The sequence below is a fragment of the Pangasianodon hypophthalmus genome, chromosome 24 (genome assembly GCF_027358585.1).
Source record: "Pangasianodon hypophthalmus isolate fPanHyp1 chromosome 24, fPanHyp1.pri, whole genome shotgun sequence".
Taxonomy (NCBI): Eukaryota; Metazoa; Chordata; class Actinopteri; order Siluriformes; family Pangasiidae; genus Pangasianodon; species Pangasianodon hypophthalmus.
Genome location: NC_069733.1, coordinates 17,795,744 through 17,867,832, shown reverse-complemented (window position 1 = coordinate 17,867,832; position 72,089 = coordinate 17,795,744). Strand labels below are relative to the sequence as shown.

Here is a 72,089-nt window from a genome sequence, read left to right as displayed (position 1 = left end):
TGTATTCACCTGTACGCACCTGAGCATCCCTGCACGCACCTGTAAACCACTGGACATCCCTGCATATCCTTGTATATCCCTGTATACACCTGGACACTCCTGCACATCTCTGCACTTCCGCATGCATCCCTGTAGCTGACTGAGAGAGCGCACGACGCGATGGTCTTTTTACCATTTAAGCACGATCGCTGTGACGAAATTAGAAAATTCTTTTATCGATGCGCTCCTTGACATTTAATTATAAAATTCAGAAATATGAGCATTTACTTAAACAAAAAACTGAGCTGAAATTACAGATGTTTGTCAAGTATCAGTATCGGAAAAAAAAAAATAAATAAAGCATGTTTAAAGTAAACACCTTGTAGCAGGACAGTAAAAGTTTTAAACAATCCTGATGGACCAGATAAAGAACTGAATGGGCCTCAGGATCTCCTGAAATCTGAAGAGTTCAGAACAGGACTGTACAGGACTTCATCATACCTATTTACATCCATAACACACATCATTTATTAATACGGCTGATGCTCGTCTTTTATTGCTTCTCTAACTGGTAATAAAGCTTCTATTCTGATCTAACGGTGATGCGGAGCTATTTATCTGTCTGATGTTGTCTTTAGAAAAAAAACAAAACGACACAGCGAGACCATACAGCAAACTTTTCAGTCGATTCAGTCAGAAACTGGGCTTTTTTTAAACGCAAGGAATAAACATCGATGTGGTGAAGTTACAGTAAACTCTGCTTCCTATTTTCCTATTCCACCTTTCTATTTTTTTTTTTCTTCTCAAAGTTACAGAGAAACTCCTCCGTCCTGAAGATGTCGGAAAACATAAACCTGCCGCTTTACCACTGACACTGGAGACTCCTTCAATAAACGTCTTCTTACAGAAAACATCGCCGTATCAACGATTACACGCGTTTTTAATCCGTTTACGTGCCGCGTCCGCCGTACGAGTCCTTGTGAACGAGTCATGAGACGTTATGGTCTCGAAAACTAATTAGAAAATACCTCACGCTTTTTTCTTTTTTTTTTTTTTACTCTATAATTGAATACAAGGCTGTGTTTGAAAGATGGAGCTTCTCCACCATGTTCATGATCTGGTGTGAGATTAATAAGTGCTTGTTATGGCTTCAGGCTGAATAGATGAATGTGTTAAAGCGAATTTAAAACCTCAGAGCTTCACAGCGGTCCAAAAAAAAGCTGAATATTAGATTTAAGCTCCAAAGTTTGTGTCAGTTTTTGGCTTTACATCACAGAGCTGCATCCTGAAGCATGGAATCTGCAACCAAAACAACAACAACAACCAGCAGGAAACAACCTAAACACAGTGTTCACACTAAATGCAACTAAATATAACCCTGATATTTATAATCACAGTATTCAATAATGTCTTGATTTACCAACAAATTGGGTTTTGTTAGATTTTGGGTTTGTTTTTAGCTTGTTTAGATGTAACTACAGCACTGTTATAGACATAATAAAACGTAAAGTTATATTCTAAAATATATATTTTGAAATATAAATCACAAAAAAAGTCTTAATTTCATCAAAGGAAGGAACTAAAACGTAAACAAGGAGTCGTAAACAAAATATTTAGCCATGAGGCTACGATAGCAGTGAAGAAATAATATTAAAATGATCACATACGCTTGAATAAATACCTTATATTTTATATATATATATGTGTCTAAGAGTGATGTTTAAAGCATTTCACATACCTTAAAACTCAGGAATTACGGGTTATAATATTAGTTTACGTCCAACTTTTTTTTCGCGCTAGCTAAGCTAGCTGCCTGTTTTGCTAGCAAACTGTTTACATTCGCATGGCTTTCAGAAACGATCCAAAAAACAACAATAAACGTACGTAAAATACAATAGCAATTCTGTTCGAATTTGCTACAACGATAGATCATATCAGTAAAATCAATAACACGAGCTGGTGTTGTTTTTTTTCTTCTATTCCTAGCCGTTGTAGCGAGGCTAAGCTAACCCACTTCGCTAAGATCTCCCACTGAGAAATCCGCGGCCTGGGAAAGCTAGACAATACAAACGCAAAGCACAAAGCGAGAAAATATCGTTTTTTAAAATTGTCGTATGACTTACATTTCAACCAGTACACGTTGCTTATGGATTAAACAAACAAATAAGCACGCAAATCGTGGCGTCGTGTTATGTAGAGGAGTCTTTCCTCGTAGCATTGTGCGCCTTGACGCAAAGCGCGGCCGCATCCTCCCATTTTCCTACTTCCTTCCCCCGCTCTCCCCCTCCCTCCCTCCCGCAGAGCGCCCGCCGATGGCGCGGTGGTGGTGGCGGGGAAACGGACAAGGCCTCCTCCTCCTTCTCCTTCTCCTCCCCAAAACAAATTTTATTTTTATTTTCCTACATTCATTGTTTACATGTGTGTGTTTGTGTGAGTGTTTTTTTTTTTTTTTTTTTTTAAACCAGCAGTGATAATAATGTACTTTATTGTATTGCTCGGTAACACATTTTTGTCCTTGTTGTCTTGTCCGTGGTTGTTTTTTTGGTTTGTTTTTGTTTTTTTTTAGCAGCATGTCATTGTCTCAGGGTGGAGGCGAAGCTGCATACGAGATGTTCTAACGACTAAAACAAACACTTTCGAGAAATAAGACAATTAAAAGTTATAGAGTAATCGTCAGCGTATTCCTATTCCAGCAACGGGCCTGTGACTCGTCCTGCCTCTTTTCCTCTCCTCTGCCTTCACCAGCCCCTATTTATACCCCCTCTCCCCCCCCCCCCTTCCCACTACCGCGCGCGCGAGCTCTCCATCCATCCCCTCTTCTCTTCTCTTCTCTTTCTCGCTCGCGCGCTTCCCCTGAAAGACAGCTAGCGCGCGCGCGCGGGATCCAGTTACGGCTTTTAAAAAGCGGACTGGAATGGAGCCCCCTCCTCTCCCGCGCACTCGCGCGCGCGCGCGCCCACATATACACACACACACATATCCACATACATACACACTCCTTCCGCCATTAAAAAAAAAAAAAAAAAAAAAACAGCGTTTTATAAAAACAAACCAGAACCCGATTAACCGCCGCGACTCACCGGAATCTGGGATCGAGCCGCCGGGAAGGACGTGGCGAAAAGCACAGGAGACGCGCGCGACGACAACGACGAGCCCGAAAGCGCAGGCGGAGAGAGCGGTGGCTCGAGAGCTGCCGCCATCTTTGAGTGAAACAGGAGCGCTGCGCTCGCTCGCGAGGGGGAGGGGCGGAGCCTCGGGGACCGTCTGCATGTTTACACACTCTCACTGCAGCGACCAAAACACCCCGACTGCAGACACGAGCAAGGGATCAGTGCGAAGATCCTTCATCTCAAACACCAATATTCTGTGTGAAATTCAAGAATAAAAATTACTGATATTTACAGCACAATTTAATGTGTGTGTGTGTTGTTTTTTTTTTTTTTTTTTAATCAAATCCTACTGTGTAATAGCGATGAAGCTGTACTTAGGGACCGTCGCGATTTTCCGAGTTGCTGCTGGCAACGTAAAAACAAAATCAATGCAAATTAAAGGGTGTTTAAGAGTCTCTTAGAAATGTAAACTATATAGCCAAAAAGTAATACTCATATGCCCTTGTTGAACATCCCATTCCAGATTTATTCCTCCTTTGCTGTTATAATGAGCTCCACTCTTCTGGGAAGCTTTCCACTAGATGTTGGAGTGTGGCTGTGGGGATTTGTGTTCATTCAGCTACAGGAGCATTAGTGAGGTCAGGCGCTGATGTTGGGATGTCGAGGAGGTCTGGGGTTCAGTCGGTGTTCCAGTTCATCCCAAAGGTGTTCAGTGGGGTTGAGGTCAGGGCTCTGTGCAGGACACTCGAGTTCTTCCACTCCAACCTTCACACACCATGTCTTCATGGAGCTCGCTTTGTGCACAGGGGCATTGTCATGCTGGAACAGGTTTCAGCCTCTTAGTTCCAGTGAAGGGAAACTGTAATGCTACAGCAGTAGGGAAAGAAACACATATGGGTGTGATGGTCAGGTGTCCACATACTTTTGATCGTATAGTGTGAAACAGATAAATAAGACAGTGTACAGTGGGGTCCAGAAGTGTGAGACCGAACTGAAAATGTGGGATTTTTAAACTAAATTTCTTTTTAAAACTGGAACTAAACAGAAAGTTTTAGAATTTGGAAAAAAAATTTAAACCAAGAAAGGAAATGTTCAATATCTTAAATATTCACTATTCATAGGTCACTAAGCAAAATTGTGATATTGACCACATTAACACCTTTGTACAAAAGGACAGATTTTTTCTTGAGTTTTTCTTTATGCTGCATTCGACTTACCTCAGAAGCGGGAAGTCAGAGCTCAGAATTATGTCATTTTTGACCTCCGTGCTTTTGAGTTACAAAGTGGAGGAAAAAAAACAACAGCAGGAAGTGCTGTTAAAATGATATGATACACAGTGTTTCAAATCTACATCTGATGAGTGGAAAGGTCAGGAATAAAAAGCTCTCATAGCTCGAATAAATGAAATTCGATGGTACATATTCGCTCTGTTATTCTTAAAATTAAAGCTGATCTGTGAACAAAATGGAGAAAAATTCTTTTCCTCTGAACAGTGTCCCTGGCTGCAAACAGTTTGAGAACTGCTGCTCTAGAACACTGGATAAGTCTTAATGGGCAAATTAGCAGTGCCAAAACTTATGCCACTGAAAACAAGCTCTATTTAAACCTCTCTTATTTAGCCGCTTTGCTAAGCCATTGCTGATTTTGTTTAGATTCGATGTGAAGTGTGGAGAATCCAACGCTATTGGCTGTTGTGGAAATCACCCAAGCCCTTCCACACACTCTCTCCCTGACTTCCTTTTTCAAAAGGAAATACATCAACACACAGAATCATATCGCGGCCCTCGAGACGTTTCACAGGCACTTTAAGAGTTAGAGGATATTTACATATCAAAGAGAAGAGATGTTGTGCATTGAGTGTGTTTTTTCCACAGGATGAACCAATTGAATATGGTGGTTTTCTAAAAAAGAGGAAAAAAAGAAAAGAAAGAAAGAAACAAAGAAAGAAAAAAAGAAATTGCGCACACATACACACACACACACACACACACACATCACACTCAGCTGCCAGGGTCAAAGATTTTATTAGCCAACAATAAACCACTCCATAAACAACAATGACATCTTCACTACTACGTACCAGAGAGGGAAATAGATCTACTCAAGCATCTGAATTCATGAATCATTTCAGCAGTGCAGGATAATTGATTAACTAATCACTTTAATCTATTTATTACCCAATAAACCACAGTAACACTGAACTATAATGTACATGACTGACGCCACTACACAGCTCTCTCAGGCTATGATTATTATTTCAGTGTTAATAATTACCTTGTTGGTTGGAGTGGGTCAATTTTACACGCACTTCAGCAACAGTACTAATTTATATTCTTGGGGAAAAAAAAACAATAAGTAATATTAATTTGGCAAAGTTAATTAGCTTCGTAATTGATCCCACATTAATTAGAGTATGATTTATGTTTGCATTAGAGCTGAAGGCTTGTTTAAACATGGTGAGTAATAAAATGAGCTACTGATCATGTTTTATTCCTACTTACTTTGTTAGTCCTGTAATTAAATTCAGTTAAATCGCTTCCATGCACACGCAGACTGTTTCTCATTCCTAATGCTCATTCATACGAGGGTTATAACGCCATCGTCACCTTCTGACTGGGAAACTGCTTCAAACTGTAATTCATTCGGGATCTTTCTATCAGATTCGATTAAGAAGTGAGGCACAAATGAACATGAACCTGTCCAAGGCAATAAAGTTGGAAAATAATTAAGGAATAATACACTTCATGTCATGCTGTTAAAGGAAAATAATCAAAAACAGGGTGGTGTGATGAAGAGCATTCACTATCGCCATGCTGGAGTTGATTATTTTCCTGTAACAGCATGACCCTGAAGTGTTTTATTCCTCGTATACCGCAGCAATTTGCCAACATTTACAATCTTTTTTTTTATTAATGAATGACATCATACTTTTTATCTGTTTATAGTTACTTTTAACATCCGTGAAGCAAGTTAGTTCCTGTTCTCACTTAAGTTATAGCAGCTATAAACAGTTGTTCCCTCACCAGCCTCTCTTTTCTCTCTCTTCATGTTAAAAATGCAGCTTGTCATGTTACCGAGAAACTGTGAGAAATGTAAAGAAGTCCTCTGTCCTGAAGATGTCGAAAAACTTAAAGTTCCAGCTTTTCCTCTGATTATTACAAAGCACTGACACTGGAGACTCCTTCCATAAATGTTAAATAAATGTTTCTTTACAGAAAATGTTCAGTGTACAAGCCCCTGTGAAAGAGCTGACAATAAAATGAGCAAATCAATAAACTCGACTACTTACAGAGAATTACTGCTGTAATACAGAGAGAGAGAGAGAGAGAGAGAGAGAGAGAAGGGTTTTAATTATTGTTATATATTGCTATAATGACCATTATGACCATCGCTATTAGCACTCTTATGATTAATATATCTTTTATTAATAGTAGTATTTATGATTATTGAGGTTTTCTTTTGTTTTTTTGATGTTTGACAAAAGAAAGAAAGAAAGAAAGAAAGAAGGGACCCAGTGAAAGGGAAACAGGAAAAAAATAAAAAAGAAAGATAATAGAAAAAACAGAGGAAAAAAGAAAGATAGGAATACAAGAGGAGGAAGAGAGAGTGGAAGAAATATAAAGAAGTCCTCTGTCCTGAAGATTAAAACTTAAAACTTAAAGTTCCCGCTTTACCTCTGACTGTTACAAAGCACTGACACTGGAGACTCCTTCCATAAATGTTTCTTTACAGAAAACGTTCAGTGTACAAGCCCCTGAGATTGAGCTGTTGCTATAGAAACGGTGACGTATTAGAAGGAGCGCATTAATATAAACCTGTGATTTTGGTGTAGAAGAATTCTGTCATTACACTCAACATTTTAAGACCGTAAATCATTCTGAGGAAAACACCGCCTCGAGTCAGGACTCCGGGCAATTTTCCTCCAAACTCAAATATTTTGATAAGAATTAGAGCACAGACGCGAGTCACGGCCGTAGATAATAATCCCTGTTTGGAGGATTGAATTATCTGAAGCTGCGAGCAGATCTAATCTGATTAGCTCAGTCCTCTGAGAGAGAGCGGCCTAACCGGCGGCGTTAAGTGATTACCATCATTACAGCGTTCCCATGGCATTGCAAATTACACAAACAATGAAAACACAGCCATGTGATCACTCCAAAGTGTGAACCTTATATTCAAGTCACAACAGACTGACAGGACTAAAAGCCATAATTAAAAATTACAATTAAAATATTTCACCGTAATTCAATAATACCATGATATCCTCAGGGAAAAGGGTTTTTTCCCTTTCCATTTAACATTCTTGTGATATTTCCACAACTCTCTATTGCAATTATGTGCTCATTTATATATATATACATATACACACATATATATTTTTTGACGTATGGTGAAAAAGACATATTGGAATATATTTTACGGTGACTCGTTAATCCTGACTGTGAACAAAATGTCATTTTTATTTTTAATGATAATAAACTGATCAGATTAATTTGATATTCCTTGAGACAGTGGCTTATACTTAATAAACACACATTAATGATACACAAAGACTGTCATATTCTTGACTTCATTATGCTCCATCTGCAAAATTTTGCATGTACAGAAAAATAAAATTAGACAGTTTTTTTAAATGCTTTTTTTAAAATTGAATACATATTTCTGAAGGACTTGTTAATACCGGTTATAAATTCATTATTAAACATGCTAATCTACAGCAGGGCATGACAGGTTACAGATTTATTATTTTATTTTATTTTTTTTAAAATATGTGTACAAAGTATTAATTCAAGCACATTAAAAACTTTTAAAAAGAAATTATAAAAACATATACGTTATATATATATATATATATATATATATATATATATATATATATATATGTATATATATATATATATATATGTGTGTGTGTGTGTGTGTGTGTGTGTGAGAGAGAATAATAATTAATAATAAAAATATTTGTGTTTTTATTAATGTTATTACTAATAATATATATTTAGAGCAAAACAAAGAATTTTGAAATTACTGAAAAAAGAAATTGCAAAAAATTTAAAGAAAGAAAGATGTAAAGAAAGAAAGAAAGAAAGAAAGAAAAAGAAAGAAAAGGTAGAAAAGAAAGAAATCTAAAAAAAAAAAATAGCAAAACAATAATAACTTTATTGCCACCTTCAATATTTAATGTAATAATTCAGGAGCCATCTGCTGAACATCAGAGATATACTAGATGATTTATAATGAGTGTTTTACTCCGACTATCACACACACACACACACACACCCACGCAGAAGAATGTGTGTAGTGTTGGGCAACATGAGGGAACTTGATTGGTAAAGCATGAAGAATGTGTGTGTGGTTATTCAGAGCAGAGCTTAGTGTGTGTTACGACTTACATAAGAGACGGTAAAACCCATCTGTGACCAAAATAACAAAATATAAAAATAACAAATAATAAAATATATATATATATATATAACTGGACTAAATGGATTTAGAGAAAAGCATCTATAAAGGAAATAAAGAGTTTCTGATATTCAGTTTATTCGTATACTTACTTTTTCTTCAGATATCGTGAGCTGAAGGTATAAAGACTCCAGTGAAAAGGAGACATCAGCCACAAAGAATCATTTCCCAAATAAATCAACTTCATAAATCAATAAACTCGACTACTTACAGAGAATTACTGCTGTAATATGGAGGGAGAGAGAGGGAGAGAGAGAGAGAGAGAGAGAGAGAGAGAGGGGTTTTATTATTGTTATATATTGCTATATTGACCACTATGACCATCGCTATTAGCACTCTTATGATTAATATATCTCCTGCTGCTATTTAGCACTTTTATTAATAGGAGTATTTATCATTATTGAGTTTTTCTTTTGTTTTTTGATGTTTGATGTTTTCTGATGAGAAAGAAAGATAACAGAGGATACAGGAAAGATAGGAATACAAGAGGAGGACGAGAAAGTGTAAGGAATAGAAAGGAGAGAAAGAGAGAAAGAGAAAGAAAAGAAGAAGGGAGAGACAAAGGGAAAGGAAGAGAATCAGAGAGAGAGAGAGAGAGAGAGAGAGAGAGAGAGAGATTGTGTTTTGAGGGAGGAGTTACAATCACAGCCGTTGTGTCCACCAGGGACGTCCATAAAACTGGCCATTACTGCTTTTGTCCATGTGAACTAGAGAGCATCCTGCTGGGGCTGGCACTCAGCCAAAGCCCCGAACCCAACCCTACACACACACACACACACACACACACACACCACTCCCTTCCTGGAACAGGCTGAGGCTTACAACGGAAATTTCCAGAATGCCGAGCCCCCCACCCTGATCACCCACCTGTGTCTCTGTGTCCACACGGGGGAAGTTTGGCCCTGTGGAGACACCGTAGTCTTGTCTTCTGTTGTCTGTTCACAAATCAACTCAAACACTTCTGACTCACACAAAACCACTGAAGAATTTCCATCAAACACAAGAACCCAGAAACTTTCCTTCACTGAGATCTCACTGAAGTTGGAGCTTCTAGAGATAATTTCTCCTTCTTCAAGAGTCCTCACTGTAGCGTGAGGGCGGAGCTGAGCCATATGACAATATGATATTGATACACGATAAATTATATCACGACACACTTTTATTCGATCCCAGGCACTTTTATGAAATCCCGTTAATCTTTTGTCAGAGGTTTTCATTTATTTATTTATTTATTTCAGCTAGATTAGATTCAAGTCAGTGGAATTTGTTGAACAGTTACATGTGCAAACCTTCACACCGAGTTCCACTTTAAAGAATTTGCTTCGACTGTGTTGAAATGTGAAGGACACAAAATGGAGGAACAGCTGACACTAGCACTTTATAGTTACTGCTATCTGACTATAAATATATTCCTTAAAAAAGACGCAAGCCCGGATTAACTTGAATTATCATGTATTTTTAAAAACATATGGTACAAGAACAGGAAGAGAAAGTAGTACATCTATGTACAGGGGATATAAAAAGTTTACATACCCCTGTTAAAATGACAAGTTTTTGTGATGTAAAAAAATGAAACCAAGATAAATCATGTTGATCTTTTCCACCTTTAATGTGATATAGCCATGTCACTGAGCTCAGAAATAACCGATCACCTTCAAACTCAGGTTCAAAAGTAATTATCATACAGCTGTAATCAATGAAGTAATTCTGATTAACTCCAAATAAAGATCAGCTGCAGGATTTTCTGTAGGATTTTCTTGTCATCTTCATGGTTTCATCCGACTGCCAGAGAGCATTTATGGGCTCTCACTGTCAAAAGGTATCAAAACATCAGATATACCGTGGAACACAGTGAAGGCCATCATTAACAAGTGGATAAAATGGAGCGCCACAGTGACATTACCAAGAACAGGACGTGCCTCCGAAACTGATGACAGGACAAGAAGGAAACTTATCAGGGAAGCTGCCGAGAGACTTACAGCAACATTAAAGGAGCTGCTAGGAATATCTGGAAAGTACTGGTCACGCCCTGCAATCTCTCATTCTTCACATGTCTGGGCTGTGGGGCAGGGTGGCTAGACGGAAGCCATAAAAAAAACCAAACAAACAAAACATCCAAGCCTGCCTGAATCACCCCAAACCATGTGGCAAGATATATTTGTTGTGCAAAATCAAGATTACCCGAAGAACACCATACCTATGGTGAAGCATACTGGTGGCAGCATCACACTATGGAGCTGCATCTCTTCAGCTGGGCCTGGGGCTCTAGTCAAGATGGAGGGAATCGTGGATAGCTCGAAATACCAAACTATTTTGAAACGAAACCTGCAGGCCTCTCTTAGACAGCTGAATACGTAGGGGTGTGTGGACGTTTTATGTTCACTGTATAGTAGCATATAAAGTAGTGTTAAGCAACAGGGCTTAAGGGATTTGTAGCAATCGTAAACTCACATTTAGCACTTTAGCCCATAAAAATCAGGCAGTATGCAAGTTTCATTTGAAAAACAGTCAAAAACACTTAAGATCTAGTTTACCATATACCCACCTGTTCTTGGTACCACACCGATTATGACACAGAGGACCCTGGTCCTGAAATCTGATTGGCTGAAAAAAAAACATCAGTCCTAAGAACCTTCTACCTGCGAATATATTCATGGTAGATCAAAGTTTCTTTGGCATTACTGCTCGATAAAAAGATTATGTAAAAAAAACCTTTACGTGAACGAAACGTGTTGCATGTTACATGTTATGGGTCTGTATATTGCAGAAGATAGTATTTTATCTTCAGGCATTGTGGGCAATTCTTAAAAGAGCTCATGTTACACCAAGCAATTGAACTTCGCTAATAACTCGAGTAGCTAAGTAGGTCCTAACCTAACCTGCTGGTAGCTAGCTGGGGATGGATATAGCTAGGTTTTTTACTGATACCACTTTATTTATTTATTTATTTGCCTGGAATAAAATTAGCTAAGCAATTAGGGTATTTCAGGTATTAGATCCAGATTATTCAATACATACCCTCCAGGAATTTTTTTCCTGAAAGTGTACTCATATTTTATAGTACTATCTAGAATGGCACTCAACTAAAGCTAGCTATAGCTAACTACTGTCTAAAAACAATACAACTGCAACTACACTTTTAGGGGGATAAGGTGAGATCAAATGTTCTATAAGGTTTTTTCTAAGAGTGTACTAATAGCCAATACCACTATCTAGGAACTTACTCAACTAGCTAAGCTAGGAAACCTATCTGTCTTCTTACTTTAACAATTACAACTGCACTCCTTTTGTTGAAATGGTTATATATAGAACCACTAAGCATTCTTCGGTTTGTCCCTTAATACTAAAACAGAGGGTATACCTGTCAGAGAGCACTCAAAGGAGAAAGCTAAGAACCCTTGACTACCCAGAGAACCCTTGAGAAACCCTTTTTTTCTTATAGTGCACTTAATTTTTGGCCCTCTGCAGGTTCAGCTTTAGAAAAAAGTGAAATAAGGCTCATAGTCGAAGTCCAAAATGTTCTGCAGACAACAATGAAAGCCACAAGACCCTCTTGCATTCCTCCAGGGTTTGTTGGCGGGATTTTTTCCCTTTGAGCCTATAGCAGACATTATCTACCCCCTCTGCTCTGTCTACCTCCCACTTTCTCTGTCTTTCTCCAACACCCCCTTCCTTTTCTCCTTCATTCCCTCACTCAAACTACAAGTCAGGGATTCCCCTCCCCCGTTCTCTCTCTCTGTCTCTCTCTCTCTCTCTCTCTCTCTAGCAGTGCAGACCCCTTCACTTAGGCCTCCAGGAGCTGTGCTCCAGTTGTGGTTCCTTCTCGGTTCTCCTGTCGCTTTCTGGAGATGGATGGCTGCACGGGTTGGCTTGCATGATCACGTTGCCATATGCACTTTCCACAACAGAGGAGTTGAAAGTTTCAGACCCCTTTTTAATGTACACGATGAAAGATTTATTTCAGATACCATTTGAAAACGTTAATCAGTTTGATTGTAAGTCCATTTGTGTGCTTGAAGCAAATCCAAGAAATGGGACCAACAATTCTTCAAAGAGATCAGCTTCTAAAGCTAACTAGAGAACTACTCAATGCTACTCACACTGTATGAATTTATGGATTAAAAAACAAGTCAAATCTCCAGTGTCTCACAGTAAGTCAGCATAACGTCACCTACAAATAAACACAGTGGCAGTTTCACTAAGAAAAAAAAAAAAAAAAGACCACTAATGGGTTCTATCCCCTGAGTTATGACCCCCTATGAGTTATGACTCCTAATCAGATGACGCACAGTCTCTCCGTAGTTCCTGCAACTCGTGGGCCTGGCCCTCTAAGAAAACAAGCAATCATGGTTGTAGCTCATGTACTTTGTACTTTATAAGAAAATTTAGAATCACTACAGGGCTCCTGAATTTCAGTGGTTCGACTCCTAATAATAAGAAAGCAATTATAGAACTCCAGCAATTTCAGTGCTTGGACCCCTTATAAAGGTGAGAAGTGTATATACTGTACAAGTACTATAGGTCTTCTGCACCACTGATGTTTGGACCCCTAATAAAAATACCTACACTCACAATGACAATGACAATTTATTTATATAGCACAATTAATTACAACTTCCGTTGACCAATGTGCTTTCCAGCAAGTCATCAAAAACAAAAAACACACAACAAACAAACAGAAAAGTTATAAAATCATACAGATATCCCACTACAGGCACCAACAATTAAACCAGCAATTAAACCAGCAATTAAACCAAGCAGAAAGCAGAAAGCAGTCAGTGACAGAATGGTGTGATGTGGCCGATGTGAAGCTGAGTTACTGTTACCATCTCAAAGTCGATTACTTTCCTATAATGGTCAAAACAAAACACTGTGAAGTGTTTTATTCCTCTTATACCACAGCAATTTGTCAACGATTATATATTTTTAAAACTAAACAACGATACACAGCATACTTTTTTTTATCCGTTTATTATTACTACATTATTACATTCATTACAGCTACACTTATTATTGTGGCACATCTGCGAAACAACAGTCGTTCCCACACTTTCTCTTGAGGTTACACAAGAAAAAAAAAAACACAAAAAATGCAGCTTGTTACAGAGAACCCGAAAAACGCACATATTTCAATTCAATTCAATTCAATTCATTTTTATTTGTATAGCGCTTTTTACAAAGGTCATTGTCTCAAAGCAGCTTTACACAAACAAAAGTAAAGTGAAGTGTGTGTGTGTGACGTCTCTGATGAGCAAGCAGGGCGACGGTGGCAAGGAAAAACTCCCTGAGATGGTGATAGGAAGAAACCTTGAGAGGAACCAGGCTCAACAGAGAACCCATCCTCATATGGGTTTACACTGTAGTGTGCGTGTGTGTGAGCACAATGTGTGTTGGTGTAGTCCATGGAAAACAGCTGAAGCGTTTTCGTGGCAGTATGAAGCATTGCCGGTGGACAGGTCCAGAGTGAAGGGGGGGAGGTCTGGATCACCGGCAGCTCAGGAGTGTAGCTCGGCAGAAGGAGAAGGAAAGTGGTTAGGTACACTCACAGTCAAATATTTACCTCTGACTGTTACAGAGCGCTGACACTGGAGACTCCTTCCATAAATGTTAAACATCTCCTTGCAGTAAACCTAACTATTTTAACAATTATAGGTTTTTTATTTCTTAAATTTAAGTTTTTACATCCATTCGTTATTAGCTTTAGATTAGATTAACGTCCACCAAACGAACACATTAATATAACCCTGTGATACCGCAAATGACACATACATTTGAAAGTATCCTTACAGTATTTCTACAGATCTAGAAACAGCTTTAAAGTGATGATTAAAACTTTTATGCATATACTTACACATGAAATATCTCAGCACAGCTGTTGAAGTGTGGTTTGACTTTAATAGTTCTGGTATTTTGAAAGCTGTGAGAGCAAAAACGTTGCCTGGGCTGGATAATACTTATCTAGATATAGAAAGATTTCTTCTGAAATGTTAGCTAAACACTGGTGTTTGTGTATACTGACCGTACACTACCTAGAGCATCGATGGAAACGATGATGATGATGTTTCACTCTGACTCAGACAGATTGTTTTGCTCCTCTGCAGACTTGTATACACACAGTTTAAAATTTTTGTGGTTTTCTGTCCACTAGAAAACGCCAAAACTTCCAAAACAATAACAGAGATTTGCACAGTGCTGCAGAATTTGGAGAATATTATGAAGGATCTGTGGTTTTTTATTTATTTAGTTAGTGTCACAGTGCGCTTGGTCACCTGACAAGGACACAATAAAAGAGACTATAAAACACTTAGAGAGAACATAATGCACGCTCAGCATTTAGCTGAGGTAAGCAAAAATAAAATAAATAAATAATAAAACAAAAGTGGTCTAAAAATAGAAGTATATAAGGTTTCCATGCAGCAGCAAGGCACAAAGGAAGATGTGGCACTCATCTTTCTAAAGCTGAATCACTGACAGTAAGCACAAATTGGACCGAACAACGCTGATAAAGACAATTTTACTTATTTCTCGTTAATTGTCAGCTGCTACACATTTAAAAAATTTATTTAATTGAAAGAAAAATTAATACATTTTTTGGCCAAGTTTGTGCTGAAACAAACAAGGCCATGCTTTTGGTGTAAAGAGTGTTTTACTTGAGGGAAAGGATGAACATTAAAATGTAGCCATTGATTTATGAAGAAGATTTCGGGTGAGACAGACTTCCATTACTGTTAGCTACATTAGCCTTATAACTTTAGCGCTAAACTAAAGAAGGAAAGATCTTGTAGAAGAGGAATGGGAAAATTGGATAAAATGGATTTCTTTGCAAATTATTTCATTTAACCACTGAGCTAACATTTCTCCTCTCGTAATCTCAGCGTGTGTGTGTGTGTGTGTGTGTGTGTCTCATTACCGGAGTTGCTAATCAACAGGAGTCCTTTGAGGATCCACCGTCACTCTGATGAAGACTAATTACTCAGAAACTGGAGTTAAAACTCACAGAAATGCATCTTTAATTTAATTGCGCCAATTAACAGAACGATCGGTTCCTGACACGAATGTCTGAATCGTTGCCTTGATGTGATTCTTTTCTTAAAAAACAATTGATTTTTTTTCCCCCAAACGCAAGGGGGCTGAAATTTAAAAACACTGCTCCTGTAGCTCACAGATACGTTACATAATCAGCACAGAGCTAATTAGAGAACTCGGTAATTACGGTGACGTAGAGTGGCACTGCGACGATAACCATGACTGAGCAGCAGACTTTGTTTTGAAAGGTTATCGTTAAATCTTTTTCTCACACAGACAGCAGAGCCTGAGGCGCAATGACCTTTGAGCTCTGCAAATAACAAACCCAAAGAGTTGCTTTTCCTTCCACTATCTGTCTGTGAGATAAATCCACTCGAAGGATGGAAGTCATGCTATGATAACCGTCCAACACGATGATATTGTTAGTTATAGCAGCTGTAGAAGTGTTCACTGTGCTTGCAAGATTTAGCAAGAACAGAACAATCTTGTGGTGTTTACAACATTTTCTGACAGCTATATATTGTGACATTAATAATGTTGACATTTCCCAACAATGCAAACACAGTTAGCGGTTGGTTCTAACTGCTAATTGTCTGAATAAATGACATGCTGTCTAGGTGCTAGCTAGCTAATGCATTTTTTAACGTAATTTACCAACAGAATTTCAATTCCAAAGTTCAATTAAGGTATAATTTTAGTAGTAAAGAGGCTTTTCCTAGTAATTTACCAACACATCTGAAGGAAATGCTGATGTTCATGATGGGATTTGTCACATTTCAACCTTTCAATGTGCTTTTAGTCATCTATATAAAAGACTTAACAGCTATGTAGTAGCTAGCTAAAGCATTTTTTCAGTAGTTTACCTACACGTCTGAGGGAAATGTTGATATTCCTGATGATTTTGTCATATCTTTACAGTCATTGTGCCTTCACATTGTCCATATAAACGACTTATGGACTAAGTACTAGCTTGCGATCAATGCTAAATTCAATTAAAGTGTACTTTTATTAGTACTGAGCCTTTTCCTAGTAATTTATCAACATATCTGAGGGAAAAGTTGATGTTTGTGACGGCTTTATCTCATTTCCAGTCACTATGCTTTTCATCATGCATGTAAAACTCTTAACAGCTACATACTAGTGAGGTAAGGCATTTTTTAAAAGTAACTTATCAATGTATATGTGCAAAATGTTGATATTTCTGATGCTTTTGTCATATTTTCAGTCACTGTGCCTTTACATTATTCATATAAAAGATGTACATGCTAAATAATAGCTAGCAATCAATGCTACAATGCAATGAAAGTGTAATTTTAGTAGTACAGAGCCTTTTACTAGTAATTTACCAACATATCTGAGGGAAAATATACGGTGGCTTATGGTTTTGTCTCATTTCCTAGTCACTGTACTGTAATAAGGTGTTTTATTTAGTAATTTAACACCACACCTGAGGAAAATGTTGATGTTTTTGATGCTTTTTTCATATTTTTCAGTCATTTAAAAAGTCATGTAGGGCTAAGCACTAGTTAGCAATCAATGCAAAGTGCAATTTTAGTTGTACAGAGTCTTTTCCTAGTATGTTACCAACATATCTGGGGAAAAGTTGATGTTCATGATAGTTTTGTCTCATTTTCACAGTCACTGTGCCTTTACACTGTCCAAATAAAAGCCTTTTTTGGCAAATACTAGCTGGTGATTGAAGCTAAGCGCAATGAAAGTGTAATTTCAGTAGTACTTAGAGTCTTTTTCTAGTAATTAGCCAACACCTGAGGGAAAAGTTGATGTTTGTTATGGTTTCGTCTCATTTCTGCAGTCACTATGCGTTTAATTATCCATAGAAAAGACTTAATGGCTAACTAGCTAGGGAATTTTTTTTACATAATTTACCAACAAATCTCTGGGAAATGTTGTGGTTTCTGATGGTTTCATCTCATTCCCACAGTCACCCTGCCTTTATATCGTCCTTGGAAAAAAAAAACATATGGGATAAATAAGAGCTAGCAATCGATGCTCAGTGCAATTAAAGTGTAATGTTAGTAGCACAGAGTCTTTTCCTTGTATGTTACTAACATTTCTGGGGAAATGTTGACATTCCCAATGCTTTTGTCATACTTTCCCAGTCACTGTGCCTTCCCACTGTCCATGTAAGAATCTTATTGGGTAAATACTAGCTGGTGATTGATGCTAAGTGCAATTAAAGTGTCATTTCAATAGTACAGAGTCTTTTCATAGTTATTAATCGACACATCTGAGGGAAATGTTGATTGATTTCTTATGATTCTGTCTCATTTCCACAGTTATTGTACCTTTAATTATCCATATAAAAGACTTGCTGGCTACCTACGAATGATCTATGGCTTTCCTGTAGTAATGTATAGTTCCTCCTATTGTATGTAATGTTTATTTTCTGCAAAGATCTTTGCTCATTTTTATGAAGGATGCTAATAATTCTCGAGAGTATTGTAGAATGCGTAAGGCACATCTCTGAGGATGATTTCTACTTCAGACCCAATACATGGCACATTTTAGTGCCTTCCTGCTGTAATACACATGATTGGACTTCTGAAGTTATGATCAGTGATATGTGCAGGAAAATCACAAGGTCTGGAATTGAGGTCTTTCAGCGACAAGACAACACGCCCTGGGAACTTTTTAAACGGCTCGCCTTAAAGCCTTTCTCACGTTGCTCCAAACCTGTTATTAAAGACTTGCCTTCTCCTTTCCCCTCGAGGGAATCCCTGCTACCATCTTAAGGGTCGGCTCAATTCTTTATCAGCTGAAGTTAAGTTTGTTAAATGAGCCCTTGGAGGATTGTGGCCTGAGGCTATTATTAAATTAACATCAGTGTTTTCAGGAGCAGAGCTTAAAGGAATAATTTGTCACCAGATTAAATGCACAAAGTGCTCCTGAAAACAAAATTGGTGTTTAAGAGCTTTTTGTACACATCCCTTAGTATTACGGACACCAGATACTATAATAAAACCAAATATATATATACATATATATATATATATATATATATATATATATATATATATATATATATATATATATATATATACACATACAAAAAAAAGTTTTGGAGCTATTCCTGTTTTAGTTTTATGATTCATCACTTCTGGGAAATCTTTTGATGACTCATACCTGTACTAATCTTGTGTTCATCCAATTAAATGCTCTCTAAGATGGTATATTCCCCACCCCTGGGATATTATTCCCTTTTCCAACTGTCCTTTGCTAAAGAATAAATGGTTAGAGTTTAGATAAACATCATAGCTGCACTCAGACATTTCTCACACTGCCAGAAATTTGTTGCTCTAAATCAGCCGCTGCTGAGAACGACACATGATGTGTTCCAACACTGCTGATCTCAGCTGTTTTAGAATTGTTTTATGATGTACAATTTTGTCCTTATCAGCAAAAACTGGGCCGAAAATTGTACTTTAGGTCTCACATCACCACGTCTGTGTGAACTGGATGCGGTCTGATCCGGATATTTAAAGAACTAAATTTGGGTGAGATAGACTTTCATTACGAGTTAGCAACTCGTAAATGTGTACGGTTGATCTTCCGTTGAGACACTCCTTTAATGAGCAGATGAGACAAATCAGGTGTCTCTTCAAGGCGGGAAAATAAAAAAGTCATGACGCAGAACAAAGTGGAGGACGCTCCTTGTGAAAGGGACTCCATTTTCGTCTCCTTCTCCAGCTGTCAGCTAGCACGCCGTCCCACGAGGGGGGTCGAGGGGTGGGACGGTGCTTGTTGCCACGGTGACAGGAGGCCACATGTCTTGAGGGCTTCTCTCCGGTCAAAAGGGCTCATTGTTCTGGCGCTAAGCCGCCTTCACCCTCCCTCACGCCCTCCTTCCCTCCCTCTGTCCGTCCATCCCACTCTGGATGGGAACAAACAGTTAGTACAACCATTAGGACTCCAACGGTGAGACACACACACACACACACACACACACTCACACACACAGGCTCCTCTACAGACGCCTCAAAGGGCACACGAGGCCAGACGTCTCTGGAAAAATCCCAGTCTGAACAGAAGAAAATGAATATTTTATGAATGAATTAAACATCAATGAGTATAAAGTAAATTCATTTTAAACACATTTTAAAACCTCTAATTTTATACACATTGCATTTTTACAGTTTAAAGCCTACCGTAAGGTTGTAGGTTCAAGTCCCAGAGAGCCTTCAGGATCTTTCAGTCCACTAGATGGCGGTCTACGACAAGCACGATAAAAATATTCATTTGCCCAAACAATTCTTCTAATAAAAGTTTCTTCCCGTTCATTCCATCCACTAGATGGCAATCTTACTCTGTCTCAAAAGTGTGAACCGAATTTTGTCATTCATTAAACCGATCCTGCGTCCAAAACGACGCCCTAATTTAATCCTTCCAAGCACTGCAGTGCATTATGGGTGTTCTGTAACAGGGCAGGCTTTATCTTTATAGCCTGAACTGCATTGTGGGACTTTAGAAAGAGCACCAGATTTTCTCCACTGTGGTTTCAGATGCGACTACAACGGACGCTTTCTCAAAACTATGTAATGAACTGCGTGAGAGTTTAAAGAGTGTGTTTTAAACTGCATTTTAAGACCTGAGTTTTTTTTTCCTGCACTAACCACTTGAGTCAGAATGATGATGCTCAGTGTTTACGGGTGTGCACGTGTGGTCAGAAGGTTGTGAGGACGTCCACAGAGCCCTGGGTCGGTTCCTCGAGTAAACCCTTCTCAGCTCTGTGCTCATTTATGAATTCCTTACGATAAAAACATCTACCTGATGATTAAGCTCTTTAAAGCAATAAGCTCATTTCTAAAACAGCTGAACTGTGAATAATTTACATAAAAGTCCAGTGCTTTCCTTTTTTTCCCCTTAATGACGTTTCAGATGGCTTTAACCCCTCTGTCCTGAAGATCTCGGAAAGTTACAGCTTTACCTCTGATTGTTACAAAGTGCTGACACTGGAGACTCCTTCCATGTAATAAAGAAATATTTTTCGTTACTTTTTTAAATCTGTTAATGCGGAGCGTCCACCGTACAAGTCCCTGTGTAAGTTGTTACTATAGAAACGATAACATATTACAACGAGCGCATTAATGTAAAGCTGTGAGTTGCAGAACCTTCTGACCAATCAGATTCGAGAACGCAACAGTGATGTGGTTTAATTTTCTCCATTACATTCATGTGCTCTGGAGTTAAACCTGTACAAGTTCTCGCTGATTCCCGATCTCTAGGCACTTCTAGACACTAAGTGTTGGCTGCATTGTACCTTTTTACAAAAGGTGGATTTTTAGGAAGACACTGCAATAGATCAAGCTAGAAGAACGACCAAAAACATCACAATTATGACTTCTCAAGTCTGAGGGGAAGAAAACTATTTTCTTTTTTGCCCAAACAGACAGCACAAATATTGAAGAATGGAGCATTGCTGTTAGGATGAGACGGCTAAAATTGCTTATAGAAACCTTTATAGCGTTATGTTCTGTGCTTCACTTCAGAAAAACACTTCACAGACAAAAACACACCAATATCAATTTTAACTCCTGTTCAGTGGGCAGAAATACTTTATTTATTTATTTATTTATTTTTTGGCAAATGGAATTTTGCTTTAAGTGGTGAGCTGTGACAATTGCAGTGTGAAAAATTACTGAAGGCAATAAGCAGCAGCAGCAGGGGTTTATGTGTGTTAAAGTCCTTGAAGAGCGGCGCAACTAGAATCCAAAAATGAATTCAATTACAGGCCGCTTTCAAACACAATTACGCTCGAACCCCAGGAAATGTTCTGTCTCTGAGGAGTTTTATACGCGCTTGTCGTATTGATGCTCAGGGCTTCACTAATCACACAGTGTGTACTTAAGTAATGACTTGTACGGAAAGAACTTATCTGACCTTTATCTGACACTATTAGACAAAATGTTCTTGAAGAATTCTTTAATGGATCAATGGATAATTAAGAGTTTGTTTTTTTTTTGCAAAGCTCTGCGTAGAACTTTTCAGCGTTCCCTCAGAGGGATGTCTACAGAACCCGGGTAAAATGTTCATCCCAAATGCTAGTGTTTGAAAAATGTCTTTTTAAGATAAATCTCAGTAGTTTATACTGAAGTCCTAAAAGGGATACACATTTCATTTTTCTGTGAGTAAATTTCATTTCCTCGTCATTTTGTGCGATATGTCACGATGACAAAATGTTTTCCCAAGATTTTCTTAAGATCCTGATGTAACGAAAACAATGCTTCCCCGAGCTAATGCCATAATCAGGACTCGTGTGACATATTAATGTTACGAGATCCTACATTAATAACTTTCAAAGATGGGATTATGACTAGATACTGACTAGATCATGCTCTAAAAAGCTCACTGTGTCACTGTGTTCAACAGTTCTCAAATCTTCCCTACTGGAAATCGCTGCACAGGAATGCAGAAAGCCCAAAAGACTGCAACCTTGAAGATCCTGAAGCTCATGGCCAGAAAAGTGTACAAAAGACATGAGAGGATCTGTAGCCCATACTTAACCTGATTTAAACTAAATGATCATGTGTTTAGTAAAAACCTTTGTCTAGAAGTGTCTGAGGAAAGGAGAGTGAACCGTACGCCCTTCAAGTTCCTGAAGGTAATAAAGCAATAAACATTCCTTCGAGTCACCATTCTAACTGGGATTGTGTTCGAAAGATTTCTTTCTAACAAGTAACAAGTCAGGAAAACCCTAAACCCTAACAGAACCTGACGGTTGGAGCGGCGTACGAAGATATTCATGTCCTGTGATTAGTTGCAGTACTAGAACGTCGGCCATTATAAGAAACATCTCGAAGGCGAGAACAGAATCTGTTTTAACAAGACATCTCGATAGTTTTTTATTTCTGAATGCTGATGCAGCTTCACTGACCAAGATACAACTGTTTTATAGCTGTGTTCTTGCTACACTGCCGCCATTTTGAAAAATTGCCCCAAATACTACAATGTGTAGCATGAACAGCTGCATTTAAACATAATTATATTCGAAAATTTGATTTTGAGTAGCTTTCTGGTCTGCTAAAGAGAAAAGCTGGCAAGCTCATTTTTACATTCTTAATGAATGTTATTATTATTTTTTTAAATTTACACTTGATAATTACGCTTTCATTTAATTATAAACATTATTAAAAAGACAGCAGCTAATTTTCACATCTTTATGAAGATTTCAGTCTTTGTTGGAACGCTCATCTCATATTTTTCTTCATTTAATTGCTATCCTGGTATTGCAAAAGCTGTATTGTTATCAGAATTATTATGCCAGGATAACAGGATAATTTTCTCAAAATATCTCAGACATCATAAAACAACAAACTGAGAATCTGGCAATAAATAAATAAATAAAAATTGTGATGTATTACTGTCAGGTAAAATAATATTTGTTTATATAAAAATGTAGCTATGTTGTAAAAACGAGCTATGCTAAGAAAATTCTTATGAGAAAATTCTCTCATCATCTCAGGATGTAATTAAAATATGTAGTTATCTTGTAATAATTAGATAAATGACCTAAAGCAGCAACAACAACAATAAAATGTGAATAAACGTTATTTTAGGTCTTTTGTAAGTTTGTCTGTGGCACCAACAGTAATGAAACTAATTAAAAGAAAGGTGAACGTTGGAACTAATTTAATACGCTATCGTGATTTATGATAAATCGAATGCATAAAGGAATAACGCTGGGGATAAATCTAGAGATTAGAGACTGATTTCTGCAGTTACGATGTTAATGTCATTTCGCGAATATATGGTTTCGATTGGTTCACAAGGTAACATTTAAATCATAACGTTAGCTACTTTATTTGCAGCAAACAGCACGACTGGGTTCTAGTTTTAGCAAATTGTGTTGAAAAGCTAATTCACCAGTTAGCTAGGATTTTTTAAAATCTTTTCAGTTACATTGTAAAGAACCATAAGCACAAGGTTCATGTATCATTTTCGTTTTTTTTCTCTCGCGATTAAGTATTTTCTCAGTTTCTTGTGGACGTTAGAATAACTTCAACTAATCACTCTGTCACACGCTGGTATTCGAGAGAGACCCTAAAAGACCAGGAGCCACATCTTCTACATTTTAAGGTCCAGATCGCCCTCTGCTGGTCAGAGCACGACATTACACAAGAACAGAACAGGAAATGAGAGATAATAATAATAATAATAAAAAAAATATCATGAATAATGATGATAGATTGAAAGAAAAAAACAAAAGAAAGAATGACAGAGAATATGAGAGCAAAAAAGAAAAGAAAAAAAGATCAACGTTAAAGAATAAAAAAAATTGTTAGCTGTTTAAAAAGAAATTAAGAACTAATACAGTAAAAAAAAAATTATGAAAAGCAACGAAATTTAGAACATGAACGCAAGAATAGACAAAAGGAAAAAAGAAGGAATGAAATGAAAAAAATATTAAAAGAAAGAAGTTCAAATTGAGTTGTGTTTTAATTAAAAAAAGAAAAAGAACAAAAATTAATAAAAATAAATTAATAAAATAAAAAAGGAATATAAGACAGCATGCAAGAATAAAACCAAGAACAAAAAAACAAACAAAAGGAATGAAATGCAAGAAGAAAAATAATGAAGGAAAAATTAGTTTTTTAATTAATAAAAATATTATTTTAAAAAGTGATGAAAGAAGCAAAAAAAAAAAAAAAAAAAAAAAGGTTCTAGGAAAGACATAAAAAATAGAAAAAGGAAAGAAGCAACAAAAAAAAAACTAAGGAATAGATAAAGAAAAGAGGAACGAATGAAAAAAGGGGTAAAAAAAAAAAAAAAAAAAGCAGACATTGACGTTTAAACACAACATATGTTTATCTTAATGAGCTTTTATCTGCAGCACATAACTAATAAAAATCCAAACTTTTTTCATATTTGTTGAGAATTTTGTTTAATCTGTTTGATGTAGTTGTACATATTATATGGAAGTGTTATGTAGGAACTTATAAAAAAAAAAAAAATGATAGAAATAAGTGATCTACGTAAGATTCCTCTAATGAACATCATCAATCACATCATCAACCTCCTGAAGAAGCCAAATCTGAATCACTAATGATTTAAAAGAGCAGTAAACTGTCGGAATGAAGACGTGTGGATTCAGAATAACTTAAACAACAGATCGGATCTAAAATCTAATTAAAATTCATTAAAAAATAAAAATAAAGACGAGCTGCAGCTACTGGTTGGTCGGCGTTTCCTCGGAATCAGGAAACGGAGGAGGCTGAGAGACGGCGCTCAGTCTGCCGCGTGTTCTCCTCCTCTGGTTTGTGGTGATCATCTGCGGGGACGTGTGCTCCACCCAGGCTAGACCTTTGGCCAGGACGTCCATGCTCCTGCGGTGTCTCAGGCTGCGTCTCACCGAGCCTCGACTCTTCGCTACGGGCTTCAGGACGTCCTCGATGCAGAAGTCGGGCTGCTGCCAGGGCTCGAGGTTTTCTAAGGGGGCTAAAGACGGATTCGAGTCCTCGTCTTTCTTCTCCTCTACTTCGTGTCCTGAAGTCTGTCTCCCGTCCTCGTTGTTCTTCTCCTCTACCTCATGTCCTGAAGTCTGTCTCCCGTCCTCATCGTTCTTCTCCACTTCTTCTTTCTCACTTCCTGAAGATTCCACCGTTTCCTGACACGTCTTCTCTAATCCTCTTCGTTCTTCTAACTGTTCCTCCTCTTCCTCCGCCACTGAGCTATTTTTCGTTCTAGCGCTCTTCCGTCCTCTCTGCCTTCCCCCGCTCGGAGTTTTCGGTTCTGATTTCCTCTCCGTGCGCCGATTTAATTTCTCAGAGATGGACTGTTCTCCTGCTGGATCCTCCTCCTGGATGGATTCGTGAGATTCTGACTGATGGACCTCAGTTTTCTGCTCTCTGACCTCACGCTCGTCCTTAGCCTTGGGGTCGCTCCAGCTCCGGCGACGGCTCGCCGAGTTTCGTCTTCCTCTGCCGGCTCTACCCGTGCTCGCTCGTCTACCGGCAGGCACGACTGAAGACTCCACGGAGGCTTCTGATTGGACGGGAGCGTCTGTAAGGACAGAGCGCTCGCTCTCGTCGGTCAGGTTACTGTCCGAGTCGCTGTTTTTGGCTTGATGTAAGAAGCGACTGCGCCACAGTGCAGCTGCTGCCACCAGATCAGCCGTAGTGCCAGATGATGCTGTTTTACTCTGTTTAGTGCTGGGAGCTGGAGCAGGACTAGAGTCAGGATTCTCACCTGTGAAGGATGACAGAGTAGCAGTTACTTCCTGTATATTCAGAACTATAACTATAAAAACTTTAGTTTAATTCATATTATTTGTATAAAAGAAGACATTGGTGGCCGCGGAGTATTTTTAAAACTAGCCAAATCTGGCAACCTGGTCATTAAATGTGAAATTTCCTCCACTGAAATGTTCACAGAGCGAGCATGGGGCAGAAAACATGTTGCCCCTACGGAGGTCTATTAGCACTTGTTGCAGTTCCCATTTTGACCACTAGGTGCAGTAATAACTCTATGAAAGTGAAGTGGGGCAGTGAGCGCTCTGCCCCGCGATGGAGCGACATCTAGAAATGGGAGCAAATCAACGGAAAAATCGGCTTATGTCTGTAAAATAACATTTTTTTTTAAATCATTGGTGACTCAAAAGAGGTGATTAGTATGGAGTTGTGAAGCAGGAATTTATGCAGATCAAGATTTGTTGAAAAGCTGGATATAAAATGTGAAGCTCTGCACAACCTGCCCCTACGGACAAGCCACTGCTGCAAACAGCATCAAATAAAATGAAACTAAATAAATGAATAAATTCTCACATGTCTCAGGATTGGCTGTAAATGTGGCTCTGGCCTGGGGAAATTCTCCACATGGTGAAATAATGAAACTTTACCCTTTTCATCTATATGGGAAAAAAAACCAACTAAAAGTTCCTCCTTATTGCTCATGCACATCTCAATCACATCTAATCATCTGCCATTTTATAGTCTGTTTTCCACCAAAAAAGCAAAAGCAGCAGCTCAGTCGGGTTTCTACTGTCAGTGCAGAAGCGACGGCGGTAACATTTAGAGAAGTTCACTGAACAGTGAATGTTTAACCACAGATTCTGACGGATTTAAATAAAGAGCTCAGGATGTGACAGAACAGACGCTTCACTGACAGCGTGACAGCTGTGACTGTTCTTCACACTAGGAATTAAAACAGAAGATCTGAATAAAACAAAAATCTCATGAGAGACATTAATTGAAGTTCAGGTCCATTGATTGTAATTTGCACAGAGACCGAGTGAAAGCGAAAAGGACACGGAGCGTCTGTCAGCCAGACTGAAATAAGAGACGTTTCTTTCTGGTTTGCAGGCGTTATTTTATCCAAATTGGCTTTGAAGAAGTAAACGATGGGTTTTTATTTACACCACAGCGCTGGTGAATTCTCTATTCTGATTGGTCAGAAGGGGTTGAATAATTTTCTATAACAGCAGCTCTGACAGTAGCGCAGGTTTATATTAATACGCTCGTTCTAATACGTTATCGTTTCTATAGTAACAGCTCGTATGTAATCGCTGATATGGTGAAGGTTTCTGTAAGATGATGTTTATTTATCATTTATGGAAGGAGTCTCCAGTGTCAGCACTTTCTAAACATTTTCAGGACAGAGGAGTTTGTGGTTTCTCGCTAACATGACGAGCTGCGTTTTTTTTCTTATTAACTTCAAGAGAGAGAGAGAGAGAAAAAAAGAGGTTTATAGCTGCTATAACGTAACTGAAAACAGGAACTAACTTGTTTTGGAAACACTGAAACATTTAGTGCAACTATAAACAGATAAAAAGTATGACCTGTCATTCTTAAAAAAAAATAAATAAATAAATAAAAAATATCAATCACTGGCCAATTGCTGAGGTAAAATAGGAATAAAACGCCCATCGCTGATTATTTTCCTACAACAGCACGACAAGGAGTGGCATCAGGCCAAAGTTTACTGTAATGTAAGAATAAACAGTCTATTTTACTTAACCTGGCTAGCTCACTTGCTCAATCTCAGCTAGATAACAGGTTAGTAAGCAACGTACACTACCTGCAGATGCAAATGAACAGTTTTACTGTGCGTCGTGACGAACGACAGACGACTTTCGTCTGATTTGATAAACATGATGCTCTGGATGGGCTCATTTGCATAAAATTAAAGCTTTTGCTAGTTGTACGTGACATAACTGTGGTGTAATAATTTTGACAGAGCAAAATTAGCACAAACCCAGCAAAACTAGCACAAATGCTAAAGTTTGACAGTGAATTCTTGCAGGAGGAGGGAAGATACGGGGGACTACAACACTTAAACTGCAATACTTTTTCATTTTAGCTACATTCTGGACTTATATTTGCGTAACTAATGAAAACTGCAGGATCATTAACGTATGTTACGGTATGCGTTATCTGCGGGATCATTAACGTACGTTACGGTATGCGTTATCTGCGGGATCATTAACGTACGTTACGGTACGCGTTATCTGCGGGATCATTAACGTACGTTACGGTATGCGTTATCTGCGGGATCATTAACGTACGTTACGGTACGCGTTATCTGCGGGATCATTAACGTACGTTACGGTATGCGTTATCTGCGGGATCATTAACGTACGTTACGGTATGCGTTATCTGCGAGATCATTAACGTACGTTACGGTACGCGTTATCTGCGGGATCATTAACGTACGTTACAGTATGCGCTATCTGCACGTTACGGTATGCGTTATCTGCGGGATCATTAACGTACGTTACGGTACGCGTTATCTGCGGGATCATTAACGTACGTTACGGTATGCGTTATCTGCGGGATCATTAACGTACGTTACGGTATGCGTTATCTGCGAGATCATTAACGTACGTTACGGTACGCGTTATCTGCGGGATCATTAACGTACGTTACAGTATGCGCTATCTGCACGTTACGGTATGCGTTATCTGCAGGATCTTTAACGCACGTTACGGTATGCGTTATCTGCGGGATCATTAACGTACGTTACGGTACGCGTTATCTGCGGGATCATTAACGTACGTTATGGTACGCGTTATCTGCAGGATCTTTAACGCACGTTACGGTACGCGTTATCTGCACGTTACGGTATGCGTTATCTGCACGTTACGGTATGCGTTATCTGCAGGATCTTTAACGTACGTTACGGCATGCGCTATCTGCGGGATCTTTAACGTACGTTACGGTACGCGTTATCTGCGGGATCTTTAACGTACGTTACGGTATGCGTTATCTGCGGGATCTTTAACGTACGTTACGGTACGCGTTATCTGCGGGATCATTAACGTGCGTTACAGTACGCGTTATCTGCGGGATCATTAACGTGCGTTACGGTACGCGTTATCTGCGGGATCATTAACGCGCGTTACGGTACGCGTCATCTGCGGGATCATTAACGCGCATTACAGTACGCGTTATCTGCGGGATCATTAACGCGCGTTACAGTACGCGTTATCTGCGGGATCATTAACGCGCGTTACAGTACGCGTTATCTGCGGGATCATTAACGTACGTTACAGTACGCGTTATCTGCGGGATCATTAACGTGCGTTACGATACGCGTCATCTGCGGGATCATTAACGTGCGTTACGGTACGCGTTATCTGCGGAATCATTAACGTACGTTACGGTACGCGTTATCTGCGGGATCATTAACGTGCGTTACGGTACGCATTATCTGCGGGATCATTAACGTGCGTTACGGTACGCGTTATCTGCAGGATCATTAACGTACGTTACAGTACGCGTTATCTGCGGGATCATTAACGTGCGTTACGGTACGCATTATCTGCGGGATCATTAACGTGCGTTACAGTACGCGTTATCTGCGGGATCTTTAACGTACGTTACGGTATGCGTCATCTGCGGGATCATTAACGTACGTTACGGTACGCGTTATCTGCGGGATCATTAACGTACGTTACGGCATGCGTTATCTGCAGGATCATTAACGTACGTTACAGTACGCGTTATCTGCGGGATCATTAACGTGCGTTACGGTACGCATTATCTGCGGGATCATTAACGTGCGTTACAGTACGCGTTATCTGCGGGATCTTTAACGTACGTTACGGTATGCGTCATCTGCGGGATCATTAACGTACGTTACGGTACGCGTTATCTGCGGGATCATTAACGTACGTTACGGCATGCGTTATCTGCGGGATCTTTAACGTACGTTACGGTATGCGTTATCTGCGGGATCTTTAACGTACGTTACGGTACGCGTTATCTGCGGGATCATTAACGTACGTTACGGTACGCGTTATCTGCGGGATCATTAACGTGCGTTACAGTACGCGTTATCTGCGGGATCATTAACGTGCGTTACAGTACGCGTTATCTGCGGGATCTTTAACGTACGTTACAGTACGCGTTATCTGCGGGATCATTAACGTGCGTTACAGTACGCGTTATCTGCGGGATCATTAACGTACGTTACAGTACGCGTTATCTGCGGGATCATTAACGTGCGTTACGATACGCGTCATCTGCGGGATCATTAACGTGCGTTACGGTACGCGTTATCTGCGGAATCATTAACGTACGTTACGGTACGCGTTATCTGCGGGATCATTAACGTACGTTACGGTACGCGTTATCTGCGGGATCTTTAACGTACGTTACGGTATGCGTCATCTGCGGGATCATTAACGTACGTTACAGTACGCGTTATCTGCGGGATCATTAACGTACGTTACGGCATGCGTTATCTGCGGGATCTTTAACGTACGTTACGGTATGCGTTATCTGCGGGATCTTTAACGTACGTTACGGTATGCGTTATCTGCGGGATCATTAACGTACGTTACGGTACGCGTTATCTGCGGGATCATTAACGTGCGTTACAGTACGCGTTATCTGCGGGATCATTAACGTGCGTTACAGTACGCGTTATCTGCGGGATCATTAACGTGCGTTACAGTACGCGTTATCTGCGGGATCTTTAACGTACGTTACAGTACGCGTTATCTGCGGGATCATTAACGTGCGTTACAGTACGCGTTATCTGCGGGATCATTAACGTACGTTACAGTACGCGTTATCTGCGGGATCATTAACGTGCGTTACGATACGCGTCATCTGCGGGATCATTAACGTGCGTTACGGTACGCGTTATCTGCGGAATCATTAACGTACGTTACGGTACGCGTTATCTGCGGGATCATTAACGTACGTTACGGTACGCGTTATCTGCGGGATCATTAACGTGCGTTACGGTACGCATTATCTGCGGGATCATTAACGTGCGTTACGGTACGCGTTATCTGCGGGATCATTAACGTACGTTACAGTACGCGTTATCTGCGGGATCATTAACGTGCGTTACGGTACGCGTTATCTGCGGGATCATTAACGTGCGTTACAGTACGCGTTATCTGCGGGATCTTTAACGTACGTTACGGTATGCGTCATCTGCGGGATCATTAACGTACGTTACAGTATGCGCTATCTGCACGTTACGGTATGCGTTATCTGCAGGATCTTTAACGTACGTTACGGTATGCGCTATCTGCAGGATCATTAACGTACGTTACGGTACGCGTTATCTGCGGGATCTTTAACGTACGTTACGGTACGCATTATCTGCGGGATCTTTAACGTACGTTACGGTACGCGTTATCTGCGGGATCATTAACGTACGTTACGGTATGCGCTATCTGCACGTTACGGTATGCGTTATCTGCAGGATCTTTAACGTACGTTACGGTATGCGTTATCTGCGGGATCTTTAACGTACGTTACGGTATGCGTTATCTGCGGGATCTTTAACGTACGTTACGGTATGTGTTATCTGCAGGATCTTTAACGTACGTTACGGTATGTGTTATCTGCACGTTACAGTACGCGTTATCTGCACGTTACAGTATGCGTTATCTGCAGGATCTTTAACGTACGTTATCTGCACGTTACGGTTTGTGTTATCTGCACGTTACGGTTTGTGTTATCTGTGCCAGGTGTGATTGAGAAGGCGTGATCTTGCCTGTACGTGGTTGTGTCGGGGTGCTGCTCAGGCTGGAGGCCGCTGACTCGATGATGGGGCTGAGAAGAGGGTTTTTGGAGGCGTAGTCTCTCTTGCCGTAGAGCGAGCGGTCCACCTCCTTAGTCCCAAATCGCTTCTTCGCTGATGAGGTCTATAAATATAACAGGACTGTCAAATTAGCATAAACAACGAGCAAATCAAAGACATCAGCGTATTGAGAGGCAAAAAAAAAAAACACCACCACATCATTCTATTTTCTATCATGATACTGAGAGCAATTTCCTGAGCTGCAGCTCTGATTATACAGAAGCAAAGCTAAAGAGCTTTCAGAGTTCACGCTAGCAATGTTTATGTACGGTTGGTTCATTCAACAACTCGGTCAGAGATCCCATGCTTTTTCGCTAAGTTTCCATGGACAACGGCTCGTCCTGGAATATCAAAATTCTGCAGAAATCCTTAATATTTAAAAAAAAAAAAAAAAAAAACACCTGAAAATCACCTGAACAATCCCCGGCAGTTTTACTGAAATATTACAACATTTACTCACTCCCAGTCAGAGATCAGGGCCTGTTTAAGTTATTTGTCAAAGACCCAAACAGAATTTGATCAAAATTCAGATTTTAAGGATTGAATGAAAACAATACGAAGAACTGAACGCATTAAAAAAAGAACATTAAAAATCTACATTTGGTCAGAATTACAGCAGGTGTCTTTGATTTGAATCTTCTGGTAACATAGAACATATATAAATACCACAAAGGGCATGAGTTTGGATTTGCTATGGTTTTTGAATAGAAGTACCTCTATATACCAGCCAAATTTACACAAACACACACCCACAAAGTGCATTTAGAGGATTTTATGACTTCTAATAACGATGAAATATCCTCTCGCACTAGCGCACCACCTGTCCTGATATTGCTGGGTTTGATTTGTCATAAGGGTGCACAAACTTTTGCACTCAACTAGAAATTTATGTAGATTGACTCTGCTGGGAGACGGGGTGTAGAGAGAGAGTGCAAACGTTATCAAAATGTAATAAAAATTTAGAAAAATCTATTAAAATATACAATCTGCAGGGCTTCAAGGACATTTCCTGAACATTTGTATACATCTTTGAAAAATGTATTTTCAAGGAACGGAATATGAAAAATCTGAAATTATAAATGTGTGATATTATATTTATATTAAAACTGAAAACATAACTGTGTAACCACGTGTAAGACACAGGATTGCGCTCGTTTCCTCCGCGCTCTAGAGCTCATTAAACTGGATGATGTGAGGATGATTAAAAGCACACAGGAAGTCCCCGTACCTTCAGCTTGCCCTTGGCGGACACGGCGGCGGAGCGAGAGCTCCTTCTGGTCTCCGTGGTCTCGCTCTCTGCTGGTTGCTGAAACACACAAAGGCAGATGGTGTGGATGAGAAACTTTTTATAGTCTGTTCAATCTTTGTAGTTATTTAATTAAAGATTTATAGCGATTTTAACAACACACGCTGTCCCAAAGCAGCTTTACAGAATCTAGATCCCTAATCTAACAAGCTAGAGGTGACAGTGATGAGAAAAACTTCCTGAGACGGCATGAGACGCAAAAAAAAGGTGGAGAGTGTGATTATAAATCATTAAGAGTAAAAAAAATAACAGTGCTGAGTGTGCGGGAAAGTTTCAGGGCTGAGCGATATGACAGAAATATCATATCATGATTCTCCAAGGCATTTCTACGATACACGACAGGGATCACGATATACGGGTCTGCTCCCAAACTACTAGCAATGCAGTCATGTTGCATTAAAATAACTGATAAATAACAAAAATTTGGTGCATTATTTATTTAAAAATATACATTTACTTTTTTTCTTTTCAATTTAAAGTATTATATTTTTATAACAATATAATAACAATATAATGTTTATCATATCACATCAGCTACATTCGGTGTTGCATTAAAAAAAAATTATAAATAATAAGTGTTTCTTGTTAATAAAAAACTATTAAAAATCTATTTGGAATCTATTAAAAAAACTAAAAATTCACTCTGAAATAGAAGATTAAAAGATTAAGTACAAAATTTTAACATCATATTAGCTGCTTCCAGTCAATCTGAAATTATTAAAATAAATAAATAAATGTAAAAAAATGTATAAAAAGAAACCTCAGAAAAATGTATTGTGGCGTAACTGATCACAATATCGATATTATATCACAATATCATCCAGCCCTGATGTTCAGTGTGAGCAGATTGTGAATACGAGTCCTGGGATGAGATTAAACACTACAGCAATAGAAATAAATAACAAACTGTTCACAAATATATTTTAATATTCACAAATATATGCTATATCCTAAATATCCTAAAATAGTTAGAGAGTATACACTGAGTTAAAGTTTTGTCACGCCTGTCAACTGAAAGTCAATTTATAGGGTTTTTTTTTTTTTTTTTGCCTCAAAAATGACTACATGATCAATAAAATAAAATAGGGTCCCTAAGACTTTTGCATATATATATAAAAAACAGCTGCTCATATAAAGCAACATCAGACGCAGGTCCGTGTACATCGAGTTCATTCGTGTTTTTTTTTTTGTTTCTAAGTGAAAATGGGAAAACATTGAACCCTCACAAAACAGGAAATTAATTCATTTTAGTTTACAAGTATGTAATAACATAAAATAAAATACTGACTCGCATTTAATAGTTGCCATTTCTTTCACCACACAAAGCCCAGATATCAAAATATTCAGGAATCCAAATAGTGGAGAAAAAAATAAATAAATAAAAAATTTAACCTGGAAGTACAAGGAAGCTATACGTATGCAGAAATACATTTTGGGTGATTAAAATATTCTTAAATTACAGCTAGTCGTCCTCCGTTACCTTTCAGCCTTTAGCTACTTTTAAAAGCCAATAGTGATCCATATTAATATTAATCAGGCACTAATCTTTAATCTCCAATCTTTCCTGCTACTCAGTAATCATCGATACACATCCAGGTCATTCAGGATCGTTCATTCATTTCACGCCCGAAATCGGAACTGATGAAAAAACAGCAAAAGAGAAATACGAGAGCTTTTCGTAATGTTTAATAAAAGGTTTTTGAGCCATAAACTGTTTTGAATCTCATTTTTATTTCGGAATAAAAAAAAATAAATAAATAAAAAAAATAACGCAACATACTCGGATCAGTGCAGTACCTTCTTATTGTTTTTTTAAAATATAATTATTTGCTTCCATTTTGTTTAGACTTGTACATTATTTTTATTATTTCATATGCACAGCTGATGTCAATTCGTTCACATTAACGCCTGTATACATGATTAACACTAACATCGCCACCTACTGGATATATTCTGAACTGCAGTAAAAACATACTTAAAATTACGGTTAATTCTGAAATGAAATTTCTGAGGAGGAGTATAGAGGTACTCATTCGGAAGCACCAATGAATATTTAACGAACAGTAAATCACGAATATGAGAAAGATTCAGCGGCATCGCCAGAACGTTCACACGCAATCCTGAGGAACGTGAGGAACTCTACATCAGCAGCGTGGTGAAACTTACCTTCCTCTTTCTCCCACGAGAGCGAGGAGCTTCAGCGGAGGACTCGGCAGTCTTCAGCGGCCGAAGCCGGTCTCCTTGTTCAGTGTTGAGCTCCGGTTCTGCTGCAAGTAAGACATCCCACTTAAGCCCACTGCGATTTACGAGATAATCAGAATTACTACTACGTTATAATTACGTCATCGATCGGCATGAACAGAAAACTCGAGGTGATAAGGATTTTTTTTCTGTCTGTTAGCATGTCTCGCTTAGGTTTCACTACTACCAGTGTATTCGTAGCTATCCTGCGAGTTTGGTGTCATCCTAGTCTCGTCCTCCTATTGGTGGTTTTTAGTCTAGCTATCGTAGCCGTAGCTATGCTCACTCTCTGAGATGTTAGTAAAAATATTCTTAAAACTAATAAAAATTTGTCACCGACAGTCTTAGGTCACAATGGCACTAACTTTCAACTCAGGACCGAAGAATTCTTTTACAACGTCTGATTATTTATCCTACAGCAGAAACAACACACAGTTTACACTGATTTACACAGCGTGTTGTTTCTCCTGTAGGATAAATAATCAGACATTGTCTGATTGTCCCGGCTGTAATCTCCTTCTCAAAGCCAGCAGAGCATCACGGTTAAGAACGTGATAAAAGACGCATAATGCGCTAAACCAATCTTTCCCAATCCTGGCTGCATCGCATCTGATTCAGAGGCTTGATGGCTTAAAGTAGGGGCTCTGAAGAAGACGACGCTAAAATGTGCAATCTCGAAACACCTAATTTCGTCTGGGAGCGAGAAAAGAGGTGACGAGTAGAGCGCTGGATTGTTTTCGCTTCCTGTGTGTCCTTCCAATTATCATCAACCCAAGAAAAAAAAAATCTCATGATGAAAAACGATTCTTGGACTAATGACTTTGGAAAATCGTGCTGTGAGTGAATGTGAGTGACGGTTCTTAAAACGGAGAATGTAAACAAAAAAGCAATTTATTCCGTCAATCTGTGATAATGTGTGTGTGTGTGTGTGTGTGCGCATAAGTAACATCTCCTTAATGTCATTTAGGCCTATATGAAATGACAGATCTAAAAATGTATTTAATGTGTGTTTATGTTTGAAATAAATAAGCGATTTGAACTTGACATCGTGATCTAGTTACTCATCGCAAATGATACGATTTGAAGCCGAAAAATTGAGCTTTACATTAGTTAGTCTTCCGATTGTGTAAATTTACACACACACACACACACACACACTCAGGAGCAGGATCCCAAAAGTTTTTCCGAAGTTACAGGATTTCCATTACAGGTGTAATTGCTCATAGGTACGATTTAAGCACAGGCCCGTACGACACTTTCCTCTCCGTCGCTTATTAAGCAGTTTAAAGTGTGTATAGCTTGCCGTGTGTGTAGCGGAACTCATTAGATGAAAATCTATAGACAAAAGACACACACTGTCCACTTATCTCCTGCGTGTAATAAATCTATAGAAGGGTTTGTTTATTAGGAAAACTCCTACGTCCATGATCATGGTGAGAAAGTTTCTGAACAACAGCAGGATCATCAATAATATAACTCGAGCTCCTGGGGAAACTCTGTACACGTCACCTGTTGGAGGATGTGCTGGAGGATCGGGAGTAGCAGCGAAGGAAAGCCGGGTTTCTTCTTCTTCTTCTTCAAAAGCAGTGTCCGTGATTTCGGCGTCTTTAGCGAGTGGCTCGTGATGCGCTGTGAGCTCGCTGATTTCAGCTGAAGCTGTGGAGGAACATCAGCTGTTTATGACAATAACGTACGCTTATATCCAAGAAGTAATGAGGTGGGCGATAAAACAAAAACATCATATCATTAAATAAACTAATAATTTTCATAAATTCTAAAAACAGTTTAAATACAATTCATACAATACAATACAATACAATTTAAATAAAATACATTCTATAATAGCTTCCAATCATAGCTATTTAAAAATAAATGTTAAAAAAAGATCTCATGATATCTCGGAAGAGTGACGCTTGATCACATTATGGATTATATCATCATATTGCACAGCCCTACCAAGGAGCATCCTGGTTTACGAAGAATTTAACAACTTACCTTTACTGTCTACAGGTGGATTATCAAACTCCTCGTCCATGTTGGGGAAGGAGATCTAAGAGCAGACAGAACGGCAGATCGAGCATTTACACTGATATTAAATAAAAACTGAACATATGATGCATCACACATCATAAATCCTGGCTAATTTGCACAAACAGGATTTGTTTTTGTTATTTTTATGTTCACATGCATCGATTTTCACCACTCCAAACAAAATCACTGTTTACATGTCACCTAAACTGGTCACTCTGTAGTCCATCTTCATTTATATTCACGCTACATGTACATTCTGGAGCGAGGTTTCGTGCCAGCGTTGCCATAACAACAAGAAGCTCATGAGTCCATTCGGCACGTTCAGCTTTTTAAATCAAGCTGCGTTTAACGAGTTTTTAACGAGATTTAAATGATTGCTGTTCCAGTAAAACAGTGTCATCAAAGTTATGATTATTAGAGAGACAGAGAGAAGAAGAGAAGAAAAGTTCCTCAGCATTTCATATCTGAAGGACATTCAGGAAAAAGGACACTCTGTTTGTTGAAAACAACAAAATGCACACGCTATCCATCGATATAACACCTTTACATGTCACCTTCTCACCAATATAAAAGGATATTTTTTTAGGAATAACAGCACAAATAGTTTTTTAAACCGAATGTTCAGCATCGTCACTGAAACTCCAGCGAATATTAAACTTAGCAAAGTTCAAGCCACGTCCTCCAGCCGCCTGAAAATGTTATGCTGCGTTCGATTTGCCTTGTATGTGGTGATTTTCAGGTTGGAATGATGTCATCTTCCACCTCAGAGCATTCAAAATGGACACCTCCATGTTCATCTTCCATTAGCAACAAGCTAACCAGCTATCTGAGATGAGTGGTGTATATTTTCCTCCTCAGAAGAGCAAACTGTACAAACCATTTAACAGATTTACCGAGTGAATACGTCTGTATGTTGAAACTCGTTTAAAGGTAAGAAGTGCTACTTTGTGTATTTCTGACGCTGTGAGCGGCCATTTTGTTTTGACGTCACTCTGTAAATAGGGAAGGAAGGAAACTGGTATTCGTGAAGATTACTCCAAGTCGAAGAGTCAAACACAGTGTTAGTCTGATGCCAATCTAATCTCACAATTACAGGTGGATTTTAAACAAATCCGTAAGTGTTTCATACAGGATTGTGTTATTGCATCATGACCCGAATGTACACGCACAGATCCCAGTAGTGAAATTAAATCAGATGTAAGTTCACTCTATAAAGACTGAGGTGTGTACACTTGTTTACGCTTTGGATCTGACTAATCCCTCAGTCTGATTATTATCAGATTATTTGGCTGCATGTAAACTATTCTCAAGCGTGTGCAGTTTTCTTATTGCAGGTTTTAAATCTTTGGTTCAATAACGAACGGATTTTATGTTAATTAAAAGATGTACAGTTAATAAAATAGTCACTCTTTGGACCAAAAGTTAATAAAAAGTGGACGAACTGTGGAGAAAAAAAATGCAATTACAAACAAAGAGAAAAAAAAAACCTTAGACACACACCACTTCAGTGATATTTAGATACAAATTCGTTTGAAAATGTTAATAACCATCAAACCTTTTGATTGTCCAGAAACACCTCATCGCTGTCCAGTCCTCCGTCGCTGTAGGTGTGTGTAGTCAGGACCGGCGATGCTGCGCTTCTTACAGGGCTGCTGAAATCGGGCTGAGGCAGAGGCGGCTCGAACCTCTGCGGCGTTTTAAGGAGGGAGTGTTTGCGCCCTGTGGATGATGGTGGGCGTGAGGGCGTGGCACCTTTCTGAAGCGGGGTACTCGGGGGGAGAGTTTTATCGAAGAACTCGGGGGACAGGGGAGCGCCGAAACGAACGCGCTTCCTTTTGGACACGGATGAGACCTCGACGTCACCTGAGAGCACAGAAACACCGCTATGAAATGAAAAGGAAAAAAACAAGTGTAACAGAAGCTCAGTGATGATTAAACTAGCTTACGTTACACCTTCAGCACACAGTGGTCTAAATGTACATTATATATAGATAAAAATATAGGAAAAAAAAGAGCATTATTTCTTGGTTCATGTCTGACGTACCTGTTTTGATCAGCTCGGGCTTTGACAGCATGGGTAAAGACATGAGCTGAGACTGCGAGTCCAAACCCAAACTCAAACCCAAACCCAGACTCGGTGCCATCTTCGGGCTTTTGAACTCCACCTAGATATGAGAAGGAGAAAAAAAAAAAAAAAAAAAAAAAAACAATGCTAGATATTAATGAATTTCTTTAGCTTTGCTCTACTTTGTCTGTGCCAGCTCAGCCCATCTGCTCCATATGCTCGACTCCACAGAGGCCAGTGCGAGGTAAAGGAAGATAAATCATCGTCGTGTGATGTAACGTACTGAGAACTAATCTACGCAATCTGTGTACTGTGTTGTCCTTTTACTGGTGTATAACTTTTATAGGTCAGCTTGTTTATTTCCACCAACTCTGATAAATTAGCACTCAGCTAATGCTCTCAGTGCTTACTAACCATGCGATGATCGAAAAAAAAAAAAAAAAAAAAAAATCACTGGGATTTATTGCCCTGAATTCTTCAGTTTTTTTTAAAGAAGTGTTTTGCCTATAAATACAGAATTGGACAAATCAGGATGATTTCATGTCATCCAGAGAAAGAAAATTAACCCTACTCCTTAATGAAATCTGGTGTGTATGTTTAAACGTAACATGCTTCACTGTGTTGCTTTGCGCTTCGATGCAGTAGCTACAGCACACACTCCAGTAATTCCAACAAGAATTCCCACATGGACGTCGGCAACAATTCCCACACGCGCATGATCACAAGAATTAACACTTGGAGGACCGCAAGAATTCACACACACACACACACACACACACACGTTCCCAAGCCACACTAAATTACTCAATTTAAAAAACTGCTGTTTTTTTAACAAAGAAAATTGATGGGTTGAAGTTTTCTGTTACGATGCCAATCTTTTATTTAACATGATGATGGAAGGAGTCTCCAGTGTCAGCGCTTAGTAACGGTGATTAACTTTTCCGAAACAGAAAATTCTTCCGAACAGAGGACTTTACAAAGTCTTATTACCTTCAAGAAAAAAAAAAAAAAAAGAAACCCCAGTGAGGGAACAGCTGCTATAACGCAAGTGAGAAAAGGAACCAACCTGTCTTGCGGATGTTCCACAACATCAAATGTAAATATAAATGGATAAAAAGCACAACATGTCCTTGATTCATAAATTGATTAATAAAAAGTCCACCTGTTAGCAAATCGCTGCAGTACAAGAGGAATAAAACACTTTAGGACGTGGTGTTATAGGAAAAGAATCATCTTCAGGGTGACGCCTCTCCTCGCCAGGCCGCACCACATCACGTCATCTTGGATTATTTTCCTCTAACAGCATGCCCTGTCGTGTTTTAGTGCTTACTTAGTGTTGTTCTGTGCCACCTGTTTTATTAATAAAAAGAAATCACACAGGAAATGTGTCTAATGCGCTGTCAGGCCTCCATTACTGCCGGTTTCACTAGAACGGGCCTTGCTTTGAATGTGCGTCGTATAAATGCTGTCCTGTTGTGTTCCTGACGATCGTAAATTTCTTTTAAAGCAAATTAGACATGAAAAATCTAGACTCGTGCTTAGCGTGAACGCTATCCTGTTGTGTTACTTGACAGTTGTAATTTTTTTTTGGCAAATTATCCATGAAACCTCTAGCCCGACTCCCAGGGTGAAATGTTATCCCTGATGCGTTACTATTATAACTTATTGCTAATTAGACAGCTAGCATGGCGCTTGGTTCTTACGGCATTTCAAGCGGAGATCGTTAGAAAATAAAAACGCACGTTTGTGGCAGACGGGTCTCTGTATGCGAGACAGAACTTTTCAACTGCGGCACGAATGCGATCTCAGCACCTCTGTGCATAAAGGAATCGCTTCGGAAGGTGCTCATAAGAAAAGGGCTGCAAAGAAACAAAATAAAGCGATACTCGGTTTGTGATGTCTAAAATCACAGACTAGCACGGAGAGCTTTCCCCATCACTCAGCCCTGATCACAGCTTCAGTATCTGATAATAGACAAGTGTACAGGAGTTTACAGGAAGCCTGCGCTGCTTCTTTCAGCTTTAATAATCTGGAAAGGCTGCTTTTTATATCACAGTGCTTTTGAATTCTGGATTCTGATTGGTCAGATATTCATTATATTAACACGTTCGTTCTCATACGTTATCGTTTCTATAGTAACGGCTCATTCACAGAGACTCGTACGGCGGACGCTCCACTAATAATAAAAAAATGGATTAAAAACGTGTGTAATTGTTGATACAGTGAAGTTTTCTGTAAAGAGATTAATGGAAGGAGTCTCCAGTGTCAGCGCTTCGTAACAGTCAGAGGTAAAGCTGTAAATCTTCAGGACTTCAGGACTGCGTGACGGAACAAATATAATATCGATATTGTGTCGTGTGCATTTATTCATAATACACCTTTCTCAGATATCGTGATATCTTTTCTAAATACGATAGAATCATTTTTTAATTAAGATTTTTTTAAAAAAAAAATAATAATAAATGTCATGACAAACTGACTGGAAGCAGCTAATAAAAAACAAAACAAAAAAAACCTTAAAGTCTTAAAACATTTAAGAATTTTCCTGCTTTTTTTAAACATTTTTTTAAATAAATAAAATGTTTTTTTTTTTTAAATATAAAGAATAAAACTGACGCCTGAACAACTTTACTGCAGACCAAAGTAAAACAACAGATTTTTTTTTTTTTTTTTACATTTTTTATACATTAATTTACATATATATATATATTTTATTTTTTTACAAGTTATATATTTACATATTTATGTGTTTATTACATAATTGCACATTTATTTAAATATTAATGTTGAATTTTATACTTAATCTTTAACACTGTAAAATATTAAAACGTTGATTTTTTCCCCTCCTTTTCTATTTTTATGAGAAAAATTATATTGCTTTAAATATAAAAAAAATGAATTAAATTAAATTAAATTATAAATTAAGTTGATTAAATTACGGAACAGTTTTTGTATTGTGTATCGTAGAAGAAATGTGATATGATTTCTTTTTTCAGATCGCCCAGTCCGGCAGACGACTCGTTTCGTGCGCGTTCCACAACATTAAATGTAACTACAAACGGATAAAAAGTATGACGTGTCAGTAAATTGATGCGTTATGAGGGACGACAGGGTGGTGCGATGACGTGAGTGATTATTTTCCTGTAACAGCATGTCCTGAAGTGTTTTATTCCTTGCTAAAATAAATAAACGAATGTGTGTGTTAATGCTCAGTGCCCCGACCTGCTGCTCGTGTTTGGGAGTGTGCGTGAGCTCGGAAAGCGGCTCCTCCTCCTCGATCTGCTCCTCCCACAAACCGCGGTGAGGCGTTCCCCTGCGGCGTCTCTTCGGCTGAGGAGGGGTTACAGGAGCGAGCCGGTTCTCTCTCTCCTCCGAACCGCCATCGGCATCTGCGAACAGAAAGACAGAAACTCGGAGATGGTGTGAAAAGCTCGACGCACACTGAGGGCGTTAGCGGTGGTGTGGAACAGTTGAGACGCAGGCAGAGGCGTGGTTGGCCAATAAGCGGGAAAATAGACAGACAGAAAGGAAGAAGATGTGTTCTGAGTGTTTTGAGATCTGAGAGTATAAGAGTATATCTATCTCCTAGTCTCTGTAGGCTGTACAAAAGGAACAGCTGTATTAATATACTGAATAGATGAACATTAAGGTGTATTCTGACCAACTCTGCTGTTACGGCGTCAGGTAGCCGACCGGATGGTACATTTTTCTCCCGTCCGTTTCCATGTTACATCATTCATTTTTCAATATAGGAACGTTTTTACACCCATGGCTCTTCAGCTTCTTATACAGTTTTACTGCCATCTTGTTAACTTTGTATGTATTTGAGCATTTTTTTTTAACCATTTTCTTTGTCTCTCCCTATTCCCCCACTTTTAATTAGTTTATTTATTTATATAGAACAATTTAATACAACTTGCGTTGCCCAAAGTGCTTTACAATCACATACTAAGAAACACAATAAAAATACAATAATAAACACACAAACATCACCTGCACATACACACACACAATAACTTCATCCAGTGAGCTCCCCATTTGTATTTAAAAGATGTTGTTTTAACATACATTTAAACATAGGTAAAGATTTAATAGATCGAATAGAAAGAGGGAGATCGTTCCACAGTTTATCTCCTGTGTTTGTATTTTGTCCTAGTAGCACGTAACAGATGTCGATTTTCTGATCTCAGAGATCTAGAGGGAAAGTAGAATGACACCATAATGGACAAATACACAGGAGCTAGATTGTGCCTTGAAAACCAGTACGAGACTCTTAGAGATAACTCGAAGTCGTACTGGCAGCCACTTTAATCAAATTAATAACGGAGTTAATGATTCATATTTCTTTGCCGACTTGATCATTTTTGCTGCTGCATTTTGGATTTTCTGTAAACGCATAAGTGCTTGAGCGTCAACTCCATAATAAAGGGAGTTACAATAATCCATTCGAGAAGAAACAATTAGTGACATTATTCGTTGTATAAAAGCTGATTTATAGAGATAAACTGACCAGACTGGGTGTGTCTCGCTCCCTCCTCCTCCTCTTCCTCCTTCCCCTCCTTCATCAGCGAGGCAGAGCGTCCCGTATTCTCCTCGTCCGTTCCCATCAGACGCTGGAAAGCAGCCATCTTCTGCTTTATGGAGTCGCGGCCCGAAAACAGCGGACTCTCCAACAAGTGCTTTACAAGGACGAGGACAGCAAATCAACACACACACACACACACACACACACACACTCCTTATGAGTGTTTACACAAACTCTCTCACAGTCATCAACACTACTCAGTTAAAAGTTCATAGAGTGCTCATAGATGGTCTTCTTTTTTTTTTTCTAGTTCCTACTATTTTACAATAATAATGAGGACATTAATATATAAATAAAAACAAAAACATTTCAGGGCATGCGGCTATAGCAAAATAATCATTTTTCATTAACAGCACTTCCTGAAGTGTTTTATTCCTCTTATACCACCGAAATTTGCTACGATTTGAATTTTCTAATAAAGAATGACCATGACTTGACAATGAGTTTATTTTATCCATTTATAGTTACTTTTAATGTTGCATAAGGCTCTCTTGAAGATAATAAGACAAAAAAAAAAAAAGCTTTCACTGAGAAATCGCAAAGCGTAAACTCCTCTGTCCAGAAGAAGTCGGAAAACTTAAAGTTAAGAAGTTACAGCTTTACCCCTGACTTGCACTGGAGACTCCTTCCATGAAGGTTAAATAAAAGTCTCGTTACTTTAAGAAAACTTCACCATGTCAGCGATTGCACACGTTTTTTAATCCGTCCCTGTGAATGAGCTGTTACTATAGAAACGATAACATACTATAATGTAATAAGTCTGTGACTTGCAGCTGCACTACTGAGCTGCTGTTATAGAACATTAATCAACACCTGTGTACTAAAGGGCTGTGATGATATAACCTATTCATTATGACTTTAATACGCAAAGTCAACCAATACACCACCTAGTAAATCACACTGGGGGAAGGAAAGGAAGAAAGGAAAGGAAAGGAAAGGAAGAGAGGAAGGCATGGGAAAGGAAAGGAAAGGAAAGGAAGAGAGGAAGGCATGGGAAGTGAAGGAAAGGAAAGGAAGAGAGGAAGGCATGGGAAGTGAAGGAAAGGAAAGGAAGAGAAGAAGGCATGGGAAGTGAAGGAAAGGAAAGGAAGAGAAGAAGGCATGGGAAGTGAACGAAAGGAAAGGAAAGGAAAGGAAGGCATGGAAAGTGAACAAAAGGAAAGGAAAGGAAAGAAAGAGAGGAAGAGAGGAAGGCATGGAAAGGAAAGGAAAGGAAAGGAAGAGAGGAAGGCATGGGAAAGGAAAGGAAAGGAAGAGAGGAAGGCATGGGAAAGGAAAGGAAAGGAAAGGAAAGGAAGGCATGGAAAGTGAACGAAAGGAAAGGAAAGGAAAGAAAGAGAGGAAGACAGGAAGGCATGGAAAGGAAAGGAAAGGAAAGGAAGAGAGGAAGGCATGGGAAAGGAATGGAAAGGAAGAGAGGAAGGCATGGGAAAGGAACGGAAAGGAAGAGAGGAAGGCATGGGAAAGGAGCGGAAAGGAAGAGAGGAAGGTATGGGAAAGGAACGGAAAGGAAGAGAGGAAGGTATGGGAAAGGAAAGGAAAGGAAAGAAAGAGAGGAAGGCATGGGAAAGGAAAGGAAAGAAAGAGAGGAAGGCATGGGAAGTGAAGGAAAGGAAAGGGGGGAGAGAAAAGAAGAAAGATAATTAACAAATAAATACATAAAGAAAACTAAATTTAAATTTAATAAATAAAAATAAATTTTAAAAAATAGTCTGACCTTTACTACACAGTGCTTAAAACAAAAATATATATTATAGAGTTTGTTTTTTTTGCATAAATATAATAACAGTTTGTTTTTATGAGCACAGTCTTACATAGTTACTGAATAAAACTTGTTTCGCAAAATTTCTCACCGTGTTTTCTTTAAAAGGCTCTATCATGCTCAATCACGCCATAGTTTGCTTTTTAAATTTATATTTAGTTCTGAACATTAGAATAAAATTAGTTTATAGACAATTCACTTGCTTAAATTTGTCCATTCTAGCGGCAGGATTGTCACTAAATTGTGGTAATAAGAGAAACACTACAGAAGTGATCTGATTGCGGCTCGGACAGCGGTATAAGCTCACGTTCCCGCTCGGCGTACACGCTGGGGGAAAACGCCTGAAGGAAGCCAGCAGGGGTAACTGACAGGGTAATTAAGTTCTCCTGATGGTGATGGTACACACCGGAGGGGTGCGAGGAGGCGTCTTCATGGCCTGCTTGGCTCTGAAGCAGATAAGAGAATTGGTTTCAGGGGATCCTCTCACGCCGATTGTGGATCTCCTCCTCGCCTTCAGCTGTGCCACTCTGGATTTATCTGGGATTTAAAAGAAAATTGTTCTGAGATATGAGATTCACGTTACTTTGCTTTACTAAGAGGATAAATCTCAGGACGTTCTCCGTTTTCTTTCACCTTTGTCTTTGGGGAAAGCTGTGAAACTGTTCGGGGTAATGCCGAACTGAGACGGCGTGAGCTTGGAGAAATCCAGAGCCCCGTTTTCGCCGTTCTGTTGCGAGGGAGTCAGCGTGCCCAGCGGTGTTCGGTTCTCCATGCCTGCCTCACTCTCCATGCTGAAAACAAAATTAATGACTTATTGAATAAAGGAGAGAGAGAAAGAGAGTGATTTAAAATCAATCTGAACAGATGGTTCAGTACAGTTTGTGCTGCTCTTTGGCTGTATTATGTTCAGTTCAGTGCTGAAATTTGCATTCATCTAGGCTTCTGGTTTTAAAAATAAATAAATAAATTTAAAAAAATCAATGCTTCATATAAATATTACAGCAACCGAGTCTTGGGAATTTTCTTGAGCAAGCATTGCATCCTGCATTGACATGCTGTAGGTCAGGGGTCATGAAATGGTGGACCGGATACTGAGCCAGGAGCGAAATCACTCGAAAAATACTGCAGCAGAACCGATCAATGTACGGGGGAAAAAACACCCAGACGTCAGCAAGTCTTTTTATTTTTTACTGTTTGGAATATTCGCAGATCGTGTAGCAGATCCTCTGTAGCATATTAACCAATCGCACGAGAGGGAAGTTTTGATCAAAACAGAATCTTTAAAGATGAACAGACAGAGACGTAAAGAATGATGTGTCTCAGAGTGGAGGTGTGCATTGGGACTGAGAAAAACAAAACAAAACAAAAAAAGTTACAGAAGCAGGCAATTATTATTTTTTTTTTTTTTACTTTAACACAGGCGGTCAGATATGAAGCTTGCTGGATGAAGAACGACCGCATTAATTAACACAGGAGTGTACAGGCTGTTCGCATGACACATTCACCATTCATCACTTCACATATTAATCACTCTGCTATACTCTATTCTACGCTATAACTATACTGCAGTCTATACTACACTATAGAGTACTCTATACTACAATATATTATAGTACACTGTATACTACACTGTAGTCTATACTGCACTACACACTATACTATACTATAGTCTACACTACACTATACACTACAGTCTATACTATAGTCTACACCACACTATACTATATACTATAGTCTACACTACACTATACACTACACTGTAGTCTATACTGCACTATACACTACACTATATACTATAGTCTACACTATACTACAGTCTACACTACACTATAGTCTACACTGCACTATACTATATACTACAGTCTACACTACACTATAGTCTATACTGCACTATACTATATACTATATACTATAGTCTACACTATACTACAGTCTACACTACACTATAGTCTATACTGCACTATACTATATACTATAGTCTACACTACACTATAGTCTATACTGCACTATACTATATACTATACAATACAATACACTACACTGTAGTCTATACTGCACTATACACTACACTATATACTATAGTCTACACTATATACTATAGTCTACACTATACTACAGTCTACACTACACTATAGTCTACACTGCACTATACTATATACTATACTATACACTACACTGTAGTCTATACTGCACTATACACTACACTATATACTATAGTCTACACTATATACTATAGTCTACACTATACTACAGTCTACACTACACTATAGTCTACACTGCACTATACTATATACTATACTATACACTACACTGTAGTCTATACTGCACTATACACTACACTATATACTATAGTCTACACTATATACTATAGTCTATACTGCACTATACACTACACTGTAGTTTATACTGCACTGTAACTATACTATAGTCTACACTACAGTCTATACCACACTACATTATAGTCTATACTGCACTATACACTACACTATACTATTGTGTACACTATACTATAGTTTATACTGCACTGTAACTATACTATAGTCTACATTACACTATACTATACACTACACTGTAGTCTATAATACAATATACTGTAGTCTATACTACACTATAGTATACTCTATACTACAGTATACTCTATACAACAATATACTATAGTATACTATGCTGTAGTCTATACTACACTGTAACTATACTACACTATAACTATATAATACAGCGCAATGCAGGGAAAAATAACAAAAACAATCTTCAAGAAGCCTAAATAATAAACAGCATGAGATCTGAAAGGTGCTTAGAGTCAAGTGAAACACATTTAGAAAGATAATATTGATTAGGAATGTGAGAACAAGGGTGCACAAACTTTTGCTACTGAACTGTAGGACAAATTTAAGAAATAAATCCACACAGCAGTGCACGAGTAAAATATAAAAATAATATTATATTTTATATATTTGAGTCTTATATTTTGTTCTTGGCCTTGACTTGCTAGCTAATTTAATGAGACTAATATTACAAATAAATGTATAAATATAGTATTAAAAAAGAATTTAACATCTAATAAAGCTTAATTATGCGTCGGTGCATTCAAATTGATCATTTGTATTATCACTAATCGAGAATTTGCATATTATTTAGCTAGTAAGGTTGAACTGTTTACAGTCTGTCTGAGCTGAACTAAAACTATGCTAAGCTAACGAGGCTAAATTTCAAATTTGGCTCCATACCGGACGTTTACAGCCACAGCGTCGTTGATTCGCCACTCAATGGTCTTCCGCCTCCGAGAAAACTTACCACAGTTAAAACAGCCTCTTCTGTTAACAAACACCTCATAAAAACATTAATAATATACTTTAAAATCCGTAAAATCTAACAATCCAGTACAACATAACTAAACTAACGGTGCACAGCAGCTGCACAACCACTTCCGCCTTTGATATGAATGAGCCAATCGTATGCGAGATCTTGATCACGTGTTAATAAAAAAGCCAATCAGCGGTTAGCTATAGTTGAAGTCTTCTCGTTCATTTCGAAACATTACTAGTTAGTTAGTTAGTTAGTTACAAACAATTATACATTAAATGGCTATATATATATATATATATATATATATATATATATATATATATATATATATATATATATATATATATATATATATATAAAATCAAACAAAGGCAATGTACAGCTTCAGTATTTTAAGGCATTTTTTATGTAAAATTTCAGATAAATAATTGCTATATCCATCCTTCTTTCCATTCTTCCATCTGTTTCTCCCCCTAAACAGTCTCTCTCTCTGTCCATCTCTCTTCTTCCTTTCGTCCCTCTATCCTTCCATCTCTTTCCTTTCGCCTGTCTCCTTTTTTCCTTGCATCTTTCTATTCTTCTCTCTTTCTCTCCTTCCATCTGTTTCCCCCTAATCTGTCTCTCTTTCCATCCATCTCTTTCCCTCCCCATCTCTCTCTCTTATCTTCTTTCTATTCTTCTATCTTTCTCTCCTTCCATCTGTTTCCCTCTAATCTGTCTCTCTTTCCATCCATCTCTTTCCCTCCCTCTCTCTCTCCTTCCATCTATATCTCTCCATGTATCTCTCTATTTCCAAATCTTCTTTGTATTCTTCCATCTGTCTGTCTCTCTTTCCTTCTATCTGTTTCCCCCCAAACTTTCCAGCTCTCCGTCTTCACTGTTTCTTTCTCTCCTTCAATCTGTCTCTCTCCATCTATCTCTTTTTCACCTGTCATCCTATCTCTCTCTCTCTCCATTCATCTCACTCCATCCACCTGTATCTCCCCCTCCCTCAATCTGTCTATTTTCCTCATTTCTCTTTCCATCTGTCTTTCTATTCTTGCATCTGTCTCTCTCTCATTTTGTTTCCTCCTAAACCGTCTCTCTCTCTCCATCCATCTTTCTATTTCCACTTGTTGCTTTCTCTTTTTACTTGTTCCTCTCACCATCCATCTTTCTCCTTCCTCTTGTCTCTCTCCCTCTCTTTCTCTCCTCCTATCTATCTCTCCTTCTACCTGTCTCTCTCCACCTATCTCTCTTTCCACCTGTCTTTATATTCTTCCATTTCTCTCTCTCCTTTCATCACCTGTCTCACACTATCTAACTCTCTCTTTCTGTCTATCTTTATATTCTCTTTCCATCCTAAACTGTCTCTCTCTCTTCATCCATCTCTCTCCTATCATCTGTCACTTCCCCTGCATTAGTCTGTCTCTCTTCCTCCATTCATTTTTTCTATCTTTCTCTCTCTCGCTCTCTCCATCCATGGCATTTTACCTGTCTCTCTCCCTCTCTCCATCCATCTCACTTGATCTACCTGTCTACCTCCATCCAGCTTACTCATTCTACCTGTCTCTCTCCATCCATCCATCCATCTCACTCATTCTACCTGTCTCTCTCTCTCTCCATCCATCCATCCATCCATCTCACTCATTCTACCTGTCTCTCTCTCCATCCATCAATCCATCTCACTCATTCTACCTGTCTCTCTCTCCATCCATCCATCCATCTCACTCGTTCTACCTGTGTCTCTCTCCATCCATCTCACTTGTTCTACCTGTCTCTCTCTCCATCCATCCATCCATCTCACTCGTTCTACCTGTGTCTCTCTCCATCCATCTCACTTGTTCTACCTGTCTCTCTCTCCATCCATCTTACTCATTCCACCTGTCTCTCTCTCCATCCATCCATCCATCCATCTCACTCATTCTACCTGTGTCTCTCTCCATCCATCTTTCTGTCTCATCCATCTCACTCGTTCTACCTGTCTCTCTCCATCCAGCTTACTCATTCTACCTGTCTCTCTCTCCATCCATCCATCCATCCATCCATCTCACTTGTTCTACCTGTCTCTCTCCATCCTTCTCTGAGACACTGATGCAGAATCTCATTCAAACACAGATCTTAAAGCTCTCTCAGTGGCTCACTAGCGGCTCTCCTGGTGAAACGGTGAAACGGGTGAAAACGTGAACGGCGGTCTTGAGGGAAGCTGCGTTTACAGGTGCAGAGTGACAATGTGTCAGTGAGACATTTTACTGTGTTAAAGGTCCACATGAGACCCTCTGCAGCTCACACACACTCACTGAAATGTCACACACACACACACACACACACACACAGAGTGAGTCATGGTGTCACACGCTTTATGAACTAGTTAAAAGAACAGTTTAGTAAAAATAAAACCCAGTGTTCCTGTTAATCCACACGCAGTCCGTCAGCCATGACGGGTTTCCTCCTTCAGCTTTACACTGCAAACATAACTACTGCTTTCTCTCCATCTCTCCTTACGCCTCTCTCTCTCCATCTACCCGTCACTCTCTCTCCATCTACCTGTCACTCTCTCTCACTCCTTATGCCCTTCTCTCTCTCTCTTTCCATCTACCTGTCCATCTCTCACTCCTTACGCCTCTCTCTCTCCTTCTACCTCTCTCTCTTTCTCCTTCTGTCTGTCTCTCTCTCCCTTTCTGTCTCTCTCCTTGTGCCTGTCTCTCTCTTTCTCTCTCTCCTTTCATCTGTTTTCCCCTAAACTCTCTCTCCATCCATCTCTCTCCTTCCTCCCACTTCTCTCCTTCCACCTGTCTCACACTATCTAGCTCTTTCTTTCTGTCTATCTTTATATTCTCTTTCCATCCTAAACTTTCTCTCTTCATCCATCTCTCTCCTATCACCAGTATCTTCCCCTGCATTAGTCTGTCTCTCTTCCTCCATTCATTTCTTTCTATCTTCCTCTCCATCCATGGCACTCATTTTACCTGTCTCTCTCCCTCTCTCCATCCAACTCACTCGATCTACTTGTCTCTCTTCCTCTGTCTCTCTTTCTACCTGTCTCTCTCTCTCCTTCTACCTGTCTCTCTCTCCTTCTGTCTCTCTCTCTCTCTCTCTCCTTCTGCCTGTCTCTTTCTCCTTCTCCTTCTCTCTCTCTCTCTCCTTCTGTCTGTCTCTTTTGCCTTCTGTCTCTCTCACTCTTTACCTGTCTCTCCTTCTACCTGTCTATCTCTCCTTCTGTCTGTCTGTCTCCTTATGACTGTCTCTCTCCTTCCACTTGTCTCTCTCCTTTCACCTGTCTCTCTCTCTCCTTCCATCTGTCTCGATGTATTTATGTCTGTCCCTCTCTCCTTTGACCTGTCTCTGTTCCTTCATCAGTTTCTCCTTTTATCTATCTCTCTCTCAATCCATCTCTTCTTCTGTCTTACTCTTCTGCCACTTATCTCTTTCTTCCACTCATCTCTCTCTCTCTTGTCTTTCTGCTCTCTCCATCCATTTCCTCTTTTATCCCTCCCTCCCTCAAAATCTCTCTTCCTGTCACTATTTCTCTCCATCATCTGTTTTTATCTCCACATTAATCTGTCTCACTCTCTTACTCATATAATCTTTTTCTGTCTGTCTCTCTCTCCCCAAAGCTGTCTCTCTCCATCTATATCTTTCTGCCTCTTTTTCTTCTTCAATCTCTATCCATCCTCTCATCTCATCTTTCTCTCTCTCTTTCTTCATCTGTCCATGTTTTCCCATCTGTCTCTACCTTTGCCTCAAACTGTCTGTCTTCCTCTACCTTCAGTAAAAAAAAGTCAGAAAAAACGTACACATAAGCTGAATTTTGTTGTTTGAGAAGAGTCGGGACTTTAGCACAGCAGTGCACTGGCTCAGCCTGGCCTGTTTATGTCAAACAGCAGACAACATTTTCTTTCTTTTTTTTCCCTCAGTTTTTTCCACACATACTCTCACATTCACACATCATCATCAGAAGGTCTTTAGATGTAATCCACGGCCATTATTTCACACGACATATTAGCATGCTACAGCACTTTACTGTAAAAAAATCTACAGATAAATAAAACAAGGCAAGCTGTTACAGCAGAGAATGAACAATACTTTGTTAGCATCTTAGCTAGCACTTTTCTTTCTGTGCAGCTGTTGTGCCACACACACACACACACACACACACACAAAACACTAAGCACTGGAAATTCACAGCCATTTTGTATGTATCTATAAAACATTAGCTAGCTAGGTTAGGCTAGGTCATTTAGGTACTGCAATAAACATGTAGATATGTAGCTAACTACCAAGCAAGCTAACTATTTACCTACTCCAATTAGTTGCAATTAATACTTATGAAGCTGTTAACTAGCTATTTATGTTTTGTTAACTTATTGGGATGCTACCTAGCTGAAATAATAACAAGCAAACACAAGCAAGCTAAGTTATTTAGGCAATATTTAGCTAGTGCAATTTTATACTTTATTTAATAAAGTAATAGTATGTAGCTAACTACCAAGCTAGCCAGCTAGCTACCTTTATTGTGATGCTAACTAGCGGAGGTAATAACAAGCTATCACAACCTGGTTAGCTACATAATGTTACTCTATTAAATAAAGTATAAAATTACAGTAGTGAAACATTACCTAAATAGCTTAGCTAGCTATTTATGTTTAGATAACTTACTATGATGCTAGCTGGTTAAGGCAATAACAAGCGAACACAAGCTAGCTAAGTTATTTAGGTAATATTCAGAGTACCCTTATGTACTCTCATTTTGATGCTAGCTAGCTGATATAACAAGCTAACACAAGCTAGCTAGTAGTTTAATCAGCAGTTACACTAGTTTGAGATCCCATATGGTAACTTAACACTAATGTTAGCATGCTACTGACTTTTGAACAGTAATAGAGATTAGCTGCAATGTTCTCTCTCTCTGTTTATCCCCTCTTTATCGCTGGCTCTCACTTGTTACACCTCTCTCTCTCTCTCTCATTCTCTGTCTAATTCATTTTTCTCTCTCTTTCCATTTCTCTCACCCTCTTTTCATGTTACTTTCTGTATCTCTCCATCCCACTCTCTCTTGCTATTCCTTCATCTTTCTCTCTCTCATCTCTCTCTCTCTTTCTTCCTCCATCCAGCTTTATCTTCCCCTTGTTATAACTGTCTCTCGTTCTCTCTCTCTGTTTTGTTTCTCTCTTCTCTCAATTTTTTATTCTATACATTTCTCACACTCTTTCTCTTTACGTTCCTCTCTCTCATTCTCCATCTGTCCCACTGTCTTTTGCTATCCCTCCATCTCTCTCTCTCTCTCTCTCTCATCTGTCTCTCTTTCTTCTCTTTCTTTATCACTGTCTTTCCCTTGTTACATCTGCCTTTCTCTCCTTTCAATGTCCTTCATTCATCTCTCTGTCCATTTCTCTCACTCTCTACATCCCTTTTTCTTACTCTCTCTCTCTCTTTCTATCCCTCTATCTCTCTCTCTTTCTTCCTCCAGTCGGCTTTATCTTCGTCTTGTTATAACCGCATTTCTTGTTCTCGCTCTCTTTCGTTTATCTCTCTTTCTCTCCATTTTTTTATTCTATACATTTCTCCCTCTATTTCTCTTTACATTCCTCTCTCTCTCATATTCTCTCTCTGTCCCACTCTCTTTTGCTATCCCTCCATCTCTCTCTCTCTCTCTCTCTCTCTCTCTCTCTCTCTCTCTCAGGAGTGATTAGGTCAGTTGGAGCTCCAGCTGTGTTCACTGCGACTTTTTGCTCTCCTAATTCACACAGCTGTGACCACCACACTCACGCAGCATGTGGCAGCTGGGTCATCATGCGCTCTGGGTGTGTGTGTGTGTGTGTGTGTGTGTGTGTGTGTGTGGGGCATTTGTAGTCATACTGTATTCTGCACAGTCACTTCAATAAATCCACTGTTGAGAGAGAAATCGAGAGAGAGAGAGGGAGGGTAATGAGAATGGATTGCACAGTGGTCATGTTAGATTGGTGTGTACGTCTGGTGAATGACTAAAGAGGAAACCAAGTCTGCAGTAATTGAGCGCTGGAGATCGGGAATTGTTTGTAATACTTACATCTTGAAAACCAATAAGAGAGACAGATATAAAGATAGTTGAGAGAGACAGATAACATTTGTTTCTCTTCTTGAATTTTTATGCCATATTTTCCAAATTTGGTCAGGTGTCAATAGCATTCTTCTTTGGACAAACATATTGCACTGAAAGCACTAACTACACTCTTCTGCACACGTTAGCTCGCTGAAGCTCTTGATTGGTTAGAGGGAATTTTTGCTGTCTTGGACTCCTAGCCACAGATGGCTTGATATCTCACAATGATAGGGCAGATACTTTTCTGTTACGCCACTCAAGAGCCTGAGATATAGGCTAGAAAGTGTCTGTAGTTATGCTGTATTCTACACACAATAACGCTAGAGCAATAAACCAAAAACATATACAGCCTCGACGTGCGGGTCACACGAGGTTCCATCTGCACATAAAAATATTTAGGACCCCTCAGATAGGGCTGTAGTCAAGACCACAATTGTCAACTCCAAGACCAGGACTAGCTGAGATCGAGTCAAGACTGAGTGTAAAAAGGGTCGAGGCCAAGTCAATATCGAGTCGAACTGAAAGTGAGACTGAGTCAAGATCGAGACTGAAAAGCATCAAATCCCTTTTGAGGCCAAACCTTTACTTTAACTATCATTATTTTTACAAATTCTCAGTCAAACCCAAGACCATATTTTAGCAAGAAACCTCCAAGTAAACAATGGCAATTAATCTGAGTCAAGTCTAAGTCAATACAAAGCTGGACTCAAGTCCTACATCCCAACTGCAGGGATGTGGCGGATCACTGTGGGAGTAATGTAAACTCACCCAGCACCCCAGCTCGTAAGTCATAATTTCAACATGTTCGAGGGCCAGTTGAAGGACACCAGCACCTTGCTGGAGGCGGAGGAAGAAGATCCAATTGCACCCCAACCACCTGCAAGCCAGCTACGCTTGGTATTCCCATCCGAAGGCCCATTCAGTGAACGCAGGGAACCAAGGAGTGGGAAGCACTGGCCAACAAATTTGATGGCTTGGGGCAAAGACACCAATGTTTGCATAATGAAGTGTTCTTGGCTCTATAGGACTTTGCCTGCAGGGTAATGCAGCAGTCGAGGGCCACTACAATATGATGGTCTTCTTCACCTCCATGTCCTCTGGTCAGTCTGCACTAGCGTCCTGAGATGCCAAAAAGTCAACACTCAGACCAACGAGCCAAGTCCCTTGTTGCAGGTTGAGGGTAATAGCGTCTGGCAGCTCAGTCAAGAGTAAATAAATGACCTGCACGCCAGGGGGAAAGAGTCGGACAAAAAATGGCAGATATTTCGTCTGCCTTGAAGCCAAGCACTAACCTGAATCTCTCTCGTTCTTTCCTGGAACATTCACTCTCCGAAAGAGGAGATAATGTTTGTGTGTGTATCAGTGTGAGCTAATAATTAGGATTAAACATGCTAGCAGAACATCTGTAGTCATACTGTATTCCACACTGTCACATCAATAAAGCTGCTGTGGAGAGACAGACAGACAGAGAGAGGAAGGGTAATGAAAATGGATTGCATAGTGGTCACATTAGGCTGGTTTTGAGAATGAGTGAAGGCATGATATTGTTGGTGTGATGGCTGAACTCTAAAACAAAGCCTGCTGTAATTGAGCGATGAGGATCAGGACTGAAAGGTTTGTAATTCTTACATCCTGAAAACCAACAGGCATCTCACAGGCCATAGATCATTGTCAGCTCTGATGTAGGGCTGGAAGGAAATGCTAAGCTAACCGTACGACCCAGTATCAGAGGTTTTTTTTTTTAGGTTAGCTGTATCCTACCTTATAAATCAAGTCACAGAGTCGTAAGGAAAAGCAAACTAAAAAAAAAAAAAAAGTATGTCTTGACTGACCAACTGCATTTAGAGTAAGATCGAAGCTGAAACTATGGGAGGTGTTTTGTGCCAAATATAAAATGAAAATAAAAAGATGAAAAAAAAAAATCCAACCCCCCTTTTGCTGTTTCTTTTCCCTTTTGTGCAAAGATGGTGCTGAAATGAAAATGAAATGAAATAATGCCATTTGCATAATTTTCCATGTCAGCATGCAACATTAGTGTCAAAAATAAAGATAAAATCAAAACATCATGTTGTCATTTCATTTTCTTCATCATGTCTGTATTTCATGGCCATAATTCAGATTAAAATGCAAACAGGAAAAAGAAAATCCAAACACTTTAGCTTTTCATTTTCTTAATGAACTGCAAAATGAGTTCCAAAATGAACATGGAAATGCAATGCATACTTTGGCTTTTGCTTTTTTATATCATTAGGCTACACAGCTGACAAAATGCAAATAAAAAAAAATAGTAAAATGGATAAATAAAATCAAAATTCGATCTCATTTTTAGCATGGGTGCTCTGTTAGTGCCAAAATGAAAGGGAAAATGATCACAGGTGCCAACTGCCGGTCATTTACTTTTCATTTCCCACTTTTTCCTTTTCATTTTCATGTTCAACAACATGCTAAGTAGCTATGGGTGTGACTAAGACTTAGGCCACGCCCACACGTTTTTACTCTGAATGTCAAGTTAAACAATGAAGTTAATAGCAGCATACAAGAGATGGCTAGCGAATTAATGGATTTAGCAAATTGTCAGGATGAAACTTGTTGTATTAGCATGTTAAGTTATACTTCATTAGGCTTGGAGAGATCCAGACTATCCTCGACACGGGGGAGGATTGCGTTGCATGGCAGAATTTATTTCTACAGTCTCACCATCACACACTCAGAGTTTCTTGGTCTTGCTATCAGACACTGAAGTGTATAATAAATCGTGTAAGTGAACTTTTTTCTTTACATGGAGTAGGAGGATGGAACAGGTCTGGGTTAAAAAGAGTGCAAAATATGATTACACCTTTGCTAAGGTTTGACAAGTGGGTAGATGTTTGGGCTGCAGAATGACCTAAAGGCTTCTTTAGCCAGTCTGTATTTCTGATCGATGCAGCACAAAAGACATCAAACTTATCTTCAGTTCATGTCAAGAAATAATCTTGAAGGTTTTAGACTATTTCCCTTTTTTATGGTGCACATGATGAAACCCTATCCGACCCACCCATCTGTTAAAAATACAATTTTAGTTGTACTGCAATAAGCAATGCTGATTATTGCAGAAAAATATACACAAACCACAATTCAGCTTCACAAACACCGCCGTCAATGTTTCATAAAAGAGAATTATATAGTCATTAAAAGATCTGTCAATCTGTCCTTATTCAACATCCTACCATAACAATCTGCTGTATTTTGTTTGTGTGTTTGTGTTCAGAGCTCAGTCACTGTTAACCAGGTGAGATTTCGTAGTATATTACAGCGCAGTGTCTGATCACTATAAAAAACAAGTCATTAAATCTCTCAATTAAAAACCACCGTCATTGATTTGAGATGAAGCAGTCTGCGAAAACCTTTCAATGACACACATACAATGTAATGCAAACAAAAGATGTAAAAGAACATCTCCTAGCAGCACCGCCAACGCTAAAACGACTAAAGAATGATTTCTTCAATTTTTCCTTACCAGACCATTTTCTTGAATACTGCTAGAAAAGAAATGTACACAAGAATTAAGATGAACAAATAAAACGGACGTCTATAGATAACTGCTTTAGAATTACGTCTGGTGATACAATTTCACATAATACAACGGTGTTTATTTATGTTAGATTGCATATAAGTTAATAGCAGTTACTGTGAATAATGAGAGTGATTCTGATTTCCTTTTTTTCTTTTCTTTTCTTTTGATATGGTTTGATTATGGTGGGTTTTGGTGGAGTATTGAGTATTGGTCTGGAATTTATGAGTTACCTTGTATAGAAATTTTGAATGATGTGTTAATTTGTGTAAATTTTATGTGAATGTCATGTAAATATTGTGTAAATATGTGTATATGTACAGAGATGTGTGCGCTATGTGTTTTGATTGCTTTAAAATGTGTGTATTTATATTGTAAACCTGAATGATTGCTTGTAATTAGTGTTGAAACTATTGAATAAAGGTTGAATTAAAAAGAAAAAAAAAGGAAAACCTTTCACATGGTCACAGTTGGACATTTTCTACTTCATATAGTTCTTAACCACTGCAGGTTTTGCTGAAATGAACGATGTCTCTCTTTAAACCCAACCAGAGGTAAAGTTGTAGCCTTTTAAACTGTAGTTGGCACCAAAAGTGAAAATGGAGAAAATCGCATTTAAAGATTTATATTCCATTTCCACTGAAAGACACCTTGCCTACCTCTACATTTATAACCTCATCTATTGCAATAGATTTCCTATTATAAACTCACTATCCTATAGATTAGGTTATAATCTACAGAATATGATGTCATGATGACATACATTCATGTTAGGATCAAGGAAAGTGACAAACTATTTCTAAACATTTTCTCAATAACTTCCTGTCCAGAATTCATCAGTTTCACTCCTGGCTACAGGAAGGTACGACGGTAGAGTTTCGAACGTTGGTTCGAGTGCAGGAAAATTTGCATAGAAGATATTTTCATATGATTCTGCAAGTAAGAAATCACACTGCAAAGTCGAATGATGCTCTGATGTAATAGCTGGCGATCACGGCGTTAAACTTCAGCATCGTATTCAAAGAAAACCTCCTTCACGTTATGTGGAAGACGCCGTCCATCAAGAAGCATCAAATAAAGTCAGTGCTAAGAGACAGTCAAACAACCCGACCATATATTAAGAACGTTATCTATTTTTGATTATGACTTTGATTATCAGCATCATCCACAAATAAGCATTTGGTTCATTTTGAAATGCACGCCCTCACTCACCCTGTCCTTTATTTGTGGAATCGGCTACGTTTGTTTGTAGATCGCTCTGTGTGCATTTGTGCATTGGTTCATTAAGAATATGAAAAGCCAAAGTGTAGTTCAGGTTTTCTTTTTCCTGTTTGCATTTTAGTCTGAATTATGGCCACGAAATACCGATATGATGAAGAACATGTGATGAAATGACAAAATGATGTTTTGATTTTAATTTGACTTTTGACACTAATGTTTCATGCTTACATGGAAAATTAAAATGCAAATAGCATTATTTTCATTTCATTTTCATTTGGCACGATCTTTGCACAAATATATAGGAAAAGAAATGGCAAAAGGGGGTTTGCATTTTAATTTTCATGCTTTAATTTTATATTTGCAACAAAACACCTCTCATACTGAACAGCTCTAGTGTTTATACTATAAGACTTTTATTGAACATTTGAAGAAGGAGTCTCCAGTGTCAGCACTTTGTAACTCTCTGATGTAAATCTGTAAGTTTTTTTTGCGGTTTCTTGGTAACATGACAAGCTGCGTTTTTTTTTCTTATTACCCTCAAGAGCAGGAATTGCAAACAATTTGTTTTTCATTTAACAATATTGCTCCAGTGTTTCACGCTCCCCTCTTTAGTCAGAAGTAGTTTAGAACGAAATAAAAATAACGGTTGATAACATTCTTAACGTATGGTCGAGTCGTTTGACTGTGAGTTGTCCTCTTAGCACTGACTTTATTTGATGCTTCCTGATGGACGGCGTCTTCCACATAAAGTGAAGGAGGTTTTCTATGAATACAAATGAGTTGATCACCAGCTATTACATCAGAGCATCATTCGACTTTGCAGTGTGATTTCTTACTTGCAGAATCATATGAAAATATCTTCTATGTGAATTTTCCTGCACTCGACCCATCTTTGAAACTGTAACATCTTATTTCCTGTAGCCAGAAGTGCAGAAATTGATGAATTCTGGACAGGAAGTTATTGGGAAAATGTTCAGTTTGTTGCTTCCCTTCACCCTAACATCATCGTAACATCATATCGTCACAATAAGTGTGCATAAAGCCCCAGACACACGTGGAGACTCGGATGTTGTAATGAGACGTGACCCATTTGCAGAACGCAGCTCACAGTTAGTGAATTGAACTTTATTTCATGTGAATATGTACATATATAAAAAATAAGGACATATGTACATTAATAATAAATATCGACATTTGGAGTTTTTTGTACAAGCGAAATAAGTTACTAAACATTATACTTAAAATTATAAAATAATAATAGTAAAAAAAAAAAAAAAAAACACAAGACACATTTATTAAAAAAAGCAGGCAATAAAGTAAAAAAAAAAACACAAAACGAACGAACGAACAAACAAACAAACAAAAACAACAAGAACCATAAAAGAGCAGATTAACATTTGGCCACGAAAGAAGAGCAGAAATGGTGTCTCTAAACACCACACAGGCCATGTGGAGTGTGTGTGTGTGTGTGTGTGTGTGTGTGTGTGTGTGTGAGAGAAAGAGAGAGAGAGAGAGAGAGAGAGAGAAAGTCAGTACGGTTATAAAAGTGGCCAGAATTTCCAAAGTCTTTATTTAGCACATGGGCTGTGTTTCAATTCTCCTCCTCCACTTGCACCGAAGTGCATTTCACTACGGAATCAGCAGCATATAGTGCACTTGCAAACTTTAAAGTCACCTTGTAAACGTGGACCAGATTTATGAAAGTCTTTAGCACATGGGCTGTGTCTGAATCCTGCTTGAAGTGCACTCCATCACTTTCGGTAGTATGTAGTGCACTTTAAAGTCGCTTTATAAACATGGACCAGAAATACCAAAGGCTTTTTAACCAAACACTGTGGCTGTGTCTCAATCTCGACTCTCTGCCCTTACAACCTGTCAAGTGCACTCTATTACTTCTTAAAAAGTAAATGTAGGGCACTTTAAAGTCAGTCGCTGTATAACGGTGGACGAGCGACACATGGGCTTTATCTGAGTTGCCTTCTGCCCTTGAACCCTTAAAATGCACTGCATCACTCCCTAATCAGTGAATGAAGTCCACTTGATGACTTTAAAGCCAGGCTCTTAGTAAAAGTGGCTGTGTGATTGAAAACACAGGCTGTGTTTCAATCGACACTCTTCTTCTAAATCTGTCAGTGTAGTGCACTTGCTAACTTAAAAGTCGGTCACTTTGTACACGTGAGCCGAATTTACCAAAGTCTTTAGCACACGGGCTGTGTCTCAAACGCCACTCGTCTGCCCTTGCTGTCTTGAAGTGCACTACATTTTGTGAATGAGAAACGGCTGTAGTTTTTGCACAAATGACTTGCATGCAGATGCAATTCGACTAACCTCAACTATACTTAGCGCACGAAGAACCTTAACCAATCACAGGCCCTCGTAGCACTGTTGCTAAGGGAAACCGACTCTATATGCACTAAACGAAGCAATAAATATGGCTCCGTTGTTTTACAGATTAGTTCTTGCTCAACGAAATGGCAGCGACATGAAATAATCCTTCAAAACTGAAACCACCTCGTAGCTTGGCGTGTGCCGATATTCAGGTTTCACGTTATGATTTGACGAATTTATTACGATATTTTTTTCACTTGAACAATTTTTTAGCCAAATGTACTCGATTAGCATAGACATGTTCAGTGTTCTTACAGCTTCTACAAGTAGCTAACAAATAACTGATGCTAACCTGGTGGCTATTGGCTTCCTGTAGTCTTGGCTCCTGCGTACCTTTTGTACATCTCGAAAATTAAAAGCGATATCCACTGTCCGGTTGTTGCCATGCCAACCAGTAAACAGTTTAGTGATTTCATGTGAACTATTCTAGGACGCATATTTGTTGTGCATGGACTTCTTAAAACGTCCGCCATTGTCCTGATTGCTGCGATGAGTTTACGTTTAAATATATTTACTAATTTAGAAAATCCAGAAGATTGACTTTTTCTGAAAGTTTTTATGCTACATGAGGCTTTTTTTTTTTATTCAAAACATATTAGGAACTCATTGATATGCGTACACATAATTAAAAGCAATTAAACCACATCGCTGTTGAATTCTCTATTCTGATTGGTCAGAAAAATGCTAATTTTCTATAACAGAAGCTCTGACTGAAGCGCAGGTTAATATTTACACGCTCCGTCTAATATTTTACCGTTGCTATAGTAACAGCTCGTTCGCAGGGACTCGTAGGTCAGACACTCTACGTAAACTGATGTGTGTAACCGTCGGCATAGCGAAGTTTTCTGTAAATGAACATTTCAGGAAGGAGTCTCCAGCGTCAGCGCTTTGTAACAGTCAGACGTAAAGCTGTAATTTTAAGAACAGAGGAGTTTACGCTTTGTGGTTTCTCTTTAACATGACAAGATGCGGTTTTTTTTGTCTTATTAACGTCAAGAGAGAGAAAAACGAGAGGCTGGTGAGAGAACGACTGATTATAGCTGCTATAACGTAAGTGAGAACAGGAACTAACTTGTTTCACAAACGTTGCAGAAAGTGTCGTTTTTTAAGAAATAGAAATTGTTACTGTGGTATAAGAGAAATAAAACACTTGCTGTTACTGTTTTATTCCTTACGTATAAACCTGGCCTAAGAGGTAAGTGTGTAAATTTCGTTTCCAGCTGAATCTCGTTTAACTCTTTGATGTAACGCTTTAGTCTGGTGAACTAAATTATAATCTTCTCCAAGAAGGACACATGTCCTGCGTCCCATATTTTGACGTGTTAATACACAATAAGATTATTATATTTTTATTAAATATTTTGCGGTTTAATGGATGACCAATCATCGGCACACGCCTGCCCGTAACTAGCGTAGATTCTTAAGATGTTTAAAAAGCTCCACCCTGAGAACTCTTTCTGCTTTTTTTAGGCTTTTGCACCAACAACAAGGCGCACTGACAAATTAAGAAATAGTAATCTTCTGTGAAATGGCTAAAATCCGCCATTAAATTTCCATTACTTTTGAGTTTCTTTCTTTCTTTCTTTTTTTAATCGTATCTGACGTTTGGACAACAGAACAGAGAGCTGCTTGAAAAAACATCATAAAGCTGTCATGCCACAAAATATATTGATTTTTTTTTCTCCATCAAAAAAGAGATTAATAACAAAGCAAACACTCAGTACGCTTCTGTAGTAGAACAGTCCTTTTCTGTGCAGTGGACGGACTCCGAACTTAAATAAGGAATAAAAAAAAAAGAAATGGATAGAAAGAGAAGAAGAAAACCATCTGCAGTCTACTTTGGCTTAGCCCATGCTGAAGAGGCACAGCGAAATGAACAAAATCAAAAACAAATCACAATGTCTTTTTATTTATTCTTTTTTTTTTTTTTCAAAGAGTCTGAGTCATGAGTAAGACTTAGTGAACTTTTGCACTTCGGAGAGAAAAAAAAATGCCGGCTTGTAGAGCTTCATGCAAGAAAGTAGCGACCGGCTGTAGTCTGCTGTAGTACCTCACGGATGGGTGACCCACGTCTCCTTCTGTTATACATCAGAAAAATATGAAAACGAGAAAATGTCCTTGTCTTTTGTCTGACAATTCAGTCTGTGGAGGTGTGAGATGCTGAAAAACAGAAAGAAAGACAGATATTGTTTATACTGAAAGCTCTGAATCATTAAAATGCGATGATTAAATACTTTACTCCTCCTGGAAACTGACTCAGATTATACAGACTTGTGTTAAATTTGATAGCTTAACACTGAATTTTGGGGGCGGGGCTACGGATGAGCTCACTTCCTGTAAACAAGCTTTGTGCTAAGCTAGCTAATTTAGCTGACATTAGTAGTTGTCATGGTAACGTTATATTTTGCGAAGTTTGCCTGTGGTTAAATAAATCACTAAAAAAACCATGACGATGCGAATCAAGACTGATACTGAAATTCTACTTGCGTAACACGTAGTCTACTAGCAGTTAGTTTGGCGGCTAGCTAAGTTAGCTAATGTTAGCGATATATATTAGTAACATTATATTTTGAGAAGTTTGGCTGTTGATAAATAAATTAACAAAAAAAATATGATACGAATCTGGACCCTGATACCGAAATTTTAGTTCTGTAACAAACATGAGCTAGTTTATTAGCAGTTAGCTAATGATGGTGATGAATTAAGTGGTGGTTGTCATGGTAACATTTTGGACAGGTTTGGCTTCCATCAAAAAAATCTTTAAGAAAATGACGATGCAAATCGAGACCCTAATATTGAAATACCATCGTTTAGCAAATATGCTAGCCAAATAGAAAAGCTAGCTAATGTTATTAATGAACAAAATGGTGGTTGTCATGGTAACATAACACTTCGACAGGTTTGGCCGCTGTTGAATTACCACAAAAATGACAATGCAAATCCTAGCCAAAGCTAGCCAACTAGAAAAGCTTTTTACTAACAATGAGGAACAAAATGGTGGTTGTCATGGTAACATGTTTTGACAGGGTTTGGCTGTTGATAAATAAATCACAAGACTCTAATACTTAAAACCCACTCACGCAATGAATGTGAGCTAATTTACTAGCCGTCAGCTAGCTGGCTAGCTAAGTTAGCTAATGTTAGTGATGAACAAAATGCCAGTTGTCATAGTAACATTATATTTAGAGATATTTGGCTGTTAAATTAATCTTTGGGCAAATGAAGATGCATACTGAGAGTGATATTGAGTATATACTGAAATCCCACTCGAAAAACAAATGTAAACTAGTTTACTAGCTGTTATCTAGTCAAATAGCTAAGTTAGCTAATGTTAGTGATGAACAAAAAGTTTGGTTGTCATAGTAACATTATATTTAGTGATATTTGGCTGTTAAATCAATCTTTAAAGCAGCTGACAACGCATGCTGAGACTGATATCGAGTATATATTGAAATCCCAGTCCCAGTATCCCCATAACAAATGTAGCTGTTATCTAGCCAAATAGCTAAGTTAGCTAAGGTTAGTGATGAACAAAATGTTGGTTGTCATGGTAACATTATGTTTCAGCAGGACTGTAAATCACGAAACTCTAATACTGAAATCCCACTCATGTAATTTATTAGTGGTAAGCCAGCCAACTACACAAGGTAGCTAATATTGGTACTGAACAAAATGGTGGTTGTCATGGTAACCTTATTTTTCGACAGGCTTGGCTGTTGTTAAATAACTCACAAGACTCTAATAGTTAAAAAAAACACTCGTGTAATAAATGTGAGCTAGTTTACTAGCTAGTTTTTCAGAACGCTTACCTGTGTTGAATCGGACGCAGCCTCTGATTGGATAATGTGGCATCAATTACAGCCTTTGGCGTCCAATCAGGGTCAGTTTATCCACGGCGAAGTAACTATCCAGAAGTGATTTATACGCAGTAATGCACTTGTTGAAACTTGTTTTTACAGTAATGATGTACAGTTGTTGGCTTAGCACAAACGCAGTTCATCAGTTTTCCCGAGTCAGCGTCAAACACTCGGCTCCGTTTGCAAAACGAGTCTTAGCTAAAGGACGGAGAGATAAACTACCTGTCCTCCGTTTCACATTCCACCCGAGGCCATAAAACGTCCCCGCGTCCTTCTCCATCGTTCCGAATGTTACAGAAATACGAAGAAAAATCTTTAAATTACAAACGTCACAATATATTAGTGCTTTGAGACTGAAGACATTCTCAGAAGAAACAAAAAATAAAACAACGTTAAAAAAAACGAGCTGTATAGAAAGCCTGACAGTTTGTTTGTCATTCGCTGACGCTTTCTTTTACAGCTCCCTTCATTTACTTCGTCCTCTCTCTTCTCTTTCACACTTTTTTCTTTCAAAAAGTATGATTGTCGTCTTGCTGAAAAGTTTTCCCGATTTTTTTTCCCTCCCTCCCTCATCCAATCCTGAAACAGAACGCAAATAGGTGTGGCTCCTCCCACATGATTGAGTGACAGCTAAATTTGGCCAATTGGACTTTAGGCCAATTTTTAAAAGTTTTTAGCCTTTTTTTTTCAGTTAGCCGTCGCCATGAAATGAAAACCATTTTGTTGATGGAGAGATCATGACGCATTCTGTGTATGGGTGTTAGCCATTAGCATTAGCATGCCACCTGCTGGACTGGGTTGATGGCGTTAGCCGAGAGTTAGAGAGAAGATGTGTCTGATGGATGGAAGGAGAGATAGTGAAAGAGAGAGGAAGGATGTTTCTCCGTGAAGGAGGGAGGTAGGCGACAGTTTGGCGTCTCTGTTTGTGCTCTACACCGATGACTCTTCCGGGTTGGCGTCAGGCAGGACGCTTCTCTGCTGCAGCGTCCTCCGTAGCTCCTCCTTGAAGGGGCTGGTGTAGTCGTTCTCCCTGGCACCGATCCCCAGCTTTGCTCCAACTCCTCCCACTCCTCCTGCACTCATCCCTCCATTCGCCCGGTCCTCGCCTGCCACGCTCAGGCTGAGTCGAACGTACCCGTTGGTGCCAGAGTTCCGTATGTTCGTGAGGCTCAGGCGGCTCGGTGAGTGTAGCGGCTGCCCGGGAATAGCGCTCGGAGAAGACGAAGAAGCGTGTCCAGGCACGATCTTCAACGATCCGTCCGAGTAGTAATAATTGGCGCCGGTTTCCCAGAACCGGTCCTCGTCGTTGTTTGAGCTGGTGGGCATCTTGCTGGGCACGAAGCTTGGCGTCTCCTTGGGCAGCGTGATCGGGTAGACCAGCGTACTCTCTAACGGCTTCATCTCAGCGGTTCCTGCTTTCCCCAGCGCTAACTTCAGCCTCCGGCGCAGGTAGAGGGCGCCGGCGAGCAGCACCAGACACGTCACGCCCAACGCAATCACCAGCACCCAGAAAAGCCCCATGCTGGCATCTGGCAACCGCGCTTCCATAAACACTGGGGCGCTGGCCACCACCGCCACATGGTAGCGCTCCATCTGGAACTTCACCCCCTGCTCCTCGGAGTAGCACACGTAGCGTCCGTTCTGGACGGCGCCCGCACGGGGGATGACGAGGGCACGAAGGGCGCGGTCGAAACGGGGACCTGAAGTGTCCGAGTCAGACGAGAGCAACAACTCACGCTCGTTCAGCGCCCACGAGGGACGCGCCAGGTTCGAGACCAGCTGGCACGGCAGGACGAGGTCCGAACCCACCACCACGGTCACATTCCTCAGCCGGGAATGTTCTGGAAAACAGGAGATGAAGTACGGTACAGGTCATGAAAAAAAACAACAAACAGGATTTTAGTCTCAGTTTATTCGTATTATCTGTGATAATTACTATAAATAAAAATGCCTTAATACATATTAACATGGAAACTTTTAGCTCTGTAGGTGGTTTTAGATGAAATGCACACTTGGTTTTCTTGACTTATTAGATCTTGGGTGATTTTTTATTATTATTATTTGTAATTATAGTGTTTATTTTTATTGTTAATTATTCGGAACTGAAGCGTTTTGAGCTGATTGTAACGTGTTGCCCAGCAGGGGGCAGTGGACTGAGACTCACCTGGACTCGGGATGGACACCGGCTTATCAAACTTGACCTTTGACCCTCGATTGAACCTCTCCAGCATGAGATCCTGAGTGAGAGTGGACATGGACCTGCAGGGGGGACGAGAGACATCTGTTACACACACAATAATACACTCGCTACACACACACACAGACACACTGTAATACACTCTCTACACACACTCTAACACACTCGCTAAACACATTCTAATACACTTGCTAAACACACACTGTAATACACTCGCTACACACACTGTAATACACTCGCTACACACACTGTAATACACTCGCTACACACACTGTAATACACTCACTACACACACTGTAATACACTCGCTACACACAATGTAATACACTCGCTACACACAATGTAATACACTCGCTACACACAATGTAATACACTCGCTACACACACACTGTAATACACTCGCTACACACACACTGGAATACACTTGCTACACACACTGTAATACACTCGCTGCACACACTGTAATAGACTGAAATCCTTGATTTGAGAAAAGAAAAAAGAAGGGGATGTGAAGAGAAACAAAAAAAAATGGGAGAAAAAAGGAAGGAAATGAAAAGAAGTGGGGGAAAGAAGAAGGAATAAAAGGAGAAAACCATAAGAAAAAAGAAAAGAAAAGAAGATAAATGTATACGTCTGTACAGGATGATGGTGAGTGATGGAACCAAATGGAGGGTCATCAAACACTCAGCTTACTTGTGTGTGTTTGTGTTGGTAACTGCGTGTGTATGTTTGTAATTCTGTGTGTGTGTGTGTGTGTGTGTGTGTGTATGTGTGCACCCGCGGTGGAGGTCGATGCGGACACAGGCTCGTCCCTCACTGTCCCAGGCGCAGTACGGATCTCGGGACAGCCAGCAGTCCGGCTGAGAGTGATAACGACTGCAGTTAGCCAAGGGCAACTGTAACACCTCGGACCGAGAGCCGATATACAGGTACTTCTACACACACACACACACACACACACACACACACACACACAGAGAGAGAGAGAGAGAGAGAGAGAAACAACACTGCTGAGACTGGATAAGACACAAAATTATATTAAGTTTTTGCTGCATGTGTGTGTATGTGTGTATGTGTGTATTTGTGTGTGTGTGCGTGTCTGTGTGTGTGTTACCTTGCTGTGCGAGATGGTCAGACTGTCGACTGGTTGCGGCCAATCAAACAGCTGGATCTCCTCAATCACATGAGCCTCAGATCCAACAATAGCCACTCGCTGGAGCCATCCATCAGCTGGAGGAGAGAGAGAGAGAGAGAGGGAGAGAGAGAGAGAGAGAGAGAGAGAGAGAGGAGAGGGAGGGAGGGAGGGAGGGAGAGAGACAACAAAAAAATGAGTGATGAAAATTCTGCACTCATTCGAGTATACCTGCTGAGGATCATGTACAGTTTTATGATAATATTCTACTACTACTACTAATTATTATTATTATTATTATTATTATTATTATTATTGTTAAAACATAACAATAAATAAACAATAACATAATTTATTGAAATAATAAGAACAATAAAAATGAATAATAAATATAAAAATAAATAAAAACAACAAATAACGCAAACAAAAATTAATTATAATAAAATACAAATAACAACAAGAACATAAAAAAAAGAAAAAAAAAAACAACACTTTTTAAAAATTTCAATCGTTAAACTTTCAGATTGCTTTGGTTTAGTTTTTATCAACAAGACTGACGTACAATTTTATACAAATATTCTTTATAATTTTTTTAATGAATGTTTTTATGCTACAGGTTTGATGTTTTTCGTAGTAAACAGCAGCAGGTATCGACGACTTTGCAGAGAAGAAGGATATAAAGGTTTGATTTGTTTCCTCTCATTTCTGCGCTTTCTGGACTGTGATGTGACTCTTTGTTTAATCCGGCTAATGACTGCGATGTTAGGCTTTTATTCTAACGAGAGAAAACATCTTTCTGCAAACATGAGGAGGAGTGATGATTATTTTCTCCGCAGGTTTCTGATCTGCTCGATGAATAATAAGCACACTTTTAGGTCGTTCATATTCTCCAGTAAACACAGATTTTTGTTGATTAGTTTTTTTTTATGCAAGTTTTTGAGCTTCAAACTTCTACATTAAAGCTTTAATTTCAGTTTCTAATGCGACTCTGATGAATATGTGCATTTTAAAGCTCGTATTAAACCTCTTCAGACGTTCAGTGCATTTTAATGACCTTCATACAGACGGAGATGAGAGAGAAAGAAACAGAAGAGATTACGAGGGAGGAAAAGAAGACAGAAGAGAAAGAGAGTTTGATTATGTGCATTTTTTTTAAAACATTTTTACTGTTATCTTTATAATGAAGTCATTTCACTGCATTGAACTAAATTCAGAATGTATAGCAGTGTGTGTGTGTGTGTGTGTGTGTGTGTGTGTGTGTGTGTGTTGCTCTACCTGTGTGAATGTATAACTCTGTGTGTATATGTGTCTATGTGTGTTGCTTTACCTGTGTGAATGTATAAATCTGTGTGTATATGTGTGTGTGTGTTGCTTTACCTGTGTGAATGTATAGCTCTGTGTGTATATGTGTGTGTGTGTCTGCGTGTGTCTGTGTGAATGTATAGCTCTGTGTGTATATGTGTGTGTGTGTGTGTGTGTTGCTGTACCTGTGTGAATGTATAGATCTGTATGTGTGTATATTTCTCAATGTGTGTGTTTGTATTAATATACAGTTTGTGTGTACCTGTCGCTTTGTGTGTGTGTGTGTCTAAAATTACAAATGTTACAAATGTTGTGTATATACAGTGCTGATCCTTACACACAACAAACACACACACACACACACACACAGATGAACAACAGATTTCTTTCTCTGTTTCAGCTGCTTCTTTCTCATTCAACAGCTAATCAACCCTGTCGTCCAACTGGCAGTGTGTGTGTGTGTGTGTGTGTGTGTGTGTGTGTGTGTGTGCATGTGTGCGTGTGCGTGTGCGTGTGTGTGTTGGCAAGGTTGCCGTATGAAGTCTGGCCTCCAAAGTGTAGCAGTCAAAAAGAGAGTGAGAGAGACTACGTGTGAGAGAGATCAAGAGCGAGAGAGAGACAGACAGACAGACAGAGAGAGAGAGAGAGAGAAAGAGAGACAGAGACAGGTAGTGTGTGTGTGTCGGTGTGTGTGTGTGTGTGTGTGTGCGCGCGCGTGTGCATGTGTGTGCGCACGCATGTGTGTGAGACTCAATATCAGTCATGCTGTGACAGCAGTCGCACTGCGCTAGTCCAACTGAGCTCAAGTGAAAATGCTTTCTTCACACCCCGCCAGTTCGAGAGTGTGTGTGTGTGTGTGAGTGTGTGTGTGTGTGTGTGTGTGTGTTTGTTGGAAAAGGAGAACAAGGACAAAGCCCAGTTGAAATGATTCAGTTAAACACAAGTCCTCGCTGAACTCCTGAAGACACGCAGCTGATTTTATGAACGTCCTTTACAGTGTAAATAAACTAACTAACAATCGTTCACTCATCTTTTCATCTATTCTTTCTTTCTGCCATTCATCTATCTATCCTTCCATCAGTTCATCCTTCCATCCATCCAACTATTCTTTAATCTGTCCATCCATCTAAACAGCTATCCTTGACTTAATCAGTCTATGCCATCCATTCAGATTTTTATACTTTTTTATATTTTTTTATCCATCTATCCATCCATCCATTCTTGCTTTAGTCCAGTCTTTTATACTGTCTGTCCTTCCATTAAACTTTCCATCCATCAAACAATTATCCATGCATCCACCCTACCATGTTACCCACCTATCCATCCATCTATCCATCCAGATATTTATACTTCTATCCATTTAACCATTTTTCCTTTCTTTTATACATCCATCCATCCATCCATCAATCCTTGCTCTAGCCTAGTAATTGATGTCTTCTACCTTCCATCCT

The 72,089-nt window shown here is 39.0% G+C and overlaps 3 protein-coding genes across 10 annotated transcripts in view; all 3 read right to left on the bottom strand.

Annotated features, from left to right (window-relative positions):
* Positions 1-3,395, bottom strand: part of kat6a (K(lysine) acetyltransferase 6A) — a 39,217-nt gene extending 35,822 nt beyond the window's left edge. Inside the window, exon 1 of one of the 4 annotated variants that reach the window (XM_053228874.1) lies at positions 3,060-3,395. The gene's annotated coding sequence lies outside the window, so the exon portion shown is untranslated. Of the gene's footprint in view, positions 1-1,717; positions 2,254-3,059 lie in introns of those variants that run through there. The other 3 variants (XM_053228871.1, XM_053228872.1, XM_053228873.1) reach the window with 3 other exon arrangements.
* Positions 3,396-24,450: 21,055 nt separating this feature from the next.
* On the bottom strand, positions 24,451-49,066 carry cdca2 (cell division cycle associated 2). Of its 3 annotated transcripts, none has more exons than XM_034298864.2 (13): positions 48,852-49,066; positions 46,258-46,415; positions 46,031-46,161; positions 43,788-43,956; positions 42,500-42,666; positions 39,257-39,377; positions 38,768-39,075; positions 37,177-37,231; positions 36,691-36,837; positions 35,107-35,207; positions 32,863-32,940; positions 31,548-31,698; positions 24,451-25,781 (listed from the first exon to the last, which is right to left on the bottom strand). In XM_034298864.2, exons 2-13 carry the CDS (start codon positions 46,412-46,414, stop codon positions 24,763-24,765), a joined length of 2,604 nt encoding a protein of 867 aa, XP_034154755.2. In that variant the 5' UTR covers position 46,415; positions 48,852-49,066; the 3' UTR covers positions 24,451-24,762. The 3 variants fall into 3 exon arrangements, with proteins under 3 accessions (XP_034154755.2, XP_034154757.2, XP_034154756.2); XM_034298866.2 differs by having other exon boundaries at positions 35,107-35,204; XM_034298865.2 differs by having other exon boundaries at positions 48,919-49,066.
* An 11,800-nt stretch (positions 49,067-60,866) lies between these two features.
* The window catches only part of sema4c (sema domain, immunoglobulin domain (Ig), transmembrane domain (TM) and short cytoplasmic domain, (semaphorin) 4C), a 73,435-nt gene continuing 62,212 nt past the window's right edge, over positions 60,867-72,089 (bottom strand). For all 3 annotated transcript variants that reach the window (XM_026931290.3, XM_053228851.1, XM_053228852.1), the window contains 5 exons: positions 69,319-69,434; positions 68,982-69,139; positions 68,172-68,266; positions 65,960-67,848; positions 60,867-64,310 (listed from right to left, as the gene is read on the bottom strand). In XM_026931290.3, the coding sequence (XP_026787091.2) occupies positions 66,938-67,848; positions 68,172-68,266; positions 68,982-69,139; positions 69,319-69,434 (1,280 nt within the window). In that variant the 3' untranslated portion in view covers positions 60,867-64,310; positions 65,960-66,937. The remainder of the gene's footprint in view (positions 64,311-65,959; positions 67,849-68,171; positions 68,267-68,981; positions 69,140-69,318; positions 69,435-72,089) is intronic.

What these genes read in the sequence shown, in the direction of transcription:
- cdca2 (XM_034298864.2), bottom strand. Translation starts at nt 46,414, where the DNA reads ATGGAGAGTGAGGCAGGCATGGAGAACCGAACACCGCTGGGCACGCTG. An exon ending in TCCACCTGTAGACAGTAAAG is followed by an intron (nt 36,838 to 37,176) that starts GTAAGTTGTTAA and finishes GTTCCTCCACAG; the next exon opens with CTTCAGCTGAAATCAGCGAG. An exon ending in CCGCCAAGGGCAAGCTGAAG is followed by an intron (nt 31,699 to 32,862) that starts GTACGGGGACTT and finishes TTATATTTATAG; the next exon opens with ACCTCATCAGCGAAGAAGCG.